This window comes from Ascaphus truei, chromosome 6 (genome assembly GCF_040206685.1).
Source record: "Ascaphus truei isolate aAscTru1 chromosome 6, aAscTru1.hap1, whole genome shotgun sequence".
Classification (NCBI taxonomy): Eukaryota; Metazoa; Chordata; class Amphibia; order Anura; family Ascaphidae; genus Ascaphus; species Ascaphus truei.
The window spans coordinates 94,907,612-94,979,700 of NC_134488.1; the positions used below are offsets into that span (position 1 = coordinate 94,907,612).

Below are 72,089 nucleotides of genomic sequence, written 5' to 3' on the forward strand. Positions count from 1 at the left end.
GATGAAGCAACGAGTATTAGAACTCTGCCTGGGTAGATTCTGGGACAATCTCCCAGTAAATGCCTCAACGTTGCTGCAACATAGCCTGAAAATTTCTTTGAGATTCTAATGGCCCATAGGATTAACACAGCAGGGGGTCCCTGCAAACTGAATGGGACTGCAGGGATCCCCTGCTGTGTTCATCCGATGGCCCATTAAGAATCTCACAGAAATTTTGAGGCAATGTTGAGGCATTTACTGTGAGACTGCCCAAGAATCTCCCATGAATTTCTCAGGTAAGTGTTCTAATAATGGTAGCTGCATCAGTATGATGGTTCAGGGTCTGGTAGTCTACAATCAGGTGAACTAACCCATTCATCTTGTGTACCACCACGATCAGGAACACATAGGGGCTACGGGACTCTGTTACAATGCCCACCTTCTCCATCTCCTTCTGGACATCTCTCACATCTTCCACATCTCTGGGAGCGATGCGTTTGGAACCCTCCCAAAATGGTGTGGCATCATTCAGCCGTATTGTGCGCTGAGAATTCTAGTAACAACCCACATCCATCTCGCTGATGGAGAACACATCCCGGCACTCCTCTAATTTGGCACTTAGCCGCCTCTTCCAGTCTGCGGACAGGGTCGATTCCCCCAAGTCGAACTGTAGTCCGACCGGCTCTTCTTGCATGGTAGCGGCGTTCACATGGGCCAGAGATTCCATGGGCGTAAAGTGGGTATATCCGACATACTGCTTGACCGACGTCAAACCGTATGGAGTGAGGCGAAATGTTCTGTATCGCCATTTCGAAGCGACCAGGAAGGGCAGTCTTCCACTAGTTCATCTCTGGTACTACCCGGAACCCAATTTTGGCGTCCTCTTCGGTAGTAGTCTCTAAGGAGAAGAACCAATCGGCATCGGCATGTTGCAAGTAGCTGGGCGTTGAACCATGTGCTTAACTCCCCCATGTAGAATCTCGGTCAACCCCTTCTCTAGTTTGAATAATTGACCGAATACTGGGCGGAGATCCTGTAGCACTCATCTTTGAGGAATGGTTAGATCTGTAGGGAGGATAGGGGTAATTCACCTGCCTGTTGCAGATATGCTCGGATCAGAGCCCACACCACATCGGCGTTGGTCCCCAGTATGATGGGGGAGCTTGGAGGGTCCCGGGACTCGGACATTGTAGCGCCTCCACGTCCATGGGGTGGGTCTTGTTGGTGTTCAGTTGTGGTATGTCCAACCGTACTTGAACCACACCATCAATGAGGTAGCCTTCCTTGCTGAAGCACCATATTTTCATCTTCTCTGCCGACTGTATGGGCACGTGTTTGAGGTGCGAGTCATAGAAGGGTCAGTAAATGATAGTCAATTGTGACCCCATATCCAGCAGTGTGGAGACATATATTCCTTCCACTAGGATGCGTATAATACTCCCCTGTAGGTGTCCAGTTGGAGTGCCTCCTCGGGTCTGGCCGGATAGCACACTCCTGGTATGAGGAGGACTGTTCTGTTTGCACTGTGAAAGCCAGAGCTCCCGTAGTGGAGGTTCTTGACTTCAGACAATCCTTGTCAAAGTGACCATCCTGATCATAGATGAAGCGGCGGCAGTATGTGACTGTCTTTAATTTAGATTGGGCACCCCATGTCTGAATCTCAGCAGTGCCTCCAAATGTAGCCCCCTTTCCCCCTTGTCTAGGTAACTACGCATGCTGAATACCTGTTTAGTGTACAGGATGCCTAGTCCTCCGCCACTGGGAACCTAGCGTTATATTGGAATGAAGTGCCTCCACCTGGGAGGGATCCCAGCCCTGCAGGATAACCCCTCTCAGGAACCAATGTAGTCAATGAATAAAGATACACACACAATGGTATGACTACTTATCTTTACTAACATATATGTTTAACAGCACAATAACAATAATAACCACCCAGGGTGGGTGTCCCCCAAAGAACGTAAGGTGCTTGGCACCAATACCCCTGGTGTCCTCCCCAATGAGAGTCAGTCCCACACAAGTGTAGGGAGTAGCGCTACCCCTGTGGACCATTGGTGCATTTTACCTCCCTGGTCACTCCTGTACCCAGGTACCGCTGAATGAGCAAAAAGGATCCGCCTGATCTCACGATGTCTGCTGAATCCTCTCCTCTCTGATCCACATAGTTGTCCGCCTCTTGAGGGATCTCCAGCTGTAGGGTGTCCCTTAATGTCTAGAGTTGCCTGTGGTCTGATCCCAGACCGGGCAGCAGCTCATTGCGTGGCGTCTCTTCGCTGATGCTACACCTGACACTATAAGGCTAAAGGGTCACTGTCTGGGGTCTTCCCTTTTGCAGCCACAATCTAAAAGGGGACTTAGGACCTAGCTGGGATCTAAGGGACAAACCAAGTCCTAGTCCAGGGGAGCACTGCTCCCTGGACACTACCTCGATGGTTCTCCCCTTTTTCCAACTGCCAGTAACTGCTAGTAACTGCCAGTAACTGCCAGTAACTGCCAGTAACTTTCAGTAACTGCCAGTAACTGCCAGTAACTCCAGCAACTGCCTGTGTCAACATTCTAACTGCAGGTCCCTGGGACATATAGTCCCTTGCGGAGCCTCTCCTAAGATTTCCGCCGCAACTCTGGGGACTGCGAATGCGCGAACTACAAGATGGCAGTCCCCGCTTGCCGGGTACACCGCGGAGGTCCGCCGCTCCCATACACCGCAGCCTCCCAGGCACCGGAGGTAAGCGGTGACATGGCTACATATATATACAGCGACAGGGGCAGCAATGACAAAAAAGGAAATAATAATTTACTAGGATAGAGAAACATTTGTAAGGAGAATAAGATTTATCCTGGTTCTGATGGCCTGGTTGCATAATTTCAGGCCCAGAGTGAATTAACTATCTTGCTATTTTACTAAAATGTCTTCGATAGCTGAAATTATTTCTGAAATAACTACTGTTTACAAAATTGGATGTAGAAGTCTGGAACAAACATGTCAGATTCCACAATTAGTGGAATGAACACAAGATTATGTGTTTATAGTTTTGATAGGCACCAGGGGCCCGCAGTTCCTGCTTTGATTCCAGAAACCTGTTTACTGAATTCAAACTATATACGTTGCTCTGTGCGCAAGCTTAGTCAGACCCTCGCATATGGCATGAGATAAGCTTGGAGGCTTTGCATGCAGAACAAACATGAGACCAGAAGGCTGCAACTACCAGGAATGGGGGTCCACTGACAGTCTACATGTGATCTCATAGTTGCAGTAAGACCATGAAGTGTTTAACCGAAGCTCAGTAACCAATAAATAGTATTTGACTAACAATACAGTAGGTGTTGGTGTGTTCATGTGTGTTTGTGAGTGAGACAAGAAATCCGATCTCTGTCAGTGAAATAAGTATTTCCCTGTCAATATACATATAGATAAAGATGGGGAGATATAAAGGGGACCATTTCAGCCATATACCTACTAGTACAAAGTAAGGCTATTATTATCCTACCCCATCATGCATGACTATCCTTAGCTGGCTCAGAGGACAACAAGTACAGGTAATAATATGATTTTATAATTATACAGTTATAATTATGGTCTTGCAATATTATGTGTATGGTGTGACAGGGTCGCTGTAAAATCATTGCATTATAAAATGTAACTGTAAGACCTGATTCTTAACTATATCATAAAGGAAGACGCATCCATCCAAGATACACTATGCTGCTATTGGGAATCCTCTGGTACCAGTATACTAAGCTTTTATTTAGAGATTTACCTCTTCAATTTAAAAAGGAATATAGAATATTGATGACTTGCAAGATGACAAGTTTAAAACAATATTTGTAATATTGTACAGTATTCAAAAAAATGCATGAAACAAAAAAAATAGCAGAAGTGTCCGTTATCAAGTTCTTAAACAAAATTCCTAATGTATCTACTTCCATACATGTAACAAATTGCACTTTTAGCTTTATTCAGTGGATTGAGGCGTCTTGTTTACAGAATCTGAACTGAGGAGCTATTGATTTTAATGCTGTTATAATTTATGTTATGTTGGTTTCAAGAAAAATATTCTAAAAAGCAGAAACAAATCTGTATTCAGGTTAATCATTTACCCAAAGCTTGCTTTAAATGTTCTGTGGATCCCAAAACTACTTCCAGTACTTCATACTTTTTGTTTCCACTGTGAATATAATTACTGTTTGCATGTTACAAAAATGTTGATTTAATAATCTTATTGCAACTTAACAGCACTTTTTCTCATTTTGTTTAGGTCAAATATTGGGATTTATATGTATTTCAGTTTTGAAATAGACAATGTCAATCTTCTAGTAGCAATACATTAGTACTTTCAATGTAAAAACAAATGTATTATAGATACATACAGTATAGATATAGTGTATACTATCTCCATGATAGGTTTATCCTATATATATAGTTTTGTTGTACAAAGTGTAGCCGATTTAGAATATCGTGCAAATTACAATAAGCGTTAGAGAAGTGAAATAGGAAAGATCTTTTATTTTATTATCTCTGTAGTGTGAACATGTATGTACATTTACTGATGGCATATATGCTAACCAGCAAACCAGATACAATGTACAAATGGTAACAGTGAGGTCACAGAGAAATGGTTATACTGTATATAATATAATATTAATGTTGGATATCTGATAAAAATCACAGTAATATTTCACTTTGCTTTAGAATTTGTCTCTTCAATAGGGGAATACTTGATCCTTTTGGTTACTGTTCTGCAGCGTCTCATTGGACTGGCTATTGTTTGTTTTTTAGCTGGGCTATCACCAAAGCTGATGCTGACTGCAGGTTACCCTCAGCAAATCTGCCCGTTTATGAAAAGGAAGGAGACATTATTTTTGGAGGACTTATTCCAGTGCATCTGCGTCCTGGCAACATCAAAATAACCTTCACAGAGAAACCTACACCAGTGAAATGTGACAAGTAATATAGCGTGTCCTAATAATATTAAACCAAATGATGCCTTTGTACACATTGCTGTGTATATGTTATAGCTCGCAGTGCAATAATTAATCCTCACTAAGGTTTAAAGTCCTGAATTTCTTCTGAAAAAACAACAACATTTTTTTCAGTTTTGAAATTATTTTAATCTTCTGCATACTGTATAAATTTAACATGATATAAATCGGGGGAAAAAAAGTGCTAAAGAACATTATTTAAATAATGAATAGACATTTATACTTAAGAAATCGCTCTAAGAAAAGAAATGATATATTTTTGTAAATAAAATATTGATTAAAACTATTGTCTTATTTTAATGTGGACCTGTGATTATCTCATTTAATTTATATGCATTACTTTACATGTGCTATTCATAAGCTGTCCATTTAGAAAAATGCAACTGATAAAAATATCATTCAAATAGTGAACAGACATACTAAATATTGTACAGTATTTGCAATTTTCATTAAAATATTGATAAGTTGTCACTTGTATGTTCAGATGTTCCACAGAAGAAAAATAGAATGTCATAAACCAAATTATTTTCAAATGACTGCACTGTATTAAAGGATTCCATTTATATCCCAAACTCACAAAACCCCTTATTCATCAAGCTCTTTTATGGGTTAATGAACCCACACAGGTGTTACCTTCCATTCTAGTCAATGAGAGTTAATGCCCATTCAGGCAAGTTATCACATACGGTAGCAGAGCTTGATGATTCAGGAGGCCAATATTTATTTTGTATTGTCATTAAATGCTTGACTTCTCTGTATCTTTAGACTTTATATTCAACATTATCAAGAAGTCCTAGCCATGGTTTATGCCATTAATGAGATCAATGAGAATCCAGAACTTCTGCCAAATATCACTTTGGGCTTTAGGATTTATGACTCCTGCTATAAGGAAACCCAAGCAGTTGAAGGGGCAATGATGATTTTGTCAGAGATACAGAAGGCAATCCCAAATTACAGGTGTGAAAACATTTCCAAGCTGGTAGGGTTAATCGGAGATCTTCAGTCCTCCTCTTCCCTCGCAGTGGCAAGAATTTTGGGACTTTACCGGTTTCCCCAGGTAATTGTAGACATTTATACAGTACTGTAACTTGAGACTAGTAAAATGCTTGCTAAATATTAGTTGTACTATAAATAGAGATGGGCAAAATGTCCACAGAAATTTAAATCCACGTCAGGTTTGCAAATTCCTTAATCCTCTGAATTTGTTTTACAAGGGCAGATGTCAGCAATACAGAGCAAAAATATGCTGCAGCAGTGGGGCTATCAGCAACTAGTTTAGATCACACTGCTAGAGCTGCTGCCCTGAATAGCAGAGGTATGGGGTTCTGATCCTGTTGGGCCTGATTCATTTAATCATTTAGCTGCCAGAGAGGCCTGCAATGCACTGCACAGAAATGCATTGCAGGCACCTCTGGCAATAGAAGATACAATAGTATTACTACAATTTGTTGTAAATACTGTATACTGCTATAAATGCTGCTACATGAAATCCTCACATGTTTCAGCACCGAGGGAACTGCAAAGGGCAGAATGATTCTGCTTTGATATGCTTAAGAATAAATTTGTACTCTTATTTCAGATAAGTTACGGATCAGCATTCGCAGATCTAAGTGATAAAATCCAGTTTCCTTCCTTCCTACGTACAATAGCAAATGATAAAATACAATCTTGGTACTTCACTAATCTGATGATTCATTTTGGGTGGACCTGGGTAGGAATCTTGGCATCCGATAATGATTTTGGACAATATAGCAGCGAACTTATAAGAAAAGATATTGAAGCTGCAGGAATTTGTGTAGCATTTTTTATGAAGATATCTGCCCAACACAGCAGAGATCAAACTCTTTCAATTCTTCAGTTCATCAGAAAATCAACAGCCACTGTTATACTAATGTATTGTTCTTTGCCAGAATTGATACCTTTCATGCAAGTGGCTACAGCAGAACATTATACTGGCAAGATCTGGTTTGCTAGTGGCAGTTGGATGGTCTCTCCTATCTTTTCATACAAGGAATTCTGGGGAACATTAAATGGCACAATTGGAATAAGCTTTCCTTTAACAAAAATTCCAGGATTCAGAAAGTTTCTCTATAGTATTCACCCATCCTCATACCCAGAGGATATATTTATGAAAGCATTTTGGGAAGAAGGCTTTGGATGCTTATGGCCTAAGGAAGATCACAATCAGACTGCATCAGAAAAACTAAGCCAGGGGTCAACCCCATATTGCACAGGCCAAGAAAATCTTCACACATTAGAGAGTTTGGGTTATAATGAAGACAAATCAAGACATGCCATGTTTATTTATAATGCAGTTTATGCACTGGCACATGGTGTCACTGATATGAGTTCATGCAAATCTGCCTCCTCCTGTTTTAACATCAGTAGATTGCAACCCTGGAAGGTAAGAAATATTTGTAACTATTTGTATAAAGTATTTGAATGTGCTGTCTGTGACATTAGGGGCAATGTGGTTACTATAATGAAGCTTAAACCCGGTCATTGCCTGCTACTGGTCATAAGTCATAAGACTGAAACTTAACATGGCAAAAACAGAGCTCCTTATACTTCCTCCCAAACCTGGCCTTACTACCTCCTTCCACATTGCTATTGGAAATAAGATCATTCTCCCAGTAGCCCACGCACGCTGCCTAGGGGTTACACTTGATTCCTCACTCTCATTCTCCTCTCATATTCAAAACGTTTCTAAAACTTGTCACTTTTTCCTCCGCAATATCACAAAGATACGCCTTTTCCTCTGTTACTCAACTGCTAAAACTCTGACTCAGGCCCTCATTCTCTCACGTCTCGATTACTGCAACCTCCTGCTGTCCGGCCTTCCTACCTCTCACCTGTCTCCCCTACAATCTATCCTAAACGCTGCTGCCAGAATCACTCTACTCTTTCCTAAATCTGTCTCCGCATCTCCCCTCCTGAAATCCCTCTCCTGGCTTCTGATTAAATCACGTATCTCACACTCAATTCTCCTGCTCACTTTTAAAGCTTTACATTCTTCTGACCCTCCTTACATCTCAGCCCTAATTTCTCGCTATGCACCATCCCGACTCTTGCGTTCTTCTCAAGGATGTCTTCTTTCTACCCCCTTTGTATCTAAAGCTCTCTCCCGCCTTAAACCTTTCTCACTTTCTGCCCCACACCTCTGGAATGCCCTTCCCCTCAATACCCGACTAGCCCCCTCGCTATCCACCTTTAAGACTCACCTTAAGACACATCTGCTTAAAGAAGCATTTGAGTAGCACTGGATAATCATGGACACATGACACATAAAGCTTGGCTCCCTGCAGACGCACTTACTGCTGCGGCCGAGTTTATTCGAGCATTTGCCCGTTCTCGGCCGCAGCAGTAACCTGGCGCGCGCCGGAGGGTGCCGGGCGCGCGCCGAAGCTGCGGAGGAGCGCCCTCCGATCGGGGCTTTCTCCCTCCCGCTGCCGGGTCCGCCGGGTCCATCGGTGATGCGCGGCACGCTGAGGGAGTGCGGCTAGCACGCCGGGGCATCCCCTGGCTTGCGGTGCTAGCCGTGCTCGGATAAAATGTGTCACCTGTGTACTAGTATTCCCTCCTACTGTCTCCCTACCTACCAATTAGATTGTAAGCTCCTCGGAGCAGGGACTCCTTCCTTAATGTTACTTTTACAGTATGTCTGAAGCACTTATTCCCATGATCTGTTATTTATATTATTTGTTATTTATATGATATGTATTACTACTGTGAAGCGCTATGTACATTTATGGCGCTATATAAATAAAGACATACAATAAGTGATACTCAGGGGTTAACCCACTTTCTCTGTACAATGTGATTTGGTTTATGGATGTCAATGTTTGATTTAGGATGAATTATGCTTTTGCTGTTGTCTTTCTGTGCAGGGCTTTAATTCACTCAACCATCCTGCACACAAAGAGATTGGGTCCTGTTATCCAGAATGAGGATGGTGAAGTGCTTCAAACATTGTTAGCAGTGGGAGGGGTAATGACTCAGGTTTAGGAAATAGTGCCTCTCCGAGTGGAACCATTATTCAAACTCAGACTCTGAGGTGCCTATTTCTGCGGGAGATATTGGGCTGGCTGAGAGAACCATTGCTGGGTATGAGTCCCGTAGGTACGATTTCCATTGGCCAATTTGAATTGTCCATTCCTTGTCAAGCCCACCTTTGTGGGCTGTCTTAGGGGCACAGTCATCTCCAACATCCAGGATTGGCCCATTCTAGTCGTAGCGTAGTAGATCTCATCCGAGATTTGTGTCAGAGACACCAAAGTGAGGCTCGTAGTGGAAATGAGCAGACTATTTGAACTTGCCATAGTGTAAATAGCATCTCTGGACTACTGCGGTACCCAAAGCGGACTGAGAGAGTAGAATCTGCCGGGTAAGCCTTGGAAGCCGTGTCTGGCAACTGGTTGAGTTCGAATTCCCTCCGTATTCCCTGTTTTAGGTGAGTTTGTACAGAACAGTTTTTAATATGGTGTCTGTCAACCTTGGTCAAAATAAACTTGTTTTATTTAACCTCTTGCTCTGCCTGGTGTATGCGATCCCAGTGTTAAGTGTCCTGATCTCCTGTGACAATGTCCTGTCTCATTTGTTACATATTATGATCAAAGAGACCGCAATGGGGATAATAGCTGTGGAGATATGTACATTGTATAAGATAATATAATTTATAAGTGTAACCCATGTCCCCCCCCATGTCCTCCCCCCCAGGTCGCAGACTGGACCCCTAGGGTGTAGTGAGGGCTGGCTACGTGACTTTTGGTGGTGCGTACCTGTGAGGAACAGGAGGGCCTGAGTCTCCCGCTATGGTATAGGGGGACAACAGGGACAGGCTTCTGGGTATATGCCTTCATCTTTGATGAGCCCTCCAAATGTATGAGTTTACTATTTTCAGTGTCTAGTGCATAACACGTTCCTAGACACTGACTATCCTCAGACTGCTCACTGAATACTCTCTGCATGCTTTCTTTGATTGCTTTACCCACAGATATGATGTGGCATACCCCAGGCTAGGCAGAACTCTTTCTCTGTGCACCGCACTCACTGACGGTTCCTGCAAGTACTCTGTGGTGTGTTTTATGTGGGTGCTGGCTAGTGTACCGGGCATCTCCCTAAGTACGGGCGTCTCCTACTTTTGGCCACTCAAAGTGCGGGCCATGGTCCCTGGATTAGTTAACAGGCTAACCCCCCCAGTTGCCTCACACTATCTGCATCAAGGGACTAGGACAGCAATAGCTCCACACCCATCTTACAACACCCTCTTAGGGCACCCAGGGCATACTGTGCGAGAGTCCACGCCCCCCTGACTACCCCTGATGTGCATCTGTGCCCTACTTTCTCCAGCTCTTGCATGGAAGATGCACTTTACACTTCCAGCTCTGCTTCGCTGAAAGCCTGTCCTGTTCTGGATCTCAGCAGCTCACCTCCAAATGTAACCCATGTTCCCCCCCACCCCCCGGTCGCAGACTGGACCCCTAGGGTGTAGTGAGGGCTGGCTATGTGTCTTTTGGTGGTGCGTACCTGTGAGGAACAGGAGGGCCCGAGTCTCCCGCGATGGTATAGGGGACAACAGGGACAGGCTTCTGGGGTTTATGCCTTCATCTTTAGCAACGGTGCAGCGCCTCCATCTCTGGTAAGCCCTCAGGATGTAGGGTGAAATCCTTCCAGAGAGCCCTTTGCTTCAGGGCGAGAGATTTCAGTCTCACACACAAGTCTTTTGTAAAAGCAGCAATGTCTCTTTATTCTCCAGCAGCAGCACACAGCAGCGATCAGATACAGTGTACAGGGTCTTTTCCTCCTCTCCTTCTCCTCCAGGCTGTACCCCTTCAGGATGGGCTGTATGGAGCTCCAATACTCCCGACACACACCCCGAGGTGCAGACCTCAAGGTGAGGCTAGCTTCCCCCCCTCAACCCTTGAGCAGGGTGAGGGGCATTGGTCCACCGCACTATAGTGCTATCAGCTATAATAGGTATGGCCGTAGCTTCTCATCCAAATATAGGCCTGCATTCTCCTGCCTCTGAGCCCAGGGCAAGCCTCACTCCTATAACAGGTCTCACTCTAATACTGACTCTGGTCAGTCACTCCAACACCAACTAACTCTCACTGACAGGAGCAGGCAACCAAATTTAGACAGCCCCACCGCTCATGATGTCAGCAGGCCCCTCCCCTGTGTCTCTTGCCTTCCACACAGAGTCAGGGGGCCTACCTCCACCAATCACGGCAGGGCTTGAAGCGGGGGAAACCCATGATACTGCACCGACACACTTTATTCGAGCAAATACCCAGTATGTACCTGGCAGATACCTGGAATGCGCCGCTCCTCACCTCTGACAAGCCCCGTTGCGTTTGCCTTCCCAGCCTGGGTTCATGCCTGGCTGACGGGCGGCTGATCTGTTAAATGATAATGATTAGGATTTAATAGGCTGCAATGCTTCGCGTGTCTACCAGATGGCATAAATTCATGAATTGTAATGCAGTATATATATATATATATATATATATACTGTGCAGTATTGCAGCCAGCGGGAATAAAATGCTTCAATCCCTGCCTGGAAAATAACCCAATGCACTCGGGCAGAAAACAGTCACAAACCTCAATACACCCGGGTATACCCGAATTCGTGGGACTAGCCGAGCTCGAATAAAGTGTGTCGCCAGTGTAACTACTGGCAGCCTGCCTGTTAATAATTTATCCTCTACTTCAGTATACGTAGGGACCGTCTCCAGTACTCGGATAGATTTATTCTCTTTACACCTCCGGAGGACTTTCCCACTGTAATGGCGCGGGAAAGGTAGACGAGCGGCTCGGAGGAGAAATAATTGAATCTGACACCAATGATCGTTATCAAAAATATCTCCTGTTTATTAAAAGGTTTTAGCCAGTTTTATAGGCGAGCAAACAAAGGTGAATCCATGCCAAGCTTTACTTCTCTTATTTTTATGCTTATGCTATGCTTATTTTCTAACTAACAAATGGTCAATTCTTCCTGTTATTTCCTGTTATTTCACTGCGGATCTATGTCTAAACATAGACGGTTCAAAAGTGCAGCCAACATTGAATTTAGCAAAAGAGGTAGTTAATTGTTACACTAAGAAGCAGAATGGCAGTGTTAGTATAAAATGGTTATACAGCAGACAAAATGGGTCTGAGAGTCTGAGAGAGAGAGTGTGGGTCTGAGAGTCTAAGAGAGAGTCTGAGAGTCTGAGAGAGAGATAGTGGGTCTGAGAGTCTGAGAGAGTGGATCTGAGAGTCTGAGAGAGAGAGAGTGAGAGTCTGAGAGAGAGAGTAAGAGTCTGAGAGAGAGAGTCAGAGAGAGAGTGAGAGTCTGAGAGAGAGTGAGAGTCTGAGAGAGAAAGAGAGTCTGAGAGAGAGAGAGTGAGAGTGTGAGAGAGAGAAAGAGAGAGTCTGAGAGAGAGAGTGGGTCTGAGAGTCTGAGAGAGAGTGGGTCTGAGAGTCTGAGAGAGAGTGTGTCAGAGAGAGAGAGTGGGTCTGAGAGAGAGAGAGTGAGTCTGAGAGAGGTGAGAGTCTGAGAGAGAGAGTGGGTCTAAGCGTCTGAGAGAGAGAGTGGGTCTGAGAGTCTGAGAGAGTCTGAGAGAGAGTGAGTCTGCGCACAGACACCAACCCGCAGTCAGTCATAGTCACCCACCACCCAAGAGTCAGTCAGTCACCCAAAGAGAAGCAGTTGCAGCCATCACATTAGTGGTTAGTTCATTAAATGTTTGACCAAATATAGCAGGCTAATTTTTAAGTTGATAATTTTGGATGGCCCTCGAATGATTTTATAAATATCAAAATGGCCCTTGGCAGAAAAAAGGTTCCCCACTCCTGTTCTAGAGTCATATGTTATGGTTGCAGGACCAAGAATAGGGGCGTTAATGTTCAGTGAAGCATACGTGTGGCTAACTGACTTAGCAGAAGGCATAATCATTTTACATAAAGATAAGCACATTAATTTGCAGCATGAAAAAATAACTGCTAATACTACAAATATGCAAACGATAAGTATCAGTCCCATTATAATTTTCTTTCCTAATTCTCCAATCCATGCACCTAACCCAAAAGTCCAGTCAAACTCATCGACTCTCTCAGTAATGCCTGCAACAAGTTTTCTGATATTCGACATGTGATTCTGCACAGACTTCGAATGATCCGAAAGATTGAAGCAGCACATTCCCTCAAAGTCCTGACATCCATGTTCATGTTTGAGTAAAAGGTAATCAATTGCTGCCCGATTTTCCAAAACTGCTTTGCGTGTGCCTTTCAAATCTATCAGTAATTCTTCTAGGGCCTGGGAGGTCTGATTTAACCCTTTTGCTACAGCACATGCTAGTTTCTTTATTGTTTTTGCTGACTGCACTGCCAATCCGGGTACTCCGACAAGGGAGACTGCTTGGCTTATAATTTCCGCATCTGATAATAGGATTACATGTGGGTTGCATTCTTCAGTAACTGAAATAGTGGATCGCTTAACCTTGGTTTGATGTAGGCCAGGTTTTACAGAAAACATCATAATCCCTAACCTGGTGAGAGTGCGTGGTCCCCCGGAGATGTTTCCTGGTATATATGTGTACGTAGTATTGCCACAGGAAAACAACCATCCGACGGGAAGTTTAACAGAATATATATGACTTGGTGTGCTTATTGTGTGATTACAACTCATAGTATTATTGACATTATAGCATTTATCCTCAGTTCGAGACCACAATATTCGAGTCATATTGGTGGATGCTGAGGGCATTAATTTTACTTGTTTGCATTTACTTATTTTCCCAGGATTACATGTCATTTGATAACATACGTCCCCTTGTGTAATATTCTGGGTCATAATTTGTGTCATGTTAGGCCAATCTTCACCAATGCACTGGGGGCAGTTACGACAGTATTCATACACAGAGAAATGCTGTCGCACATCATGATGTTCTGCCAAACTATCATTATTGCCTATGCTAAACACTTTTAACAAAATCTCTACTGGTGTGGGTACTGCTATTAAACAGCTTGTGATTATGTCAGTTGTGCTGGTCATGTCGGCTAAACAGAAATGTGACATATTCAGTACCTCAATAGCCAAATGTTTCCAGATGTTAGTTTTGACTTCTGTTAGAAATGAAGCCATACGTTTGGTGCGTGTGTAATGTTTTTCTGGCAGATTGGAGAAATTAGACTGGACTAGTGGTACATGGGTTTCGTTTTCATCTTGTTCTCTGGGAGGGGGAGAAGAAATCTCACCTTCCTCAGGAAAAGTCTCAGGGTAAGAAAAGCTTTCCCATGAGTTGTCATGAGGGCAGCTAACACATCTTAGATAGTATCTATTATGAAGTAATTATTTTACGCAAATGTGGTAAAACATGCATACAAATAATATACATAGGCTAAATATTGTAAGACAGTATATACGGTTGAGCCGAGTCCTCCGGATTCGTGTTTTTACTCCTTCGTGAAGGATTTGAAATCGGGTCTCTAGTCTTTCGTGGACTTGATCCGTGATGCGTGGATCCATGTTGATGATTCTTCAGTCAGTATGGCTGTACGAGTTACTGCTAGGATCGTGGTTGGAAGTCCGTAGGGAGGCTCTATCGTCCCTCCTTTGGTGGGAAGACGCTTGACCACCACCTTGTCTCCGGGCTGGAAAGGATGTGTCGGCTTATCTGAAGGGAGCGGAAAAGAAGAAGAAACATCACCATAGATGCCATTCAATTTCTGTATCAAATGATACACATAATTCTCTTGAATTTGTTCTAGGTCTCCAACTTCCTTCGGGCAATACGTACCATGAGCCCAGGGAGTTGGAAACGGCCGCCCCATTAAAATTTCAAATGGTGACAATTTGGTAATACTATTCGGGGTCATAGTCTCGGTGAACGATAAGTGTAACCGTAGGTTTTGGCCAATTGTGTTAGTGCTATCTGGTTTAACATGTTTGCTTTTCTTATTTTTAGATGTAGATTGCTTTGAATCCCCATGGGCACGTTTACTGTTAGACTCTCCCATCTTAAACACAGTACAATTTCTCTAAAACAAAATTGCTTAGCAAAAATGTCTTAGGTATCCATGCAAGAAAGCACAGCACAGTAAAAATTATGGCGTCTTTATGCACTTTAAAGATATGTCTTATATACCTAAAATACATGCTCATGTACAACAATATTTCCCCCCGTTTTTTTTTTTTTTTTTTTTTACGTTTCCACAGTCGCCGTAAGAGTATTTCCTGATATTCACAGATATCTCTTATTCCTTTGTTTCAGCAGGGACTCACCCTGTCACTATACACTCAGCCTGGATTCACCCTTTTATATCCGTGGCTCATATGAGTCCGTGACTCATATGTGGTTTTAACTATTAACCATATATTTTATATCTTCCAGTACAGAGCTAATGTATAATAGGGCTCTAGATAAGGGACACCGGGAGGATAATATACAGATAAAAAAGATATCTTGTACTTACCCTACCGTTGACGCCTTTATCCCACTTCTGACACCAGATTGTTAATAATTTATCCTCTACTTCAGCATACGTAGGAACCTTCTCCAGTACTCGGATAGATTTATTCTCTTTACACCTCCGGAGGACTTTCCCACTGTTATGGCGCGGGAAAGGTAGACGAGCGGCTCGGAGGAGAAATAATTGAATCTGACACCAATGATCGTTATCAAAAATATCTCCTGTTTATTAAAAGGTTTTAGCCAGTTTTATAGGCGAGCAAACAAAGGTGAATCCATGCCAAGCTTTACTTCCCTTATTTTTATGCTTATGCTATGCTTATTTTCTAACTAACAAATGGTCAATTCTTCCTGTTATTTCCTGTTATTTCACTCCGGATCTATGTCTAAACATAGACGGTTCAAAAGTGCAGCCAACATTGAATTTAGCAAAAGAGGTAGTTAATTGTTACACTAAGAAGCAGAATGGCAGTGTTAGTATAAAATGGTTATACAGCAGACAAAATGGAGTCCCCCCTGATATACACATTATCGCACTATAGTGCTATCAGCTCTAATAGTTATGGCCGTAGCTTCTCATCCAAATATACACCTGCCTTCTCCTGCCTCTGAGCCCAGGGCAGGCCTCACTCCTATAACAGGTCTCACTCTAATACTGACTCTGGTCAGTCACTCCAACACCAACTAACTCTCACTGACAGGAGCAGGCAACCAAATTTAGACAGCCCAACCGCTCATGATGTCAGCAGGCCCCTCCCCTGTGTCTCTTGCCTTCCACACAGAGTCAGGGGGCCTACCTCCACCAATCACGGCAGGGCTTGAAGCGGGGGAAACCCATGATAACTACTGGCAGCCTGCCCTTAGCAGGACTTACACCAGTAGGAGAAAGACATATATCCCCCATTTCTTACCGGGGCTACATAAGTGGTATGTTTTATTGAACATTATAGGCTAAAGCAGTAAAATTCAGGGCATTATTGAAAACCCTGCTCTCTGATTGGTTAAAATTCCGGTCTTTATCCACAGTAATGCCCTGAATTTCAGCAGTTTGCAAAATGCAATTTTCAATCAGTTTATTTCCAGCCAATCAGCTTTCAGAACAGCTGAGACAGGGCACGGGGATTGGTTTGAATTAAATAAAAGCTCTGAGACATGGCAGGGGATTGATCAAAAAGTATCAGCCACGGTTTGACTCCTCCCCCTCCCGAGCTGACTGAGATTTTCTGAGCAGATTCAGTTGAATTGGAGAGGGGGTGGAGGGAGAGACTTCAAAGAAGTAAGTGTGTTGTGTATAGAGGTGCAGTGTTGTGTGTGTGGGGGGGGGTTGTAGAGGTGCAGTGTTGTGTGTGTGTGGGGGGGTGTAGATGTGCTGTGTTGTGCTGTGTTGTGCTGTGTTGTGTGTAGAGCTGGGGGGGAGAGTGCAAAGTTTAGTAAGTGGCTGCATTTTTGATTGTGGCTGCAGTGTGTGCGTGTTGTGCTGTTGTATGTGTAGCAGCAGTTTGTGTGAGTGTAGAGCGAATGTGTGTGTGTGTATATGGAGCTAGTGTGTGTGTGTGTGTGTGTGTGTGTGTGTGTGTGTGTGTGTGTGTGTGTGTGTGTGTGTGTGTGTGTGTGTGTGTGTGTGTGTGTGTGTGTGTGTGTGTGTGTGTGTGTGTGTAAGTAGCAGTGTTTATGGGTGTTGCATGAGTGTGTTGCAGCAGAGTTTGTGTGTGTGTTTGTGTAGAGCTGCTGTGTGTGTAGAGGTGCTGTGTAGTGAGTGTAGAGGAGGTGCTGTGTTGTGTGTCTAGAGCTCCAGTGTATGTGTATGTGTGTAGAGGCACTGTGTTGTGTGTGTGTGTGTGTGTGTGTGTGTGTGTGTGTGTGTGTGTGTGTGTGTGTGTGTGTGTGTGTGTGTGTGTGTGTGTGTGTGTGGCAGCAGTTTGTGTGTGAGCTGCTGTGTGTGTGTGTGTGTGTGTGTGTGTGTGTGTACACAGAGGAGGCGGCAGTGTGTTGATATAGATATCTGCAGTGTAAGAGTATATAGAGGTGGTTTCATGTATTTACCATTTTATTTTAATAAAAAAGTCTATTTAACTATACAAAAGTGTCTATTATTTATGAAATAAGCCTACATTTAGCCTATAATAGTAACAATCCCCTCAGAACAGGGCATTATTGTCCAGTAATGCCCTGTTCTTCAGGGATTATTACTTAAGTATTTTTAATAAGGCAATTTAGAGAGGATCCCTAGCAGTGAAGCAGGAGAAGTTGTCATGTGATGTAACTAGGACAGAGGTCTACAACCGGAGGCTCATAAGCTGCATGCGGCACTTCAGTAAATAATGTGGCTCTGCCCGGGGATCTGGAAGTTTGGCCCAGCCAGAGATCGGGACTGTAAGGAATCCACTCCTGGCTTTGATTATAGCCTTGCAGACTTGTAGCCTTGCAGATTATAGCCTTGCAGCCTTGCAGCTTCCTCTGGCAATCAATGGCACATGTGCTGTCTCTCATTGCAGCTTCTGCCCTGTGCTCCATCATTGGAGGAATGCTCACACACCCTTCCCCTGTGATTGGATCTCCGCCCTTTATATGTTGGGCTTTGGCTCTGAATCAGTGCCGAGCATAAAAATCCTTCTCTGGACGTTACTGTCTCTGCCACAAGCCGCGTTGGCTTGTATCCTGGTGTACTAACCTCTCTAATTCTTATCCCTAGTTCCTAAGTTCCTGGGGCCTGCGGCTAGTTCATTGCAGAGGCCCGTTCCTGACTTCTGTGCTGAAGGGTTGTTTCCTGAGGCCTGCTGCTAGTTCCATGCAGAGGTCCGTTCCTGACGGGATGGAGAGTGAGAGGGGGGAGAGAGGAAGTGGAAGAATGAGAAGGGGAAAAAAGAAGAAGAGGGGGGAAAGTGAGAGAGAGGAGGGATGGGGAAGGGTGAGGGGGCAGGGAGAGGGAGGGAGGGAAAGTAAAAGAGGAGGCATGGGAGAGAGTGAGAGAGGAGGAAGTGTACTTAACAATAAAAAAATAAATACAACAATGTACATATAATTATTCAGTAGTGACATTGTCACGTGTGGAGAAGAATCGCATAACCTCTGAAGAGGGATAAAAGGTGTACAGTCCTTGGAGTAAGCAAACAGGTGAGAAACATATTGCAATTAAAAGTAATAAACAACTAATATATTGTTCTGTAAATATATATGCATATAGCTCCATTGAATTTAACGTTATAAATATAGACATTCTGGAAATTATTGTACAGTAAAAGTTGTCCAGTGAGAGTGAGTGAGAGGAGGGAGGGTGGAGTGAGAGAAGATGAGTGAGAGGAAGGAGGGGGAGAATGAGAGAGTTGGGTGGGCGATGACAGAAGAGGAAGGGGCGAAGTGTGAGAAGGGAAGGGGGAGAGACTGAGCGGAGGGAGGGGAAGAGTGAGACAGGACAGCATGTATGTACAGTAGATGTATGTGTCATGTATATGTTTGTGGGTGTGTATATATTAATGCATGTCAGATAACAAAGAGAGAAAAGAGAGAAAAAAGGAAAGAAAAAATAGTGAAGCACGTTCAAAAAAGACTTCCAGAAAATACCAAAGGTGAGATATGCACTTGGTTTCTTTACTCCTCTTACATCCAAGTGCCTGCGTTCAGGCACTTAAGGTTTCTTTACTCATCCTCCACAGCAGTACAGCGATACAGCAGGAGAAAAACTGTCAGGCAAAGCTTCTTCTTTAAAATGATGCTTTATATAAGCGTTTCTTCAAAAGGTATACAGAGTATACGTGCAATAAAACGAGAACCAGTTTGCTATCAGCTCCCCTCGATCACCGGGACTTCACCACGCCGTACCAGTCGGTGTCTTACGTCACTTCCTGTCCTTGAGTGCTACACAGTATCCGACGCTCCGTTTCGAAGGAGGGTTCCTTCTTCCTCTGGGGTATGTGAATAATGTCCATAATTCCCCTCCTAATATACCCACTCCCGTGCCTGTACTAAAAAAACTTTAGTTAAACATACTAAGAAACACAACACAGTGACTATGATAACTATGAAATCTATGGGACATGGATACATCTAATCTTAAAAATATATACATTACACAACAAATGGAAAATAAAAATAAAAGACATGTGATGATGTCCTATGGTCAAAGTTTGAGAAATCCTCCGATTCTTTCAGAATTAAATTTATCCGAATTGGATGGTAATTACTATGTGTAATGCTTGCGTTTTCCACAAACAAGGATGGACCCCGGTACTGAGGTGGGAAGGTATGATACCACGCACACCCAGCAATGGAGCCAGGCCCGGTAGGTGGATAGTCTTTAATGCCGGGTTGGGATTGGAGAAGGTGGGTTAGTAGAATACTTGCTGGGTCATGGGGCGGAGCCAGAAGAGAGGTATGAGCCCGAGTGCTGAGGTCCAGGGTTGGAGCCAGGAGAATGGTCAGTGTCTGAGAACCGATTTCAAGGGTTGAAGAGCAGCAGAAGGTCAGGAGGTAGCCGGGGTCGAATTCCAGAGAAGGGTCCTAAGGTCGGTACACAGGAGAGAAGGTCCCGAGACATTAAAGTACAAGGCAAGGCAGAGTAGTGGGAACGCAAGGTAACCATAGAACTATGCTCAGCAAAGTGTGTAGGTGAGAGCAGAAACTAAATAGCAGGGCTGGACGAATAGGGCTGCGGGGCGGAATGGAAGAGCGCCCTCTGCGGAGACAGAGATTGGTCTTCAGATGCAGGAGGCAGGGAGAACAGCTGATCCTCTTGCTGCACGGCTTGCAAACTGTGCACAAGCGTCACGCGTGTGCACCGCGCAGGGGAAGAGCGCGTGGCCTGAGCGGGGGGCGGAACCTCACTCTGCAAGAATCCAGGAAGGCTCCTGGGTGTGCGTGCGTGTGCCGCAATGGGAGCGGAGGCAGAGGGAGAAGGAGGGGCATCCTTAGCGGTGTGCCACGGAGACCAGGATGGCGGGATGCAAGGTGGCAGGAGGTAAGGGGGGAACCCTCTTTGAGAGAGGTGTTCCCCGATCCCTTACAGTACCCTCCCTTGAGGAGCAGCCTCAGGAAGACTCCAATATGGCTTGTAGGGAAACCTGAAGTGGAAGAGTCTCAAGAGTCTGGGGGCGTGTACCTGGTGTTGTGGTATCCATGACCTCTCCTCGGGTCCAAATCCCTTTGAGTGGACCAGGTAGTGAACGGAACCCCTAGACCTCCTGGGGTTTATAATGGATTGAATCTTATACTCCCTCTGGCCTTGTACCATCACAGGTTTGGGAGTTTAAGGCACTCTGTGAAATCGTTGACTCTGGGACACGGGTTTCAGGAGGGAGGTTATGGAAAACTGAGGGTATCTTCATGGATGGGGATAGCTGGAGACGATACACCACAGGGTTAATCTGTTCCGGCACAGTAAAAGGATCTAGGTACCCGGGAGCCAATTTAAGGCTAGGAGTCTTAAGTCTAATGTTTTTTGACGAAAGCCATACCTTGTCCCCTGGCTTGTAATCAGGCACCTGTCGGCGGTGACGGTCCGATTGTGCCTTCTGTCTGAATCGCCTCCTCCAGTGCCTTCTGAATCTTTTTCTATGATTCCTGCAGAACCTTAATTCGGTCGTCCGCTGCTGGAACCCCGGATGGCACCGAGGTCATGGGCAGTCATACCGGATGGAAGCCGTAATTTATGAATAGAGGGATTCCTGAGTGGAACTGCTCCTTAAAAAGTTGTGAGCAAACTCTGGCCAGGGAAGGAGGTCCACCCAGTCGTCAATCCTTTGGGCGAAGGCTCGCCAGAACTTGGAGATGAACTGCGAGCAGCGGTCGGACACAATGGCCAGTGGAACCCTGTGAATGCGGAAAATTTATTCAATGATTTGGGCAGCCCCTTGAGGGGAATAAAATAACCCTGCTTTGAGAAACTATCAACAACCACCAAGATAGTATTCATTCCCCTAGAAGCAGGAAGCTCCATGACGAAGTCCATTGACAGGTGGCTCCAGGGATGCTCTGGGACTGGTAGTTGTTGAAGAAGACCTGATGGCTTGCTGCAAGTTGTCTTGACCTGAGCACAGGTCAGGCAGGATTTGACAAATTCCTTGATGTCTCAGCATGGTAGGCCACCAGAAAGTGCGTCTGATGAGGTGTGATGTTCTTCGGGCACACGGGTGACAGGCAGAATTGGATGAGTGACCCCACTCTAGTATCTTCTTTTGAAAGCGCGGGGCAGCAAACAAACGACCCTTCGGCACCTCAAGACCACTGGGCAGATTGGTTTGTGCTGGAAGGACTTTATCCAGAACATCAAAGGAATTGGCCGAAATGACGTATTTGGAGGGTAAAATTGTTTCGGGAACGTCCACAGATTTGTCCTGGACCAAGAACTGACGTGACAGGGCATCCACTTTTTGGTTCTTCGACCTGGGGATATAGGAAATCAGATAGTTAAATCTTGAGAAAAAGAGAGACCACAGGGCCTGACGAGCTCCTAGACGGCGCGTGTTTTCTATATATGAAAGATTTTTGTGATTGGCAAAGATCAAAATAGGGTGCTCTGTGCCCTCTAAAATATGTCTCCATTCCGTAGGGCGAGTTTCATGGCCAGGAGCTCCCTATTGCAGACATCATAATTTTGTTCCGCTGAGGATTTTGTTTTTGAGGAATACCCGCATGGTTGGAGTTTGTCCTGTGGGGACTGCCTTTGGGAGATGTTGGCGCCTGCGCCGATATCCGATGTGTCTACCTCCATGGTAAAGGGAAACCTGGGATCTGTATGGTGTAGGATAGGTGCGGAAGCAAAAGTCTTGTTAAGGCTGCGCTTATAGTGTGTGCGAAGGCGACGCGACGGATGACGTCACCCATCGCCGTTACCACTAGCAAAAGTTGTAAATCGCTTTCCGGGAACGTCACAGGCTACCAGGTCTTTGATTGGTTCAGAAGCTGTTACATGTGGCGACAGCCTCTGAAAAATTTGACCAGCTTCAGAAATTTGCGCCGCCAGCGTCACTCCCGTTACGTCTCGCTTACTATAAGCGCACGCGATGGCGTCAATACATTTGTTTTGCCGCGATACCGTCGCTGGCACTATAAGCGCAGCCTAAGGGTTTTGAAGGCTAGGAGTGCCGTAGGAGACCAGACTGTCGTGTTTGCTCCTCTTTTAGTCAGAGCGGTGATGGGAGCTACTGTGGAAGAAAAGTTCTTGGTGAACTTCCGATAATAATTTGCGAATCCCAGGAAATGCTGTATTGCCTTCAAGGATGTGGGTTGTGGCTATCCAAGTATGGTCTTGAGCTTGGCTGAATCCATAGCGAATCCTGTATCCGAAATAATGTATCTCAGAACGCAATGGAGGATTGATGGAACAAACACTTCTATAACTTGGCGTATAGGAGGTTCTCACGAAGGCGCATTAAGACCAGATTGCTGTGGTGAATATGGTCCGTGAGATTGTTAGAAAAAATAAGGATATCATCAAGGTATTCTATGACGAAACTATTGAGAAGGTCCGGAAAGATCTCATTCACGAATTCATGGCAACTGGCAAGAGATCGATTGGGCAATCAAAGGGCCTGTGAGGGGGAAGATCCTCCGAGCATATCTTGTCGAAGACATCCGCGAACTCCTCGTATACCACTGGAAGAGAAACCTTGTCTTCTTTGGGAACCCTTACTCCGCCGATCTGTTGTTTTGAGGTGCGACAGGATTTGAAGCACAGGGGGCTCCATTGTATGGGCCTTTTGTTTGTCCAGTCTAGCTGTGGATTGTGTTGTTGCAACTAAGGAAGATCCAGTATAACCTCAACTGATGGAGTATGAATCACGTCCAAGGTGATCTCCCCCTGATGACCGTCTTCAGTGATGAGGAATAGTGCGCACGTCTCCAAAGAAATGTAGGCCGGTTGAACTGGGCGTCCGTCTAGGGCCTCCAACCCGACGGGCACTGCTTTGTGCAGGAGCGGAATTTTATTTTTAGTAGCAAAGTCCTGATCAATAAAATTGCCGCCGGAACCAGAGTCAATGAATGCGGAGGTGGCGATCTGGAATTTGTCCCCGCTGAGAAGAATGGGTAACATAATCCGGATCGGGAATTTCTCCTGGGAAGAAGGGGAAAGAGAGATGGTGCCCAATGTGACCTCCTTACACCTCATTGAGCTTTGGCATTTCCCTACCGGAGGGGGCAGTTTGCCAACAGATGACCAGGGTGACCACAGTAGTGGCACAGGCCGCTGTCCCGTCGACGCTGTTTCTCGTTGCAGATAACCTGTGACTCCCCAGTTGCATGGGTTCGGGTTCATCAAGAGGCTGGGAAACAAAAGGAACAAGACTGCGACTAGCGGATCTGGTAGGAGCAGATCGAGGGAGCGAGAGTTCAACTCTCCTCTCCTTGGGCCGCTGGTCAATGCGGATGCAAACCGAAATAAGGTCTTCCAATCTGATGGGTCTTTCTTGAGCTGCCAGATGATCTTTGATAGGTTCGGCAAGTCCCTGCCAGAAGGCTGCGGAAAGGGCCACATCATTCCAAGTGGTCTTGGCTGCGATGGTCTGGAATTCCAGGGCATACTTGGCGACAGATCGAGAACCCTGGGAGAGGTGGAAGAGAGAAGAAGCCACTGTGATCTTGCAACTGGGAGTATCAAATACCTGTTGATAGGTTGAGAGGAGGCAAGGATAGTCGTGCATGTTCTTGGGTCTCTGTTCCCAGATAGGAGATGCCAAAGCCAGGGCGTCACCAGTCAGCAGGGCGATGACGTACGCGACTCTAGATCTTGCAGAGGGAAAGTGAGACGGGGTTAACTCCTTGGGTTAACATTGGTTGAGGAATCCTCTGCATTCGTGGGGATCTCCCGCATAGCGGTTTGGGGTAGGCCGTCGTGGTTCCAAAACCGAAAATCAAGTCATCATACTAACGGATCACAAAAATCTCTTATACATTGAAGGCGCTCTCTAGCTGGGGTCACGACAAGCATGATGGTCACTTTTTTCCCTCGGTTTAATTTTATTATTTCATATCTACCAGGTTCAAAGAACTTGAAGCAGACGCTCTCTCCCGACAATTCCTGATGGAGGACAAAATTGAAGACCAAGAGGAGACTGTACTTCCCCCAGCATGCATAATCTCCGCAAATACCTTTGATTCTTTGTAGAACATCGTTCAAAGTTGGTTCGATATTCCTGAAGGTCTAGAAGGTCTAGACTTCCAGAGTGTTGTCTTTTCACTGCACCTGTATTTCGTAGGAAAGTACTGGAGTGGAGTGACTCCTCCAAGAGATCTGGACACCCAGGTACTATGAAAACCATTGACCTGCTGGAGCGGACATTTGGGTGACCGGGAATGTGGAGGGAGATCAAGAAATTTGTCACTGCCTGCCCTACATGTGCTCAAAATAAGACTCTCCATAACAGACCCACAGAGTTACTCCAACCCCTTCCGATTTCAGATCGTCCATGGACCCACCTATCCATGGATTTCATTGTTACTTGTCCAGAACTGGGGTCATGTGCCAATATGATGCCCACAAGTTTGCCCAGGTGCAGGAATTGAACCTTGTTTTGAAGGGTGCACCATGTTTCCTGAGCATGTGGAAAAAAACTTGGCTAACCCTGGAGCTACTTCCAAGTCTACCATTGCTGCTGCGATGTCCTACCCCAGAGGGTGTTCACTGTTCCTTGGGCACCGGGAGCGGAATATAGTTCTGCCTGAACCGCGTGCCGTTCCTGGACAAAGAGAGGACTTTTTATAACAAATGATCAAGAAAGATCACAGAAAGATTCCCTCTAATTTGCACACAGCTCAACACATCATAATAGTATCCAAGGAATAATTCCAAAATTCCATATGGGAAAACAGGTGGTTTAAAGAAAAAAATGTTTAATTATTTATGCTAACTCTTCTAAACAAAAACTTCTAAACTTATTTCTATAATTTTCTATATTCATTCTGTGATCGTTCTTGATCATTTGTTATAAATATGTTCCTTATTCCCCATGCACCGCTGTATATGTTTATGAACTATTGAATATTAAGGTTGAGCATTGGTAATTCATTCCCTACTGCACCGACACACTTTATTCGAGCAAATACCCGGTATGTACCTGGCAGATACCTGGAATGCGCCACTCCTAACCTCTGACAAGCCCCGTTGCATTTGCCTTCCCAGCCTGGGTTCATGCCTGGCTGATGGGCGGCTGATCTGTTAAATGATAATGATTAGGATTTAATAGGCTGCAATGCTTCGCGTGTCTACCAGATGGCATAAATTCATGAATTGTAATGCAGTTTATATATATATACTGTGCAGTATTGCAGCCAGCGGGAATAAAATGCTTCAATCCCTGCTTGGAAAATAACTCAATGTACTCGGGCAGAAAACAGTCACAAACCTCAATACACCCGGGTATACCCGAATTCGTGGGACTAGCCAAGCTCGAATAAAGTGTGTCGCCAGTGTATATGCAAAGAGAGGACTTACCTGTCACTGGAGCTGAGTGAGAGAGTCCGAGAGGTTCCGTGCCTCCCGGAGGGAGTCTCTTCTCTCCAATGTACCTAACGCCTGCTGCCGTCAACGTGGAGAGGGCAATGCACTGTTCTTCTGCTGCGAGTGACGACCATTGAGATGCTGATGGGACCTCGCTCATCGAAAGCTGAGTGATGGTGTATAGATCAACTGTGAGTAAAGCCTGTGTAGACCTAGGTCCTCCCACAAATTCTGGAGCTCATCATGAGGGAGCTGCGGACGTCCTTCCTTCTTCTCCACCTCCTGAGTACCGCGCAGTTGAGGAGATCTGTCCGGTTGTCTGTTTGGCCGGGGTGTTGGTGGATGGAGCCTCCTCTAGTGGGGAGGCCAATACTTCAGTTTTGCACAGCCGTGAAATTGCTGATGCCAAAGCAAATTGATATCAGAAAGTTATCGAGTCTTCTTCTACCATTTGTGGTTTGTTTTAATGCTGCAGAGACCGCGGCTGTAAGGCCTGCGGTGGGCCGTGGATGTCCTAGGGTGAAAGCTGAAACAGAACTCTTGTTTTTCTCACAGGTGGCTGAGTCTTTCACTCGGGTCTCTCCTGGTGTACTAGGATCGGTAAAGGGTGTTAAAACCGAACCCCGGGAGAAAAAGGACCTTGTGAATAATGTTGTGTTGGAACAATATGTTGATGTGGGTGAAATAACTCCTTGTACTATGTTTTCCATTAACAAACCTCTAAATCCTAGGTCCTTGTCTTGCCTTGTAGCGGAAGTATCCCCTATGTGTACTGACCATGCTGACTCAGGGAAAGCTACTCTGTATTGGTGGGAGGAAAGTAGTTTGATTGTTGAACCAAAGGAAAATATCTGCATAGAAAGGATGAAATATATGGGTGAGCAGGGAAGGAAGCGTTGCTACCCAGTTAATGTTTCTGATCATTGGGGTAAGATAGTCATGAAGCCAGATCCTGCTCATTATTATTGAAAATGCGTCATAGTGTTAATATATGCTGCCTACAGTTCACAGTTAATGTGTATACATATTATATCATGCTATGCTATAATTATGTATCCGGTTATTCCAAGATGCGTGTAATCCTGTGTTTATGCAAATATTGTTTGTGGATTTCAGTAATTTTCATTGTGGTGACGCATCCTTGTCGTTATTTTTTGGCTTTGCCAGCACTGGATGCAGTGCTCCGTTTTTCCTCTCCTTTCCCTCATCATGTGGATTTCAGTAAGCTGTTAATACTGAAAAATTGCCTCATGCCAGTGCGATGAGGATATTCAACAGAGGGAGAGTGTAGCACCCACAGCCCCCTCAGTTGTTTCACCCAGCCTGGCCCATAAGTCCTGGTAAGAACAGGCAGTGCTAAGGTTAATAGTTAGCTGGTGAGATCACATCCCCTCAGTTGCTGAGTGTAGCACTCGGCAAGCACAAGGGCTTGTAAAGTTGCAGGAACCATGTGACAAAATAAGGAGTGGGATAATCTGGCACTTCCTTATGTATGACTAAGTGGATAATGGGAAAAGTAAGTCAGTTGATCCCACACCTAGGGAAGTGAGTTACATAAGTAGCACATCATTAAATCCTTGTGTTAACTATAACGGATCTCTGGGAATAAGGGTTGTTGGCGGGAGCACCTTTTTTGCATATCATTAGCACTAATGTATCTTATAGTTAACACATGGTTATGGCTGAAAACAACATTTAATACTGTGTTACCGAGCTTTGAAGATACCGTTGGCCAGTGGTATAATTACAACATAAAGGGCCCCGTGTATTTCACTTACCTGCCGTCCCTCATCCCGCGGCGTCATTATGTCGCTGCATCATGTGACAGCACGTCGTTGATGGAGAAGGAATGCTCTCTTACAGATGTCTCACACTCTCACCCGGCCATCAGTTTAATCACTCTGTGGAAGAGCAGGGGGCCTCTGTAACCACTTGGGGGTTCATAACAAGTTACCAGGGTGGATCTCGACTCCTTCGGCTCCCTTAGATGGGCCACTGGGGTGTGCCCGTGCATCTCAAGCTGTAGTTACACCACTGTCGTTGGCACTTAATCATGTGTTAACTTACGTTAATGCAGTATTACATCAATTAAGAAACTCTGAAGATCTGGGCCTATGAGTGCGCTATTGCATGTCATTACCCAGAATTCCTATGCTGTGTGATTATGGTGTAAGGTGGATTTCTGGATCTGTCTAAGACATGTGTATGTGCTCATCAGTGTTATTTATCATTCCTGTATGGTGGAGGGTTTTTGTCATTTTTACAATCCCTTACTTTCTGTTTCAAATGCATTACTGCTTTATAAACCCATAAAAATTATTAAGTAGCTAAATGCAATATGAAGACCTGACAACTTTAACATCTCATATTGATAACATAACTGAAACTTTAACATTGTAACTGTTACAGCAGTGAAAAAAAAATCTTCTCTTTACAGCTATTACACTACATAAAGCGGGTGCATTTTAACAATACTGCTGGGCAGGAAGTGTTCTTTAATGAGTTTGGAGAACAGTCATTACGCGGAGAATATGTAAACTGGCAAGTTCTCCCTAACGGCACAAGTAGATATGTCAATCTTGGCATTTCCATGGAAGGATCTGAGTGGGGTGTTACTAGAAGTAATAACACTATTTTCTGGAGTGGAGGCTACACAGAGGTCAGCAAAATTCCTTTTGTACTGTATATACATTATCATTGTGCTAATATATATATATATATATATATATATATATATATATATATATAAAAATATATATATATATATTTTTATATATATATATATATATATATATATATATATATATATATATATATATATATATATATATATATATATATATATATATATATATATATATACTGAGTTAAGTTATGGTGGGTAAAAAAGTGACAAAAACCCTCCACAACAAAGCATATAGCAAATGGAAATATTAGTGACATGCAAATGAATATATATATATATATATATATATATATATATATATATATATATATATATATATATATATATATATATGTAGCCCTTTTTCTGAACCACCTACCTAAGGGACTACTGGTAGCTGTATAACACCTGCAGCTCCAGGAGATCTGAGCCTCCGCTAGCTGGGAGCCTGGGGTAACACTTACATACTTACACAGCGCAGCGCCTCCCCCTGCGATGGCTCCCACCGAAGGGGGAGTGGTTCCTCGCAGGACACTTAATAAACACATACACAGTAGGAATAATAACTAACACTTTACTAACACACATATAAAACATAACACAACATTATATCCTGTGTCCCTCGCACGAGGAGACACCAACCGTGACGTCCCGCCGGAAGCTTTCCCAACACCCGGTGAATCCCCCCCCAGTGTCCAACGAACCCCTTAGAATGTCCCGTACTCCTACGGAGAATCAATGGTGACTGCGCAGTCACAGTTAAGCTAGGTCCCGGTGGTGCACTTATATATTTGATACCTTCCGAGCACTCCGATGCTCGGGTCAGCAATCTTCGCAAAGGCTCAGTCGGCGACGACTCCTCCAACCGAACTCCTGCACTTGTGGACCGCTAGGGCGGTCCCCTCTGGAACACAGTCTCTGTGGACTCCAACGTGGGTCCGAACTCCGTCACGGAACTGCAGCAGCTGCTGATTCCCTAACTATCTAAGCGACGTACTATCTTGACAGGAACCCTAACCTAGGGCCTGTCCCTGTAGTACCGCAACCTGTGGGGCTTGGGGAAACTCCTAGGGCCTGCGGGGTTAATAAACTGCCCCACTCCCCTCGCTCGTCCCAGTCCTACATCTAGCTACTAACTCGCTAGTACTAACAGCGCCTGCAGCAGACACACTCCTCACACAGTCAGCCTGCAAACATCCACACACGCTGCACACACTGCACTCAGTAAATGCAGCGACAACACACAGCAACAATACACCGCACCTGGAACCCGCAGCAATAACACACAACGTACACTCAGCATCCGCGGCACACCCTGTGCCTATTTGTCAGTGCTCACAGCACTACCCGCTGTGGCACTGCCAAACCTGCACCCTCACACACCTAAGGGTGACCTCCCTATCTAGGGCCGTCCCTCTTCAGTTACCCCCTGCCCTAACAGGGATTTGGGGCCTGCCAGGGACTTGGGGAAACCTTACCTGGTGCAGGAGCCACTCACTCCCTGCACCCTTCCTTCCCCTTCCTCTTCCTCAGCCTGACTGACGTGACACAAAGCCCGCGAACTGTATCTATTCTCCCGGGCTGAGAATCCTCCAGCCCTATTGGCCACTATGAGGCACCTGGTGCCTGTCTCCCTATGCCTCCTGGGAGTTGTAGTTCCCAGGAGGCTGCTACAGCATTGGGGCCGCGTGCACGCTTCTCCCACGCATGCGCGAACGCCACATGGTCGCAGCAACCTCTCTCCCCTTTCCTGCCCTCGCGCGATCTACCTGGGGCCTTCCCTGCGCCTGCCTGTCCCTGCGCATGCGCGAACCTACGCGCAATGGCGGCGCCCTGTTCTCTGAGCCGCCCGGACCTCGGCAACGCGATCGCGGCCCTAACAACGGGCCGCTCGCGTCCCCGGCAACCGGCCGCATCAGGGAACAGTGCACGGCTCCCTGCACTAGCCCCCACCCTCGCGTTGAGCCGGCGGGTTCGTCGCTGGCTCCGGCGGCACCCGCGATCACACGGCACCCGCGGAGGGGGGTCAGGGAGGGAAAAATAACCTCGGGGCTACATATATAATAAATAGATAACTTGTGAGCATAATCACATGCCTTTCACCATTATCTTGCGTAGTTTTCCAATTGGAAGGAGCGCTGTGATGCTCACGTGAATATGAAAAAAAGAAACAATATAATAGTGCAGATGGTAATAAAAAAATATATGTATGTGATCAAGAAGTCTCTGCAATAGTTGTACTCACAAATGGTGAGATAATCTGCACTATTATATTGTTTCTTTTTTTCATATTCACATGAGCATCACAGCGCTCCTCCCAATTGGAAAACTACGCAAGATCTATTTGGACCTGGACAGTCCTTATAAAGGGTGTAGAGCTGCTTTATTTTATTTAGTTGTATTTCACACAAGATTATATATTTCACGTTTTGTTGGTGAAGGTCACATATCCCATTGTGATATCATTCTGCACTGTATATCTTTTACTTATATAATATATATTATTTCACTTTAATATTGTAGTTTAGAAGCGCCCGGTTTTCACTTTGTGTGTTTCACCATTATCACCTAGCATACAGCGCTTCCACTGCAGCAAGGGATTCTGGGAAATGACATGCAAATGAGCACACCGTGTCACCTTTTGCCTGAAAACCATTTTTACATGGAACTAATAAGCTAATGCTCGCTGTTAACACAGTTTTTAAGCACAGCATGGGATTATATGCCAAGCCAGAGAACCCACTTGCAGACATGTGTGAGGTTGATTGTACTACTTTGCAATTTTCAAGGCTGTAGGATTTACCATAGACATTTTAAGTTATGGTGGGTTAAAAAGGCGGCAAGAAACCTCCACCATTCCATGTAAAAATGGGTTTCAGGCAAAAGGTGACACGGTGTGCTCATTTGCAGATCATCTCCCAGAATCCCTTGCTGCAGTGGAAGCACTGTATGCTAGGTGATAATGTGAAAGCAACAAGCAATATAGGACATAGGAACACAGCAATAAATTCCAGCAGTAAAAAGATAAGTTGAGGGCAACTCCAAGTTACTTTAAAAAGGCTTTATTAAATCAGCTCACAATGGAAAAAAAGTGAAAAAACGCACCAACGCGTTTTATCCCGTAGGACTTTATCAAGGTCGTGAAATTAATTCATTAATGGTGAAAGGCAGGGTTGCTGACCTGTCTAAGACATGTTCCATACATGTGTTCAAAAGTGATCTTTTTATTTGCTATATGCTATACGGTGGAAGTTTCTTGTCGCCTTTTTCACCCACCATAACTTAAAATGTTTATGGTATATATATATATATATACAGGCATACCCCGCATTAACGTACGCAATGGGACCGGAGCATGTATGTTAAGCGAAAATGTACTTAAAGTGAAGCACTACCTTTTCCCCACTTATCGATGCATGTACAGTACTGCAATCGTCATATACGTGCATAACTGATGTAAATAACGCATTTGTAACAGGCTCTATAATCTCCCCGCTTGCGCACAGCTTCGGTACAGGTAGGGAGCCGGTATTGCTGTTCAGGACGTGCTGACAGGCGCATGCGCGAGCTGCCGTTTGCCTATTGGGCGATTATGTCCTTACTCGTGAGTGTACTTAAAGTGAGTGTCCTTAAACCGGGGTATGCCTGTACACTGTATGTATTGATGTACAATATTTGGTAACATAATCAATATTTCAAAAAGATTTTCTGGTTAGATATTGTGGTGTACTTGTTACCTTTTCTAGCCCACCAACCTAAAGCAGATGGGTACGCTGAAGCCAAAATAGTGTGTGAAAAAAACAATTAGTATTTAACCCCTGAACCTCAAATTCTCCTCATTACCTGCCCATTTGAGTCCATTCCAATATATTTTATTAGATTGCAACTGATAATGTGTTAAATGTCCTAAAGAAACTGAATGTTTCAAGAAAATAACACATAATTATTTAGCATATACACCAAAGTAATTCAAACAGGCGCTTTTAAACACAAGTGAACTAATAACGTGAGACAGTGAAATTATTATCTAAATTAGTGAATAAAATTGAATAAATTATAAGGTGAAAAAAATGAAGTCTCAACCTCCTAGGGAAAATGTACACAATCCCAACTACAAGTCAGCAAATCCAGGAATCACAGAATTCTAGTGAAGTTCATGAAATGTCATGTTAATCAGAAGATGTTGCACCCAACTATTTTCAGGCATTCCCGAGCAATGTGAATTTTGCCAAAATTTAGTAAAATCTAGGAAAAAAACCACTAAAAATGTTGAGAAACAAATTTGAAGACATTCTACTGATATTATCAACTTCCTTCTAAACATGATCACTAACTCAATTGGACATGTCTTGTGTTATTGTATAGTGGTCACTTGGCCTAAATAATTATGTCAGCAACTCCAGGAATTGGAGGGAGCATGTTCATCAGGATCACCCCAGAATTAGAAAAAGGCAAATATAGTGCACTTCTGTTTTCAACAGTAAGCAGGGACAAATATCGTAACTTGGCTCATATAGAGAGGCTACTTACAGACTGTAAGATGTTTAACCAGCAATGGGAGGAAGATATGTCAGCAGCCACTCAGATATCTGTAGGGTCTGGTGTATCTCCGAGAGAAGTAACAGAAAAAGAGCCGATAGTGCAGATCAATTAAAAATGTATAAGCACTAAAAACAAAACAGTATTGTACTCACATGATGTACAAGTTAAAAAGGCACATCAATCAATGGGTGAATGTGACTATTGATCCTGCCGAAGAAATGGTTAGTAAGTCATGGAGACCGTCTCTGTCTGCAAAATCCTCCCGCAGCACGGTTGCTTCGGATGGCGTCTGATGTCACATCCACTGGTCTTGCAACTGCTTCCGGATTCGCGGGGGAAAGGGACAGATGGTCGGTGGCTACCCCTCTCTGTGTCACGTGACACCAGACCCTACAGAGACCCTACAGGATCTTATCCTTCTTCTCTCATCAGGTAAAAACCATCTCTAAATCCTCTCATTGAAGCCTTTGCTGTGTGTATTATAGTACAGTATATGCAAGTGACAATGCTAGGTAAAAAATATATTTGAATGCTGTTTTCTGTCTACCCCTAATCAAATTAAGTGTTGCCACCTAGGCAGGGAACACCCTGTGTAGAAAACCATCTGTTTGAATGTGCCTCAGATGTGCTAATTAATCAGACAGAACCTAACTGTCAGGTGACTGTTTAGGCCCATATAAACCCAGGTAGAACAGCTTTAGGGCCTCATGCAGTAAGCCCCGATAAGGCTTTTTTGGCATTTTATAGCCGTTTTTTGCCCTCCTGATTCAGTAAGCCCCGATAAGTGGGAATTATCGGCAACTTTTCTTCCGAAAAAAAAAATTTCGCCAGCCGGCTGCCGATAAGCCACTTATCGAGACTTTTTTTTCCCGCCTGAATTCAGTAAGCCCCGATCAGCTTTTCGTTGCTGATCGGCAGGCCAGATTGGAGATTTTATGGCCAATCCAGCACGCCAACTAAAGTTGGCAACTTGCTGAAGGAGAAGCATCGGCAAGGGCGACACTTAGGAAAAATCAGCCCCTTTTCCTGCCTGTGATTGATGCTGGGGGTCTCCGGAGCTGATACCCGCACCGGAGCCCCCCGGCATGCATCCGAGGCAGGAAAAAGGCATTTAAAAGCCACTTCATTACCTTAGCGGCTAACCGCTAAGGCAATGAAGGGGTTAACCCACCGTGCCAGCGTTATTGTGGGTAGCGGGGATGGGTGAGGGGGGTATTTGGCCCTGGGTGTGAGTTTAGGACTTGCGGGGGGGATGCGGGGGCACTTAACCCCTTCACGACCGTAGCGGTTAATACGGTCCTGAAGGGGTTAAGGCCTCCCGCTACCCACCCGCAAGCCCTAAACAACCACCGTTGGGCTAATGCCCCCTTCACACACCCCCACTACCCACAATAATAAAAAAACACACCCCAGCCCCACAATAACGAAATAAATAAATAATTAAATAATTATATATATATATATATATATATATATATATATATATATATATATATATATATATATATATATATATATACCCAACAACACCTATACCCCCCTAACATACAGTATAGTAATGGGCAGAATGACTATTATCCACAAATGGATAATAGTGCAGTTGTCCATTTAAAATACATACACAACAATAAAGACATTAAATACATATAGCACTCACCCATGTCCCACTGTCACGATGAAGGCCATCCTCATCTTCATCCTGCCCATGCCCCATCCGCTTCTGCAAAACAAACACAAGAATTACAACATCCAAATTAATGTCCCCTAACCCCTTAATCACCATAGCGGTTATTAACCGCTACAGTTATTAAGGGGTTAAGCCACCATCACCCACATACCCTCCCCCACAAAGCCCCCCAACCACCCTCACCCAATACCCACAGGGGAGTCCTACCAAATACCCTTGGGCCTAATACCCCCTCCCCCAGCACATACAGTACAATAATGTGCCAAATAACTATTATCCACATAGGGATAATACATTATTTGGCCATTATTAAACACATTCAATACCGTTAAAATGTAAAGAAAATTGTACTAACCTCATCAATAAGAAGTCTCCGTCGCCAGCATCATCCTTGGGGTCCGTTGCCAACATTATAAATAGCCACAACATTTGAATATCATTAACATAACACTGAACCCCTTAATCACCTTATCGGGTACTAACCTGAAAGGTAATTAAGGGGTGAAGCCATCCTGCAATGCCTACAACAGTTATGCATAACATCCTCAGTGAAATAAATACCCATTGCCTAACCAAATTCCATTTAATCATTCAATCTGTAGGCTCAAATGCCTCATAAAACATTGCATTTACAGTGTATACATGTAGCATAACATGTAAACTGCATGTACACGCTGCAAATCAATGTTAACAATACAATAATCCCACTCAAATCGCCATACATCACAAGAAGTATATTATTTAATCCAATAAACTCACCATCAATGAATTACCACACATCACTTACATCCCTAAACAATTAAAATACCATCCATACCAATTACACAATGAACTAAAGCTATCCTAACAGAGAACAACTTCAAAACATAGAAAAAAGTACACCAACAATTACAATATACTAAAGCAAGGCTTTCCATATCCTACTGTACGGCCTGGAAGCCCAAAACTTACATCTGTCTAAAAATAAAATACATTTAGCACACATCAATGCATAGCCACAATGATTAACAATACAGAATAAGAAGCTTTAACAACACTATCATTTCTTACCCTGTATATATATCTGTACACATACATACAGACATACATACAGTGGGAAGAAATGATATGCATTATAAAAAATGAAAACATGAAAAAGCAACAAAAAAAACAGTTACATTAAGAACATTTCTTTATTTAACTTACCATTACTTGCCCCCACCGACTCCCGTTGATCAGCTTACTCACGAACCAATCCACGACACCATCCACGACACCATCCACGACACAATCCAGGAACAAATCCACGAACCAAACCAGGAACCAATCCAAGAACAAGTGCAGGAACCAATCCAGGAACTAAACCACGAAGAAATCCACGAAACAATCCACGACACGATCCAGGAACAGGAAACCATAAAAGAAAAAAACATAACAAATTAAACATTAAAATAATAAAACATGCCAATCAAGGGTTGTACTAGTTTTATTCTTAGTGAATCTGTATTAAAATACCTTGTTCCGGGGTCTTCTTGACGTCCGGTGCCACGCCCTGGTCTTCAATCTTCAGGAGGAGGTCCGTCCTCCTCGGCGTCTGCCTTCAAAATGAGACGACATAGGCTTTTAAAGGCCTATGACGTCACATTTGTCGTCATATGGTTCCCACGGCCCTGATTGGGCCGTGAAAACCATGTGTTTTGGCCGATGTAAAAAAATTTGATGACGTCACTTAAAGGCAATGCCAGCACAGCCAATCAGAATGGCTTTGCTGCTATTGCCTTTAAGAAAACGTCATGAAATGACACATGGCCGGACTCACATGGTAAGCCAGCCAATCAGAGCGTGGGAACTCCATCCCTACTCTGATTGGTTCAAGTACCATGTGAGTCCGGCCATGTGTCATTTCATGACGTTTACTTAAAGGCAATAGCAGCAAAGCCATTCTGATTGGCTGTGCTGGCATTGCCTTTAAGTGACGTCATCAAATTTTTTTACATCGGCCAAAACACATGGTTTTCACGGCCCAATCAGGGCCGTGGGAACCATATGACGACAAATGTGACGTCATAGGCCTTTAAAAGCCTATGTCGTCTCATTTTGAAGGCAGACGCCGAGGAGGATGGACCTCCTCCTGAAGATTGAAGACCAGGGCGTGGCACCGGACGTCAAGAAGACCCCGGAACAAGGTATTTAATACAGATTCACTAAGAATAAAACTAGTACAACCCTTGATTGTCATGTTTTATTATTTTAATGTTTAATTTGTTATGTTTTTTTCTTTTATGGTTTCCTGTTCCTGGATCGTGTCGTGGATTATTTTGTGGATTTCTTTGTGGCTTGGTTCCTGGATTGGTTCCTGCACTTGTTCTTGGATTGGTTCCTGGTTTGGTTCGTGGATTTGTTCCTGGATTGTGTCGTGGATGGTGTCGTGGATGGTGTCGTGGATTGGTTCGTGAGTAAGCTGATCAACGGGAGTCGGTGGGGGCAAGTAATGGTAAGTTAAATAAAGAAATGTTCTTAATGTAACTGTTTTTTTTGTTGCTTTTTCATGTTTTCATTTTTTATAATGCCTATCATTTCTTCCCACTGTATGTATGTCTGTATGTATGTGTACAGATATATATACAGGGTAAGAAATGATAGTGTTGTTAAAGCTTCTTATTCTGTATTGTTAATCATTGTGGCTATGCATTGATGTGTGCTAAATGTATTTTATTTTTAGACAGATGTAAGTTTTGGGCTTCCAGGCTGTACAGTAGGATATGGAAAGCCTTGCTTTAGTATATTGTAATTGTTGGTGTACTTTTTTCTATGTTTTGAAGTTGTTCTCTGTTAGGATAGCTTTAGTTCATTGTGTAATTGATATGGGTGGTATTTTAATTGTTTAGGGATGTAAGTGATGTGTGGTAATTCATTGATGGTGAGTTTATTGGATTAAATAATATACTTCTTGTGATGTATGGCGATTTGAGTGGGATTATTGTATTGTTAACATTGATTTGCAGCGTGTACATGCAGTTTACATGTTATGCTACATGTATACACTGTAAATGCAATGTTTTATGAGGCATGTGAGCCTACAGATTGAATGATTAAATGGAATTTGGTTAGGCAATGGGTATTTATTTCACTGAGGATGTTATGCATAACTGTTGTAGGCATTGCAGGATGGCTTCACCCCTTAATTACCTTTCAGGTTAGTACCCGATAAGGTGATTAAGGGGTTCAGTGTTATGTTAATGATATTCAAATGTTGTGGCTATTTATAATGTTGGCAACGGACCCCAAGGATGATGCTGGCGACGGAGACTTCTTATTGATGAGGTTAGTACAATTTTCTTTACATTTTAACGGTATTGAATGTGTTTAATAATGGCCAAATAATGTATTATCCCTATGTGGATAATAGTTATTTGGCACATTATTGTACTGTATGTGCTGGGGGAGGGGGTATTAGGCCCAAGGGTATTTGGTAGGACTCCCCTGTGGGTATTGGGTGAGGGTGGTTGGGGGGCTTTGTGGGGGAGGGTATGTGGGTGATGGTGGCTTAACCCCTTAATAACTGTAGCGGTTAATAACCGCTATGGTGATTAAGGGGTTAGGGGACATTAATTTGGATGTTGTAATTCTTGTGTTTGTTTTGCAGAAGCGGATGGGGCATGGGCAGGATGAAGATGAGGATGGCCTTCATCGTGGCAGTGGGACATGGGTGAGTGCTATATGTATTTAATGTCTTTATTGTTTTGTATGTATTTTAAATGGACAACTGCACTATTATCCATTTGGGGATAATAGTCATTCTGCCCATTACTATACTGTATGTTGTGTATTGCTGCTATGTTTATTGGGGGCATTTGTCCCCAATAAACATGCTACTATGCGTTAACCCCTTCATTGCCTTAGCGGCTATCCGCTATGATAATGAAGCAGCATTAATGTATTTTAATAATATTGTGCGGAAGCAGGAGGCCCCCTGAGCTGACGCGCATTTATTTGTGGCTCAGAGACCCCCTGCCTCCCGAGTTACAGGCCCCGGTTTGGGCCATCGGTTACAGTGTGGACGCCATGTTTATTGCGGGGACGCTATAAACATGGCGGCGACACTGCCACCCGATGACACATACCGGGGCCTGTAACTCGGGAAGCAGGGGGTCCCTGCTCCACAAAGCAATGCGGTTCAGCTCAGGGGACCCCCTGCTCACTGTACAGTATAATTAAAAAGACATTCATGCTGCTTCATTACCGTTGCACATAGTCGCCAAGGTAAGGAACGAGTCTTTATTGATGTGTGTGTGTTTTATTTATACTGTACATGTGCAGAGGGTCTCCGGAGCAGAACCGCGTTGGTTTGAGGTCCGGGGACCCCCTGCCCCCCGAGATACAGGACCCTTTATGGGGTGCCGGTATCCCTCTGGTTTGTTTACAGGTCGCGGTCACGTGATCGGGACCTTAAACGCCGAGGGATACCGGAACCTCATAAAGGGGCCTGTATCTAGGGGGGCAGGGGGTCCCCGGACCTCAAACCAACGCGGTTCAGCTCCGAAGACCCCCTGCACATGTACACTATGAGTAAAAGTTGTTTTTAAATACTTTTTTTGTTGCCGATGTTTGCGCTGAGAGAGCGGCTTGTCTCTCTCAGCTGCAAACATCTATCGGCACCAAAGGCCTATCGGAAGGCTTATCGGGAGCCAGGCTGTATCGCCACAGGTCATCGGCAGCTTTGCTTTCGCAGTGCTTCGGCAGGGATCGGAAGGATTCGGCCCTTACTGAATACTGCGAGGGCAAATCGCCAAAAAATGGCCTGTTAGCCACCAATCCGCAACCCTTACCGAAAATGTTGGATCGGGCCTTACTGCATGAGGCCCTGAGTCTGCATGCAGCCCATATCCAAGTGGCACATTATAAGTGGCAGGACTACTGAACAACTCAAGTTTAAAAGGAAGGACAAAAGAAGTGAGGAAGAAGTGGACACCCCCATCTGGCCCTGATTCCTGCATTTGAACTATGCTAGAAAGGAGGATATCATCTATACCAGACTGCATCATTACTGCAGTGATGCTGCCTTTACCATTTATATTTGCTGTGACTTCACTTCTTCTCAAATGATGCACTTCCTACCACCAGCCTCAGTATGTCTCTAACTCTATTCATATATCAATCTCTCCTTCCTTCACCACTTCTCTGTTCACATGAACTCCTTTCTTACCTGTGCTCTCTGTCACTACACAGCTATATCCCCTGCACTAAAACACCCCTACAAATCATCCTCATACATTCTCTTTCTATCCATGCTTCTCCTCCTTGCTTCTGGGAAAATCTCTCCCAATCCTGGTTCCTGCCCTATTCCTACATGCGCTCGTCCTCGCTTGCCAATTGCAAACTCTACTCCCTCTGGTGTCAACCCCTCCAACCTCATACCCATCCCCTGCCACCCTCCCTCCTCTCTCTCTTTCTCCTGTGCACTTTGGAATGCTCGCTCCCTTTCTAACCAGTTCCTCTCTGTGCATGACTTCTTTCTCTCTCACTCTCTGCTCCTATTTGCTGTAACTGAGAACTGGCTCACTCAGTCTGACTCTGCTCTGGAAGCTGCTCTCTCTTATGGTGGCCTTTCCTTCTCCCACACTCCGCGCACTGAAGGCAGAGGTGGAGGCGTGGGGCTCCTGGTCTCCTCTCCCTGCCGTTACGGAACCCTTCCTATTCCTCCATCTCTTGCGTTTCCCTCCTTTGAGGCTCACACTGTAAAGATTTTCTCTCCTCTCCCTATCCATGTGGCGGTCATCTATCGCCCATCTACCTATACTCATCCCCCTTCTGCCTTTGTCTCTCACTTTGAATCCTTGCTCTCTTTCTTTCTCTCCTCAGACTCCCCTGTTCTTCTCCTTGGGGACTTCAATTGCCATATTGATCACCCCTCTCTCCCTTGGGCCTCCCACTTTCTTTCTCTAACCTCTTCTTTTGGCCTTCAACAGTGGACTGCAGCCAGCACCCACAAGGATGGCCACTACTTAGAACTGGTTTTCACTAAAAACTTCTTTCTCTCTCTGATTTCTCCATTTCCCCTTTTCCTCTCTCTGACCATCACCTCATCTCATTCTCTCTATATCGCTTCTCCCCTTCTCACCTCCATCTACCCTCCGGTTCTGCAGAAACCTGCGCTCTATTCACTTACCTGATCTTGAGACCACTTTACGCTCCTCCCGCGCCTCTCTCAGCTCTGCTGCAGACCCTGACAACCTGGTCAGGAACTACAACTCTGCCTTGTCCTCCTCTCTTGATCTACATGCCCCGCTTTCTCTCTGTGGCACTCGCCCTTCTAACCCTAGACCCTGGATAAATTCCCACACGCGCATGCTGCGTTCCTCCACTCGTTCCTCTTCCTTCACTACAAATTTATGCTATCCTGTTTCAACTCTGCCCTCTCGCAAGCTAAACAAGCCTGTTTCAACTCTGCCCTCTTGCAAGCTAAACAAGCCTACTTTTCTTCACTAATCAACGTGCACAAGTCTAACCCACGCCGACTGTTCTCTGTCTTTGATACTCTACTCAAACCACCCTCAGCTGCCTCTCCTTCCTCCATCTCCGCTCAGGACTTTGCTGACTATTTTAAGGAAAAGGTGGAATCCATACGTCAGAACATCCCCTCTGTTTCTTCCTCCCATCCTACACTTCTTCCTAACTCTCCTCCTGCCTTCCTTGACTCTTTTTCCACTGTCTCAGAGGAGAATGTGTCGCTGTTGATCGCCTCTTCTCCCTCTACCACTTGCCCTCTTGACCCCATTCCCCCCCATCTCCTAAAACCTCTTGCTCCTACTATAATCCCTACACTCACACACATTTTTAACTCCTCCCTCTGCTCTGGAACTTTTCAATCCTCCTTCAAACATGCAACAGTCATACCATTACTCAAAAACAGCAAGCTTGACCCTACCTGTCTTTCTAACTATCGACCTGTCTCCCTACTGCCTTTTGCTTCTAAACTCCTTGAACGTCTTGTATTCCCTCGCTTGCTCCATTTTCTCAACACCTATTCTCTCCTAGACCCTCTACAATCTGGCTTCCGCACTGCTCACTCCACGGAAACAGCCCTCACTAAAATAACTGACGACCTCCATGCTGCCAAAGACAGAGGTCATTACACTCTGCTCATATTACTCGACATCTCTGCAGTATTTGACACCATGGACCACCCTCTTCTCCTTCACATTCTCTATACTCTTGGTGTTCGTAACAAAGCTCTATCCTGGATCTGATCCTACCTCTCCCATCGTACTTTCTGTGTCTCTTCTGCTAACACCTCTTCCTCCTCTATTGATCTCTCTGTGCGGGTACCACAGGGCTCTGTCCTGGGACCTCTTCTCTTTTCTCTGTACACACTCTCTCTAGGTGATCTAATGTTACGCTGTGCTCACCACGGACAAGCAGGGACCCCGAAACTGAGGTGAGATGTGTAACAACTGCACCCACAGCTACGGGGACACGCCTGGAAAGTGAAAATAGGCATCTGGAACCGTCTGGGAGTGTAAGATAGAGTAAGATACTTGCCAGACGAGAAGGGAGGTTCTAGAATATAGTTGGTACCGAGAGCATGGGGGCCAGAGCCGGGAGATAGGTCGGAATCTGCAAGCCGAGGTAAAGGGGTTTGGGGAGTCCAGGAGGTCAGGGTGCAAGCCAAGGGTCGAAGTCCAGAGCGGGTCCACAGCCAAGCCGGTACGGTACACAGGGGATCACTAGAGAAGACAAAGAGACAGGAACTGAGGCAGGCACGACCGTGGGTAACACAGGTCACACAAAGCTATGCTCAGCCAAAGAAGGAATGGCTGAGCAAGGTATAAATAAGAGGAGGGACCAATAGGAAGAGGGAGAGTGATGAGGGAGCAGCCCCAGGGAAGATAGGGATTGGTGAGAAGGATATTGCCACAGCTGTGCTAGATGTGAAACTTGTGGGCGGTGCACGCGCATCAGGCGTGTGCGCCGCGTGGGAGAGACGTGCGCGGCCTGAGCTGGGGGCGGGTCCTGCTCCTGAGGGAGCACGTAAAGGTCCTCGGCTGTGTGCGCGAATGCGCGCGTTCAGTTGCCGCCGCGGGAAGCGGAGGAGAAATAAGATCCCGCCCGCGGCGGCGACGAGGAGGCAGAGCCGGAGCGGAGGCAGGTAAAGTCACGGGAGGAACCCCCTTAGAGAGAGGTGTTCCCCCGGACCTTACACCTAATAACATCTTTTGGGTTTAATTATCACCTCTATGCTGACGACACACAAATATACTTTTCAACACCTGACCTTACACCTGCTGTACAAACCAAAGTTTCTAAATGTCTCTCTGCTATATCCTCCTGGATGGCCCTCCAAACTCAACATGGCTAAAACAGAGCTCCTCATACTGTACTTCCTCTCAAACCTGGCCCTACTACCTCCTTCCACATTACTGTTGGAACTATGATCATTCACCCAGTAGCCCAAGCACGCTGCCTAGGGGTCACACTCGACTCCTCTCTCACATTCGCCCTTCACATTCAAAACATTTCTAAAACCTGTCGCTTTTTCCTCCGCAATATAACAAAGATACGACCTTTCCTCTGTTGCTCGACTGCTAAAACTCTGACTCAGGCCCTCATTCTCTCCCGTCTTGATTACTGTAACCTCCTGCTATCCGGCCTTCCTGCCTCTCACCTGTCTCCCCTACAATCTATCCTAAACGCTGCTGCCAGAATCACTCTACTCTTTTCTAGATCTGTCTCGGCATCTCCCCTCATGAAATCCCTCTCCTGGCTTTTGATCAAATCACGCATCTCACACTCCATTCTTCTACTCACTTTTAAAGCCTTACACTCTTCTGCCCCTCCTTACATCTCAGCCCTAATTTCTCGTTATGCACCATCCAGACTCTTGCGTTCTTCTCATGGAAGTCTTCTTTCTACCCCCTTTGTATCTAAAGCCCTCTCCCGCCTTAAACCTTTTTCACTGACTGCCCCACACCTCTGGAATATCCTTCCCCTCAGTACCCGACTAGCACCCTCTCTATCCACCTTTAAGACCCACCTTAAGACACACTTGCTTAAAGAAGCATATGAATAGCACTGTGGATATTCTGAACACATGATACATAAAGCTTGGCCCCCTTCAGACGCACTTACCAGAACTCCCTCCTACTGTCTCTGTACGTTCTCCCTACCTAACAATTAGACTGTAAGCTCCTCGGGGCAGGGACTCCTCTTCCTTAATGTTACATTTTTGTCTGAAGCACTTATTCCCATGTCCTGTTATTTATATTATCTGTGTATTATTTGATTACCACATGTATTACTACTGTGAAGCGCTATGTACATTAATGGCGCTATATAAATAAAGACATACATACTGTGACAGAAACCAGGGGATGGTAATAAATTCCATATACAGGGCTCCCAGGATACTGAACAGTTTCTGTCCTGTCTAGGCTGAACAGGGCAGCCTCGTGGTACATGCACTCCATTCCACAGTTTGTCTGCTGCCTGTTTTCTGTCACCTGTCATGCTGATTAGAGATCAGGTATATAAGACCTGTTTCCGGTTTCCTCTCCCCCTCCCCTTGAGCCTGGAGGCTGGAAGGCTGCTGAACTACAGAGGGGGGGAGAAGCCTCTTCCCCAAACAGGTTCAATCATTCTGTTCATTTGTCTAAGACTGCAAAGGTACTTATTTTGTTGGTGGAAGTGGACAAGCCACTTCCAACCCTGAGTCAGGGAATATCTAAGTTTAAGTTATCGCTCAGATGAGCAGCTTTTTGTTTGGCTTTGTTTTCTGTTTGCACTGTGGCAGTCTCACTGCCTGGGACTAAATAAACCAGGCATAGCCTGTTTAAAGGAACAGTACGTGACGTCTCATCATTTAACCTACCCTAAAAGACCGTGTTCTAACAGTCCCGGACAGACGGCGGAGCCCCGGAGTAAGCCGTTTGTCACATATGGTGGAGAATGCGGGCAGAACACTAAAAGGTCTGCGGGTTAAAGAACTTTAAAAAAAAAGTATTTTTTCACTCTCTCCAAACAAGATGGACGACGTGGTGAGTGCGCTGGTACGCAATGTCGCTGTCCAGAAAGACGCGAATGAAGCCCTGCAACAGGCGAATAAAATCCAGCAAGAGACTAATGCAAGCCAGCAAGAAACAAACCGCTTGCTGAGAGAGGGGCAACAACGGTTCACCCAGGGCTTGCAGCAGGAACTCGAGATCCTGAGGGGGACTATCAGTAACCTTCCTCTGGCAGAGGCAGCCCCAGTCCCGAAAATGACCAGGGCAAGCCACTACCTTCAGAAGATGGGACCCTTGGATGATGTGGAAGCCTATCTTCTCACGTTTGAATGCACGGCACAGAGAGAGGGATGGCCAGAAGCTGTGTGGGCTGGTCTAATCGCACCCTTCCTAAGCGGCGAACCCCAGAAGGCTTACTTTGATCTAGAGTCAGCCAAAGCTAACGTCTATGCAAAATTGAAGTTCGAGATCCTCGCCCGCCTAGGCGTAACCACGGCTGTTCGTGCACAAAGGTTTCACGCATGGTCCTTCACGATGGATAAAGCCACCCTAAGCCAGATGTATGACCTCATCCACCTCGCCCAGAAGTGGCTACAACCCGAGATCAACTCAGCAAGCCACATCGTGGAACGGTTGGTCATGGACCAGTTCTTGAGGAAACTTCCCTCTGCCTTACGACGTTGGGTCAGTCGGAGTGACCCCCACAATGTGGATGAGCTTGTGGCCCTCGTAGAAAGGTACAATGCAGCAGAATAGCACTGTGGATATTCTGAACACATGATACATAAAGCTTGGCCCCCTTCAGACGCACTTACCAGAACTCCCTCCTACTGTCTCTGTACGTTCTCCCTACCTAACAATTAGACTGTAAGCTCCTCGGGGAGGGACTCCACTTCCTTAATGTTACATTTTTGTCTGAAGCACTTATTCCCATGACCTGTTATTTATATTATCTGTTAATTATTTGATTACCACATGTATTACTACTGTGAAGCGCTATGTACATTAATGGTGCTATATAAATAAAGACATACATACATACATACTGTGACAGAAACCAGGGGATGGTAATAAATTCCATATACAGGGCTCCCAGGATACTGAACAGTTTCTGTCCTGTCTAGGCTAAACAGGGCAGCCTCGTGGTACATGCACTCCATTCCACAGTTTGTCTGCTGCCTGTTTTCTGTCACCTGTCATGCTGATTAGAGATCAGGTATATAAGACCTGTTTCCTGTTTCCTCTCCCCCTCCCCTTGAGCCTGGAGGCTGGAAGGCTGCTGAACTACCTTAAAGAGCATGTTACGCCGGGCGGTCGATAAGGATGGGAAAAACGTGGATTGTTTGTTACCATACCTGTTATTTGCCATTAGGGAAGTTCCTCAATCATCCACAGGCTTCTCCCCGTTTGAACTATTGTATGGCCGACACCCAAGGGGCTTACTGGATATAGCCAAAGAGACTTGGGAACACGAGGTTACTCCTTACAGAAGTGTAATAGAGCATGTTGCCCAGATGCAGGACCGCATTGATGCAGTCCTACCCATAGTGAGGGAACACATGGAGAAAGCTCAAGAAGCACAGAGGAATACGTATAATAAGGGTGCTAGGGTCAGAATTTTTTTTCCAGGTGATAGGGTACTAGTTCTGGTTCCCACCGTGGAGAGTAAATTCCTTGCTAAATGGCATGGGCCATATGAGGTCTTGGAAAGAGTGGGAGAAGTAAATTATAAGGTAAGACAGCCAGGTAGGAGGAAACCTGAGAAAATTTACCATATAAACCTACTCAAGCCCTGGAAAGATAGAGAGGTCTTGTTAACCCTAGTACCCCCAGGTCCGTCAGAGAAGCAAGAAACTGACCCAGAGGTTAGCATAGCTGAAACCTTGTCCGTGCATCAGAAACGAGAGGTCCATAATTTAGTGAGAAGAAACAAAGAAGTCTTCTCTACACAGCCAGGTAGAACTAGCATAATTGAACATGACCTAGTCTCTGAACCGGGGGTCCGAGTTAACCTTAAACCGTACCGAATCCCAGAGGCCAAGAGAGAGGCTATAAGTTTAGAGGTTAAAAAAATGCTAAAACTAAGCGTAATTGAGGAATCCCAAAGTGGGTGGAACAGCCCTATAGTTTTAGTCCCAAAGCCAGACGGTACAACAAGGTTTTGTAATGACTACCGGAAACTAAACGCAGTGTCAAAATTTGATACTTATCCTATGCCCAGGGTGGATGAACTTGTTGAGAGACTGGGCAAAGCCCGATATCTCACAACCCTAGACCTAACAAAAGGGTACTGGCAGGTTCCCCTCACAGAAAGGGCAAAAGAAAAAACAGCCTTCTCAACCCCAGACGGCCTCTTCAGTATAAGGTGCTGCCTTTTGGCTTACATGGAGCTCCCGCCACATTGCAAAGAATGATGGATAAAATTTTAAAACCACATGCTCGGTATGCTGCCGCCTACCTAGATGATGTGGTAATCCATAGTGAAGATTGGCAGTCCCACCTTCCAAAGGTCCAAGCTGTGCTCGACGCAGTTCGGTCTGCCGGACTAACTGCTAACCCCGCTAAATGCACTATTGGTCTGGAGGAGGCCAAGTATCTGGGGTATTCTATTGGTAGAGGGTTACTCAAACCACAAACACTCAAAGTAGAGGCGATACAAAATTGGCCAAGGCCAGTTACAAAAAAACAAGTAAGGACCTTTTTGGGGTTAATTGGCTACTATAGAAGGTTTATTCCCAATTTTGCAACTAAGGCAACCCGACTAACCGACCTCACAAAAGCAAGAGGACCGCTAATGGTAAAGTGGTCCCCCGAAACCGAACAGGCCTTTAGAAGCCTGAAAGAAGCTCTCTGTGCCCAACCAGTGTTGGTCACACCTGACTTCTCCAAAGAGTTCGTAGTCCAAACCGACGCATCTGAGGTAGGGCTGGGGGCGGTACTCTCCCAGGAGTCTCAAGGTGAGGAGCACCCCATCCTTTATTTAAGTAGGATCCTTAATCCCCATGAGAAAAATTACTCCTTAGTCGAGAAAGAGTGTCTCGCAATAAAGTGGGCTGTAGAGACGCTCAAATATTATCTGTTGGGGAGAAAATTCTGGTTAGTCACAGATCATGCACCCCTTACCTGGATGTGTCAAAACAGGGAGAAGAATGCTAGAGTGACCAGGTGGTTCCTAAGCTTACAACCCTTTAAATTTTCTGTGGAACACAGGTCAGGGCACAAACATGGCAATGCCGACGGGTTGTCAAGGATGCACTCCCTAATATCCATGGTCGCTCATCCCTCGAGGTCTGAGCTGGGGGGGAGGATATGTGACAGAAACCAGGGGATGGTAATAAATTCCATATACAGGGCTCCCAGGATACTGAACAGTTTCTGTCCTGTCTAGGCTGAACAGGGCAGCCTCGTGGTACATGCACTCCATTCCACAATTTGTCTGCTGCCTGTTTTCTGTCACCTGTCATGCTGATTAGAGATCAGGTATATAAGACCTGTTTCCTGTTTCCTCTCCCTCTCCCCTTGAGCCTGGAGACTGGAAGGCTGCTGAACTACAGAGGGGGGAGAAGTCTCTTCCCCAAACAGGTTCAATCATTCTGTTCGTTTGTCTAAGACTGCAAAGGTACTTATTTTGTTGGTGGAAGTGGACAAGCCACTTCCAACCCTGAGTCAGGGAATATATAAGTTTATGTTATCGCTCAGATGAGCAGCTTTTTGTTTGGCTTTGTTTTCTGTTTGCACTGTGGCAGTCTCAGTGCCTGGGACTAAATAAACCAGGCATAGCCTGTTTAAAGGAACAGTACGTGACGTCTCATCATTTAACCTACCCTAAAAGACCGTGTTCTAACAGTCCCGGACAGACGGTGGAGCCCCGGAGTAAGCCGTTTGTCACAATACATACCTGAGTGGCTGCTGACATATCCTCCTCCCATTGCTGGTTAAACATCTTACAGTCTGTAAGTAGGCTCTCTATATGAGCCAAGTTACGATATTTGTCCCTGCTAACTGTTGAAAACAGAAGTGCACTATATTTTCCTTTCTCTCATTCTGGGGTGATCCTGATCAACATGCTCCCTCCGATTCCTGGAGTTGCTGACATAATTATTTAGGCAAAGTGACCACTATACAATAACACAAGACATGTCCATTTGAGTTAGTGATCATGTTTAGAAGGAAGTTGATAATATCAGTAGAATGTCTTCAAATTTGTTTCTCAACATTTTTAGTGTTTTTTTTCCTAGATTTTATAAAATTTTGGCAAAATTCACATTGCTCGGGAATGCCTGAAAATAGTTGGGTGCAACATCTTCTGATTAACATGACATTTCATGAAATTCACTAGAATTTTGCATAAATAGCAATATACAGTACAGTATACAGAGCAATGTGACTTCATGTTTTTTGCTTCCATGTTGGAGTTTGTAATGTACATTGACCCTTAATCCTTGGCAAATCATACTATTTCTCTCTTGCTAACTATAGGTTCCTACATCCATATGCAGTGAGAGATGCCCTCCAGGATACAGGAAAGCTCCTCAGAAAGGGCAGCCAGTCTGCTGCTTTGACTGTATGTTATGTTCAGAAGAGTTTAGCAATGAAACAGGTAAATAACAGTAAAATGTGTAGTACTTGTTTCCTCTCACACCTACTGTATCTTACACATACAGTATGTCTGTGCTACTAACCTTCTGAACTAATACTTTAGATACATTAATACTGCACTACATAACATAAAGCATCACATTTGTAATGGAGTCATGGAGACATTGACTTTAACAATCTACACAACAAATGACACATCCAAAAAAATTTCAAAGTCTTCGGGTGTCATTTACCGGTTTAACTTGAAGTTCCCAATTGCAGCAACAGCATGGATTTTCCACACTGGTTAAATTTTACATTGTCAGGCAGTGTTAAGTAGCTCAATACAACATATGCCTCCAAGCTGACACTCTCAGTCCAAGAGAGTTGTGCTGACTTAGGTCATCAAAAGCACAAAAGCACAAAAGCACAGTAAAGAATAAACTTCTAGAATGAATAAAGGAAAATGTAAAAAAAAAAAAAAAAAAAGGATTTACACTGTCTGGATGCTCTCTTCTCTAACACCTCAACATATTCAATGTAAATACTTACAATTCTCATGTGTTAACCATTGTTCAACTTGGAATCTTCATTCATCTATCAATCATTCAGCATGACTCTTAAAAAGACATGGAACCCCAGTTTAAACTAAAAATGATCTTCCATTAACACAATAACCCCATTTAACACAACATAGCCCTGATTATCCCTTACTTTACCAGTTTCTGTGTGACATTAGATGTATGTGGCCATATTAAAGAAAACAATGCTTATAACATATGATATTTCTCTGCATTTAGATTCAACAAGCTGTATGAAATGTCCTGATGGAATGTGGCCAAATGAAAAGCATGATGGCTGCAGGCTTAAATCCCTGGAGTTTCTGTCCTATGAAGACCCGTTAGGTGGCACGCTGGCCTCTCTCTCAATCGTGGGTGCTCTCCTCCCACTGAGCATCCTAGTGATTTTCTTGAAAAACTCTGAAACTCCAATTGTCAAAGCTAATAATCGGGGCCTTAGTTATCTCCTCCTTGTGGCCCTAATTTTTTGCTTCCTCTGTTCTTTGTTGTTCATCGGTCATCCTCTTAATATAACCTGTATCCTTAGACAAATTACATTTGGGATCAGTTTTGTACTGTGCATTTCATGTGTTTTGGGGAAGACCATCATGGTGGTGATCGCCTTCAACTCCACTCAGCCAAAGAGCAACAGACCAATATGGCTAAATTCTAGAGTCCCAAATGCACTTGTACTTGTGTGCACAGCTATACAAGTGATTATATGTATTAGTTGGATTGCACACTCTCCCCCTTTTCAGAATATTGACAGAACATCTAAGCTAGGAACAGTAATTGTCGAATGCAATGAGGGAGCACTAGTGGCCTTCTGGTGCATGCTGGGATATATGGGACTTTTAGCCACTTTGAGTTTTGTAGTAGCTTATTTAGCAAGAAAATTACCAGGCAGTTTCAATGAGGCCAAACTAATCACCTTTAGCATGTTGATATTTGGGGTGGTTTGGGTCTCTTTCATCCCTGCTTACCTCAGCACCCGAGGGAAAAACATGGTGGCTGTGGAAATATTTGCCATTTTGTCTTCATGTAGTGGATTATTGGTATGTATATTTATACCAAAGTGTTATATTATCATACTGAGACCAGAGATGAACAATAAAGAATTCCTTACAGGAAAGAGAAGGGCTCAGAAAAATAAACTAAAATGATGATCCATCTCAGTGGTTTACATGGTAACATGTACATTTATTGTAACAAACCAAAGGCAGGACCAGCACTCTCTGTCTCACAGTTAAAGATCCTGAAGAACACCAGTGTAGTGAAAATGAACAATTTTTAATGACACTAGCAATAAACTGAAATTATAGCAACAATAGCCAATGTGCCAATGAGAAAATTAATATCACCATGGGAAAGGTCAAAGTATAGGGGGTGGAGGGGAAAGAAGGAGAAGGGGAAAAAACACATGAAACAAAAGGAAAAAAACACAATATGGAAAAAGGAAAGCAAACTAGGGGGGCGACGTTTCGAGGGGTGACCTCTTCATCTGGCCATTCCCCCTGGTCCAAAAGGGTCCCAGAGGTACTTCCCTAAGCCTTCCCTCCCCACTGTCAAATAATCCCACACTCTGCTAAAATAAAACCTATAAATCGTGAGCTGTAAATTGGACAAAGTACAAATGCAGATATCAGATATCCAAACAGTTAATGAAAATGAGCAAACCCTCTGTCCTCTGCTCCTCATGCTCTGTAGAGTGCTTGCACTCTATTTATAGTTTTTTTTAGCAGAGTGTGGGATTATTTGACAGTGGGGAGGGAAGGTTTAGGGAAGTACCTCTGGGACCCTTTGGGACAAGGGGGAATGGGCCAGATGGAAGTCACCCCTCGAAACTTCGTCCCCTAGTTTGATTTCCTTTTTCCATATTGTGTTTTTTTGCTTTTGTTTCATGTGTTTTTTCCCCTTCTCCTTCTTTCCCCTCCACCCCCTATACAGTAGAGGCAACGTTTATTCTAACATTTGCCGTAAACTAGCCGGGTTACATTCTGGGTATGTGCTGGGTATGTGCTGGGTATGTTCTGGGCTAGTTTGAGGCACGTTTAAGGCATTTCTGCATTGACTAACGACCCATAGGATTAACACAGCAGGGATCCCTGGCAGTCCAATTCAGTTTGAATGGGACTGCCAGGGACCCCCGCTGTTAATCTGATAGGCCATTAATCAATGCAGAAATGCTGGGGCTAGTTTAAGGAAAGTTTAAGGCATGTATTCAGAATGTACCTGGGTGTTTCCTGGTTTTTTTGGGGAATTGCCACTGGTTTTTGTTAGAATAAGAGTTGCCTCTACTGTACTTTGACCTTTCCCATGGTGATATTAATTTTCACATTGGCACATTGGCTATTTGTGCTATAATTTCAGTTCATTGCTAGTGTCATTAAAATTTGTTCATTTTCACTACACGTGTATTCTTCAGTATCTTTAGCTGTGAGACAGAGAGTGCTGGTACTGCCTTTGGTTTGTTAGTACTTGTGAGGGGAATAAGGGTCCCTTCCTGTTCCGTGCACCCGGCAACCTTGCTTATTTTTTCAGTCAGAATGCTGTCTATCGCCCCCCTTTCTACCGTACATTTATTGTTGTTTCATTTCTCTTAACGAATTTACATATGATAAAATGTAGAATGTATAATGGACATTGATTTTTATGTTGGTAAATAAAGCTACTGCAGTAAATAAAAACTAAACAACACTCAACCGCTAATTGTATTAGTTACTGTAGGAGCACTAGGGGAATTGTGTCAACAAGAAAAAAAAACTTCAAAATAGAGAAAAAACGCTAATTGTATGCACACGAAACCTATGCAAATGCTAATAATATTTGTTTACAATAACCCCATATTCATAAATGTCAGCGGCGTATAATCTTATGTAATGGTGTTTCCCCCACTCGGTGGGAGATTTGACCATTTCTACATATGTGGTGCATGATACCTGCTGGTAACAGAAGGGCTGTCGTCCGCCGGTGATAGTGGGGACACAGGACTAGGCTTCTGGGGTTCATACCCTACGTATTCATTAGCAGTGCAGCGCCTCCATCTGCTGTAGGCTCCAGGGGACTGAAGATGATCTCCCATGGTAGAACCGATTACCTCTCCCCCTAATAAGATCACACACCAGGGCGGAGGTATAACAACAGGAACGGTTTATTGTCTTCACTGTACAGCACAGTAACAAGGCAGAGTTCTGCCCGATGCAGTTACTCTCAGCTACCACTGAAGGTTGGTCCCTTGAGCTTCACTACAGGCCAAGGGCACCTGCAGCAGTCCTAGCTCTTCCCTACCTCCCTAGCAGAGGCAGAGGCATGGTCCACACTCACTCTCCCCCGGAGGGAAGAGGACTGGAGAAGGCCCAATAATCAGCCTCTCTAATGTGTGAAACAGAAGGGGGTGCAACCGGGCGCTCCTAGTGAACTATTATATAATATGTGAAAGACAAAATAAATGTGAACTCTTATAATACTCTTCCTACTATCACACAACTAATAGTGTGCATTTTTTTTTTTTTTTTGTAAACTTGTTCTTTATTTGCTTTTTTTGGTAAGATCAATGGGGAATGGTGTACAGAACATAAAAAGGGGAGGATGTTACTTTTGAGTTACATAGCATTGTATCCAGTTATATAACATCGTTTAGTGGGGAGACAATAATGACACTGTAGGGACAGCCTACAAATTAACTAGTACAATAAATTAACTGAAAAGACTGGGAGGGGGAAAAAGAAAGGACAAAACAAACATTTTTGTGCATTTTAATGTGCCATCATAATAACTTAGCCACCACCAATAGTGAATAAATGTGATAATAGTAAGTAGCAGCTTCAAGATAAACCCTCTATAGATCCATTCCAGATCTGTATGAATCTTCTATGTCCTCCAAATGAGGGGAGCGCAAGTGGTCCACAGCATATATAAGGATAAAAATAAGGAGAATATAGTGCAACAATGTATAACCAAATGGTCGAACTGAATGAGGATAGATACTAAACACTCACAAATTGTTAGATACAAGTAAGCGTGTTGGTGACACTTCTCTCTCCAACTGGAGTACTAATGGGTGGAGTGGAGAATCTATTAAGTAGTTCTTCAATCTGTGTATTGCGTGATGTCATCCACTCGATATAGTATGTAAATGAAGAGAATAACACAACATAGTATGGTATCGTCTGATGTCTATTGAGATTGGTAGGGCATGTTTAACGATTTTCCACTCACATATAGGAGGATACAACAGGGCAGTATAGAGACACTTCTCTCTCTATTAGGAGCAGGACTGCTTCAGAGTATACTGTCACGTTCGCACCATGGCCAGCTCAATCAGGGATGTGTGCCCCGCCAGGGTAAAAAGAGAAAGGCTCACAATGGTATAGTATATCAAGATATCTATTGCAAGTATCAGAATGACAATTGTACAGTATATGCACTCACATTTCAAAGTACAATACCGGGCATGGTACGATATTAGCACGGTATGACGGCTGTAAGGCCATTGAAACTATTCTTAGAAAAGATGAAGAATTAGGGGAAGACCAGATTCTCTATCTAATAGAATGTATAAGATTCATACTAAATAACAATTATTTTTGGTTTGATGAGAAATTTTATAAAATGTGGAACGGCGATGGAGACCAGATTTGCCCCGAGCTATGCAAACATCTTCATGGGTCAATGGGAAGACAGTACCATATGGCCTGTGACTGAGCTTGGCGCAAGTCTGGTCCTCTATCGCCGTTTTATAGATGATATTATAATCATCTGGGGAGGCGATCAAATATCGTTGGATAATTTTCTTACTTCATTTAACTTGAATGATTTTAATTTAAAGTTCACATGTAAGACTAGCCTAGTTGAGATCGAATTTTTGGATCTCATTGTGTATGTCGATAACTGCAGTCTCAAAACAAAAACTTATTTTAAACCTGTAGATTCCAATAATTTCATACTTGAATCAAGCTGCCATGATACGAATTGGATAAAAAATATTCCTTATGGCCAGCTAAGGAGAATCAAATGTAACTGTACAGATAACAGTATATATGAGGAACAATCTAATATTCTGGTGAAGAAATTCAAGGACCGTAATTATAAATAGAGTACTATTACTACAGCAAAAGAAAAAGTAGACAAATTGAGTCGTAAAGAACTGATTAGTATGACAAAAAAGACACCAACAAGAGACCAAAATTATGGCATTTCCTTTATTACAGAATACATTAGAGAAGCCCATAACATTAGAAAAATCATCCAGAGAAACTGGCACATTCTCCTAAATGATCCAATACTAAAGAACAACCTACCTGATAAACCAAAAGTAATCTGTAGCAGAGGCCCCAATCTCATGGGAAAACTTGCACCTACAACAATGAAAAGAAAGGAGGCATCAGATGGAAACACATAGCTAGAAAAACCAAAAGGATTCTATAGCTGTTTTATATGTAAAGCTTGCACGCATAAACATGTTGGGAGGTTGACATTCAAATCAAATTAGACTGGTGAAATCTTCAATATCGAACACTATATTAACTGTAAATCAGCATATGTAATCTACCTACTTGAATGTCCATGCGGACTTCAATACATAGGTAGAACTTCACGTCCACTGAGAGTAAGAGTGTTAGAACATTTGGGAAACATTAAAAAAGGTCTACTTACCCATCTAGTGTCGTTAGACTTTAAGACAAAACATCAATCAGACCCCAAATGTCTTACAAATGTAAGGGTGTCTGTTCACTCGCTGTACCTCCGCTGCAGGGTACTATTGTGGGTGGTGCCATGAGGGAGCGTTCAGAGGTTCCACGGCGGCCCGATAGTCCAGGGTGCTGTCATGTTGTTTGGACATTGCGCAATAGTCAGGCACGACTGCCAGGAGCGGAGAGAGTTCGCGCATGCGCAGTACAAAGCACGCAAACAGCTGGCTAATCACCAGGAGGTTCTGCAGTTAACTATAAGTCCCATGAGCCTCAGCAGAGCCACCTGACCCCAGGGAACCATTGGGAGTGCAGGATTGCTGGCAGGCAGGAAAGGGAAGTGTGGGGGAGAGACTACGCTAGCCAAAGGGCACCGGAGGAGAAAGGGGAGAGGTTGTGTGTGTGCTGGGGGTCAGAGACCCACCTGCATAGGTCAGATTTCCCCTCAGGCCCCCGTGTATACCCTGAGTCACCATAAGCTTATGGTGCTGCAGCGACGCCCTATATAGAGAGACACCTATTCCCTTACTGTAGTAGCAGATAGGGACACAGTGTCGCGGAGCTGCGGTGGCGACAGCGGTTTGGGCTCAAGTTGTTGGATATCACCAACTCGTGAGAGACTACGCTGGATCGGCGGATCCTTTTCAAAGTCTGTTGCTGTTAATGCACTAGGTGTGCGCCTGATTTTTTTCTTCTTTTTCACAGATTTGGTCAGGGATTGGTGATCCCTTTGAAACGGGCTTCAGTAACCTGGATGCTATTGACATTGGAACAGGACTTTGTTTTTTCAAAGGTTTTTTAAGGTTTTTTTATTCATTTATTTTTTAAAGGAAAATATTTTTTTCAATTCCGCATATTTTCTTATATTTTTTTAATTTTAAATTTTTTATCCTTATTAAATAGTATTGTATATAATTAATTAGTTAAATTTGTATTTATATCCCTTTTGAGATCGCAGGTCTTATCATTGTGTATTAGCCATCCTCACACCACCCCACTAGACACACTCATGGTTAGGTGAAATAGTTCTTTATTTTAATAGCTTTGGTCAGGATATACTAGAGGCGCTACTTCATTGTCTTTTGTTTTTGTTCTATATATATACAGTGGTCGACAAATCACCAAAAAATCTACTCGCCGAACAAAAAAATCAACCCCAAGGAAAACTAGACTACCATATAAAAATAAACCATAATATGATCAATACCTCAAGTAATGTGACCACCATGGGGACAAAGTACCCATAGTAGATGGTAGTCTAGTTTTCCTTGGGGTTGTCCTATTTCAATTTATTTTACTTAGTCAGGCAGGGTTTCAGTCAGTTGTTTTTTGTTTTTCATCATATTTTGATTTAATAAATTATTATTATTATTTTGCACAATTTGTCTGAGTGCTTTTTAGAGGTTTCTTTTTCTGTGTTTCTATATATATATATACACACACACACACACACACACACACACACACACACACACACACACACACACACACACACACACACACACACACACACACACACATATATATACACACACACACTGGTTGACAAATCACCCAAAAATCTACTCGCCGAACCAAAAAATCCACTTGCCACCTTGCCCCGCCCCTAGCCCCACCCCCTGACCCACCCTTTAAAAAAAAGAATACATACCTTGTAAGAACTAATAACATTCGTGTTTGACATAACAGTTTATTTATTGTATTATATTTATATGTTACTACAATTAGTCCTTGTTACATAGTTACATTGTGTGTGTGTGTGTGTGTGTGTGTGTGTGTGTGTGTGTGTGTGTGTGTGTGTGTGTGTGTGTGTGTGTGTGTGTGTGTGTGTGTGTGTGAGTGTGTGTGTGTGTGTGTGTGTATGCACGTGTGTGTGTGTGTATGCCCGTGTGTGTAAGTGAAAATATTGGATGACCTCACTAATCTAGGAAAAAAAAGCCAGATGTGAATGACTAGTTTCCTGAACCCCTTAACCAGTGTCTGGATGCCCCCGCTTCAGAATTTCTAAATCAGTAATCCCGCCTGGGATCTTACCTGATCCGCAGTCTCTCAATGTCCAGGTACCCTCATTCCCGCAATGTTATATATTGGAGTGTAGGTGTTCCCTACCCGTCTTCTGGGTTAGAGGGTATTCCAATGTCCCCCGTGTGAAGCTTGAGAGTCAGATCTGGAAGAAAGCAGTATAGGTTATTTCGGTTTAGGTATAGGTCAGTTAAGATATTTAGGGTAAATAAGATATCCAGAACCAGAGTGTGAGACAGAGAGAGTGTGAGACAGAGACAGAGAGAGTGTGAGAGAGAGAATGACAGAGAGAGTGACAGAGACAGAGAGAGGGGGGACAGAGAGGGGGAAAGAGAAGGAGACAGAGAGGGAGACAGAGAGGGAGACAGAAACATACAGAGAGAGTGAGACTGTGTGAGAGACAGACAGAGAGAGTGAGACTGTGTGCGAGACACAGAGAGAGTGTGAGACGTAGAGTGTGAGAGGAAGAGTGACAGAGACAGCGAGAGTGACAGAGACAGAGAGGGAGACAGAGACAGAGAGGGTGACAGAGGCAGAGAGAGTGACAGAGGCAGAGAGGGTGACAGAGAGAGTGACAGAGACAGAGAGAGTGACAGAGACAGAGAGTGAGACAGAGAGCGTGAGACAGAGAGAGTGAGACAGAGAGAGTGAGACAGAGAGCGTGAGACAGAGAGAGGGAGACAGAGATTGAGAGAGAGAGACAGAGACCGAGAGAGGGAGACAGAGATCGAGAGAGGGAGGCAGAGACCGAGACAGGGAGACAGAGACCGAGAGAGAGCGACAGAGACCGAGAGAGGGAGACAGAGACCGAGAGATGGAGACAGAGTCTGAGAGAGGGAGACAGAGACCGAGAGAGGGAGACAGAGAGACAGAGACAGAGAGAGGGAGACAGAGAGACAGAGACCGAGAGAGGGAGACAGAGAGACAGAGACCGAGAGAGGGAGACAGAGAGACCGAGAGAGGGAGACAGAGAGAGAGGGAGACAGAGAGAGGGAGACAGAGAGACAGAGAGAGGGAGACGGAGAGAGGGAGACAGAGAGACAGAGAGAGGGAGACATAGAGAGGGAGACAGAGAGAGGGAGACAGAGAGAGGAGACAGAGAGAGGGAGACACAGAGAGGGAGACAGAGAGAGAGTGAGACAGAGAGAGAGTGAGACAGAGAGAGGGAGACAGAGAGAGGGAGACAGAGAGAGGGAGACAGAGAGAGGGAGACGGAGACAGAGAGAGGGAAACAGAGACCAAGAGAGGGAGACAGAGACCGAGAGAGGGAGACAGAGAGGGAGAGACAGAGAGAGGGAGACAGAGAGAGGGAGACAGAGATACAGAGAGAGGGAGACAGAGATTGAGAGAGGGAGACAGAGATCGAGAGAGGGTGACAGAGACCAAGAGAGGGAGGCAGAGACCGAGAGAGGGAGACAGAGACAGAGAGAGGGAGACAGAGACCGAGAGAGGGAGACAGAGACCGAGAGAGGGAGACGGAGACCGAGAGAGGGAGACAGAGACCGAGAGAGGGAGACAGAGAGACAGAGACAGAGAGAGGGAGACAGAGAGAGGGAGACAGAGAGACAGAGAGGGAGACAGAGACCAAGAGAGGGAGACAGAGACCGAGAGAGGGAGACAGAGAGACAGAGACAGAGAGAGGGAGACAGAGAGAGAGACAGAGAGAGGGAGACAGAGAGAGGGAGACATAGAGAGGGACACAGAGAGACAGAGAGAGGGAGACAGAGATTGAGAGAGGGAGACAGAGACCGAGAGAGGGAGACAGAGACTGAGAGAGTGAGGCAGAGACCGAGAGAAGGAGACAGAGAACGAGAGAGAGAGACAGAGACCGAGAGAGAGAGACAGAGACCGAGAGAGGGAGACAGAGAGACAGAGACCGAGAGAGGGAGACAGAAAGACTGAGAGAGGGAGACACAGAGACAGAGAGAGGGAGACAGAGATACCGAGAGAGGGAGACAGAGAGAGGGAGACAGAGAGACAAAGAAAGGGAGACAGAGAGACAGAGAGAGAGGGAGACTGAGAGACAGAGAGAGGGAGACAGAGAGAGAGGGAGACAGAGAGAGGGAGACGGAGAGAGAGGGAGACAGAGAGACAGAGAGAGGGAGACAGAGAGAGGGAGACAGAGAGAGGGAGACAGAGAGAGGGAGACAGAGAGAGAGGGAGACAGAGAGAGAGGGAGACAGAGAGAGAGGGAGACAGAGAGAGAGGGAGACAGAGAGAGGGAGACGGAGAGAGATGGAGACAGAGAGACAGAGAGAGGAAGACAGAGAGAGAGGGAGACAGAGAGACAGAGAGAGGGAGACTGTGTGAGAGACAGACAGAGAGAGTGAGACTGTGTGCGAGACACAGAGAGAGTGTGAGACGTAGAGTGTGAGAGGAAGAGTGACAGAGACAGCGAGAGTGACAGAGACAGAGAGGGAGACAGAGACAGAGAGGGTGACAGAGGCAGAGAGGGTGACAGAGGCAGAGAGGGTGACAGAGACAGAGAGAGTGACAGAGACAGAGAGAGTGACAGAGACAGAGAGAGTGACAGACAGAGAGAGAGACAGAGAGAGTGACAGAGACAGAGAGAGTGACAGAGACAGAGAGTGAGACAGAGAGCGTGAGACAGAGAGCGTGAGACAGAGAGAGAGGGAGACAGAGAGAGAGGGAGACAGAGAGAGGGAGACGGAGAGAGAGGGAGACAGAGAGACAGAGAGAGGGAGACAGAGAGAGGGAGACAGAGAGAGGGAGACCGAGAGAAGGAGACAGAGAGAGGGAGACAGAGAGAGGGAGACACAGAGAGGGAGACACAGAGAGGGAGACAGAGACAGAGAGTGAGAGGGGGGGACAGAGACAGAGAGTGGGGAGAGACAGAGAGAGGGGGAGACAGAGTGAGGGAGACATAGAGAGAGAGAGAGAGAGAGAGAGAGAGAGAGAGAGAGAGAGAGAGAGAGAGAGAGAGAGAGAGAGAAGGGGAGAGAGAGAGAGAGAGAGAGAGAGAGAGAGGGAGGAAAGAGGAGGGGAGAGGGAGAGATAGGGGAGAGAGGGGAGAGGGAGTGGGAGAGGGGAGAGAGAGGGGAGAGGGGAGAGAGAGGGGGAAAGGGTAGAGAGAGGGGGAAAGGGGAAAGAGAAGGGGAGAGGGGAGAGAGAAGGGGAGAGGGGAGAGAGAGGGGGTGAGGGAGGGGAGAGAAAGGGGAGAGGGGAGAGAGGGGGGAGAGGGGAGAGAGAGGGGGAGAGGGGGAGAGGGGAGAGAGAGGGCAACAGAGGGGGAAAGAGAGGGGGAGAGAGAGGGGAGAGAGAGGGGAGAGGGGAGAGAGAGGGGGAGAGGGGAGAGAGAGGAGACAGAGGGGAGAGAGAGGAGAGAGAAGGGGAGAGGGGAGAGGAGAGGGGGAGAGGGAAAAGAGAGAGGGGTATGGGGGAGAGGGAGGGGAGAGAGAGGGGAGAGGGGGAGAGGGGAGAGAGAGGGGGAGCGGGAAGAGAGAGGGCGACAGAAGGGGAGAGAGAGGGGAGAGGGAGAGAGAGGGGAGAGGGTAGAGGGAGAGATAGGGGGATAGGGGTGAGAGAGGGGGAGAGGGAAAATAGAGAGGGGTATGGGGGAGAGGGGAGAGAGAGGGTAGAGGGGAGAAAGAGGGGTAGAGGGGGGGAGAGAGATGGGAGAGAGGAGAGGGGAGAGAGAGGGAGAGAGGGGAGATGGGAGAGAGAGGGGGAGAGGGGAGAGAGAGGGGGAGAGAGAGGAGGGGGGGGAGAGGGGGAGAGGGGGAGAAAGGTGAGAGGGGAGAGAGAGGGGAGAGGGTAGAGGGGAGAGAGGGGGAGAGGGAGGGGGAGAGGGGAGATAGAGGGGGAGAGGGGAGAGAGAAGAGGAGAGGGGAGAGAGAGGGGAGAGAGAAGGGGAGAGGGGTTAGGGGAGAGGGGTTTAGGGGAGAGGGGAATAGGGAGAGGGAGAGGGGGAGAGGGGGGAGACCGAGAGGGGAGAGATGGAGGGGGGAGACAGAGAGAGATATGGAGAGTTGGAGGGGGGAGACAGAGACAGAGAGATGGAGAGATGGAGGGGGAGACAAAGAGAGAGATGGGAAATGGAGGGGGGAGCCAGAGAGAGATGGAGGGGGAGACAGAGAGAGGGATGGAGGGGGAGACAGAGAGAGATGGAGGGGGAAACAGAGAGAGAGAGATGGAGGGGGAGACAGAGAGAGAGATGGAGAGATGAGGGGGGAGACAGAGAGGACTGGGTTTCGGGGAGTGACTGACTGGGTTGGGTGGTGCCTGACTGGCGGTGTCCTGCACACCACTCTCTCTCTCTCCCACACTCTCTCTCTCCCACACTCTCTCTCTCCCACAGATACTCTCTCCCATGCACACACACAGAAAGTAAAAGGGGGGAGAGAGGAAACGCTGCCAATACGAGCAGGTGGCTCCACACCTTCCCCAACCACCGTGGCCTCGTCGGGGGGGTGACCAGGGAGTGCCGGTGGGGGTAATGAGTACAGGGGGGAAGGGAGCATGGGGGGGGGGAAAGGGAGCGCATTGAGGGAAGGAACACCCCCCCACCCCATGGCGCATGCTCCCACGCTACCACCCCCCGCCCCAGACTGGCAGCCAACCAGCCAAGCGGCCCGGGGCAGAAGGGGGCACCGTAGGGGGGCACTGTACCGCACGAGCAGCAGTCGACACAAACACACAGTAACACACACACCATTACTTATCTCTGCAGAGAAGGAAGGGCAGCCTGACTTCTCAGCATCCAAAGCACACAAAAAAAAGCTGTGTGTGCTGTGCACGCGCATAGTAAGTGAAACTTCTTTGACTTTGTCACAGAAATTGTATTTGTATTGGTGATGTTTTATTAAAAATCAAAATACAATTTCATTGACAAAAACCGCAAATAAATTTGACTTAGAACGTGCGTACACATCCCTTGTATTTGCACTAAGCGTGAATTCCTCGTGTGTGTGTGTGTGTGCGTGTGACTGTGTGACTGTGTGTGTGACTGTGCGTGTGACTGTGCGTGTGACTGTGCGTGTGCGCGTGACTGTGTGTGCGTGTGACTGTGTGTGAGTGTGCGACTGACTGTGTGTGCGTGTGCGACTGTGTGTGTGTGCGACTATGTGAGTGTACGTGTGAATGTGCGTGACCATGTGCGTGTGTGTGACCATGTGCGTGCGTGTGACCGTGTGCGTGCATGTGACCATGTGCGTGCGAGTGACCGTGTGCGTGCGTGTGACCGTGCGCCTGCATGATGTATGCCCAGCCCCCCTGCACCTCACATATCCCCCTAACCTATTCACCCCCAATACAGCTCCATGATTCCTACCCCAATACCCCCTGCTCTCCCCCTAATGATACACCCGAATAACCCCTGTCCCCCACCCCAAATGATATAGCACACCAATACCCACTGCCCTACCCCAATGATACACCCCATCTCCCCAGTCTAGGCACGCACTCACCGGGCGGCAGAAAGAGGCTGCCCCGGACCCTTCCCTCCCGCACCGGGCTCCGTGTCACCCCCTCCCGCATGAAGCCCCTATTCTGGGCAGCTGTGGCCAGCAGGCGGCCGGACGGCTCGTCTACACATCCCTCCGGAGCAGCCTCCTGAAGGGAGTCCACGGCTGCAGGGACCACAGGAGCCCCTCGGGCTCTACCCCACAGAAGCTGCCACCCTGCAGGGCCGGGGAGCGGCTCAGCTCCAGATCCCCGCCCGGTACCGGCCCAGGGAGGTGAAGGTCTCCCCGCCCTCACCAGTCACAGTCACCTCCTGCCCGGAGCTCAGGCCTGAGACTGTCCCGCAGCGGCTCATCCCACAGGCAGCGGCCGGGGGAGGCCTGCAGGGATGCGGGCATGCACCGGCAGGAGAGGCCGCGGGATATCAGGGCCTGCATAGGGCCCCGGGGAGCTGTGTGGGCTGCAGTGTCCCTATGAGAAGAGCCGTGGCGTCTTGAGTGTCACCATGACTACCGTGCTGGGGCGTGTAGGGGGAACGGTGCCGCTGCCAGCCGCATGCATGTCTTTCCACAGCGTCCCCATGACTACTGCGCATGTGCGGCCTGGCAGCGGACATGTTGGGGGAATGGAGCCGCTGCCAGCCGCTTCTGCGCATGCGCAGAAGGCCGTAGTCGCCATTAGTAATGCGCATGCGTGCCATTTCAGCGGACGTATGGCTGCATATGTGATCGGCCGTGTGGGGGGGCGGCACCCGTTAGGAGCGGCGCCGGTGGCTATTGGCGCCGCTGCCGCATGTCACAGCAGGTGTGTGGGGGGAGCGGGATGGGGAGCCGTGACGTCACTTCCGTTTCACATTTCGCCCCCAACTCTCCTGTTTTACCCCATCAGAATAGGTGCCACTAAAGAAGTTTCACTTCAAAAAAAGTCCTGGCAGCTCAAACACACATCACACCCTATCAGCCAATCCGGGAGGGAGATTTTTTTTTCGAGCAGGGGAATTTTTTTTGTAGAGCAGGGGAAATGTAAGACGCCACCAGCCAATATCTGATTGCCCATGGTGAGTGGGCGACCTGGTTTGTCATATATAGCCCCCTTTCCCCATGTCTAGGCAACTACATGTGCTGAATACCTGTTTAGTGTACAGGAGGCCTAATCCTCTGCCACTGGGAGCTTGGGGTGATAGCGTTATATCGGTAAGCAGCGTCTCCACCTGGGAGGGATCCCAGCACTGCAGGATAACCCCTCTCAGGAACCAATGCAGTCAATGAATAAAGATACACACACTGGTATGACTACTTATCTTTACTAACACATATACTTAACAGCTCAATAACAATAATAACCACACAGGGTAGGTGTCCTCCAAAGTACATAGGGTGCTTGGCACCAATACCCCTGGTGTCCTCCCCCAATGAGAGTCAGTCCCACAAAGTGTAGGGAGTAGCGCTACCCCTGTGGATCATTGGTGCACTTTACCTCCCTGGGCACTCCTGTACCCAGGTACTGCTAAATGACCAAGAACAATCCGTCTGATTCCACGATGTCTGTTGAATACTCCCTCTCTGCTCCGCATAGGTGTCTGCCTCTTGAGTGAGCTCCAGTTGTAGGGCATCCCTTAATGTCTAGAGTTGCCTGTGGTCTGATCCCAAACCACAGGCCGCAGCTCACTGCGTGGCTTCTCTTCGCTGGTGCTACACCTGACACTATAAGGCTAAAGGGTAACATCTCTGTTTGGGGTCTTCCCTATAGCAGCCACAATCTAAAAGGGGACTTAGGACCTAGCTGGGACCTAAGGGACAAACCTAGTCCTAGTCCAGGGGAGCACTGCTCCCTGCACACTTCCTTAACGGTTCTCCCCTTCTTCCAACTGCCAGTAACAGCCAGTAACTCCAGCAACTGCATCTAACTGCCTGTGTCAACATTCTAACTGCAGGTACCTCAGGCTCCTGAAACATGTAGTCCATTGAATTGCCTCTCCTAAGATGTCTGCCATAACTCTGGGGACTGCGTATGCGCGAACTACAAGAATAATAACCGTGGGCAGATGCAGTATATTTTATTTTTTCCGAAATATGTTCTGGTATTTTAGCGCTCGTTATATTAGCATATTCTTAGCGCTGTCTGCAATACTGCAATACCGTCTAAAAACTCAGGTGGGCGTTCGCGAGCTGTTTTCTTCAAAGTCTAATACCGTAGCAGTTCAACCTACTTCGGTACACAGTCTGTGTGTGCGCACGCAGTAATTGTAAATTTGCATATTTATACATGCATGTACAGTGCTGTATGTCTCATTTGAACATTGTTGAAACGCATAGGCGTGTACTGTAACAAAATAACATTTCGGCGTACTGTATACAGCGCTCTAGCCTCGCTCGCCCCCGCACACACACAGGCTAATTTACTGCACTGCAGTATTTCAACTTCTTATCTTATCTACAGTACACCTCTCCCACACATTCCTTTGAATGGGTGTCTTTCTGGTTTCAATCACATTCCTGTCATGACATTCCTGCATGTGTAACGTAGCAGTGCAGGGGGGGGTGGGGATCAAATTATTATCTCTGCGCCTGCGTGTAATCCTCTTTGGGAAGGGAGCTAGCTGATGATTACTGCGCATGTATCCATCTATAACTTCACCACTGCTTGCGAAGTTCAAGAGTGAGTGACCAAAAAAATAATAATAATTCTCGTCATTTTTTATTTTTATTTTCTCCACATGCCTGCCTAAACCATCTTGATATTACGATATTCAATCTGTACTGTGGCTTTTGACTGCAACACTGTGCGTTTGACAGCACATGATTGATTTGTGTGATTTTTATGTATTTCGAGGTGTGGGGATCAAATTATTATGATGACCTGCCTGCCTGTTGAAAATATGTCATGTCTTTGAACTACAGTACAGCTAATCCTTCATGCAGTTTTATCCCCCTCCCCCCCACAGACACACACAAGGCTCGCTCAAGGATTATCGACACCTCTCCAAAACCTGGTGAAATATAGGTGCAAAATAGCGCTCATGCAAACAATGATAATTTAGAAACCTGTGATATAAAGTCCAAAAGGTAGTCCTGGAGCTGCCCAAAGAAGTTAATCTGGTATCTCCTAACCAGACATGGTATTGTAGAAGAAAAAAACCTCCTGTGGCGCTGAGGCAAGGATAAGGATGGGATAGTAGACAGAGTTCTTCTCTTGATTGATTACCTCAAGAAAAAAGACAAAACATGCAGACAACACTGCAATAGTGCATTACCCAGGGACAACAAGGATTTTAAATAAAGAGAGCAATTTAATACATTATAAAAAATAGAACGAAATCACCTTGTGCCGAGGAGATAGATGAGTCAGCGGGCACCACGATGCAGAAAAAATCGATGAGGCTGGACTGTGCTGCAACAATTCCTTTATTTAGACATGGATAAAAATTGAGAGGAGGGAAGAGTACCCCTGCACCTCTAACACGTTTCACCCGCGGTCGGGCTTTTTCAAAGAGTGACATTACCTGGGCGCTGGACACTGAAATACCAGAAATCAACCGGACGTGACGTCACTCAGCCAATGAAATGTCCGTATACCACAGATGGCATTGTGGGAGCAAACACTCATGACTGAGGTGCGCACGCGTGGTATATACAGGCATCACTGTCAAGCGCAATAGAAGCTAAGGTTAAAAACAAGAAACATATACAGTTTTCGAGCCGTTTTTACATACATTGAGTTGCTATTAATTAATCTAAAGGAACTATAGCCAAAGGTAACATACATGTATATTCAAAAATAATCACTGATTAATTTGCTTTGGTGGCTGCAGATCGCAAACATATGATTACAATAACAAGTTGACAATGATAACTATTAAAAACAAGTAAAGGCAGGAGTTATTTATAAATATTTCCAATACATTAGTATATATAATGTTGAATTCCATCTATAGTGTGCATATCACGAAAGTGCAATGAAATCATGTTTAAATTCTAATTAGAAATTGTATTAGTGACAGTAGTAACAGTGCAATATTATTCTGTGATTCCATATATAACAATAAATTCCAAACTGTTCTAATATGTAGTTGCGATCTAATTGATCTGAAGGGATGAAAATGGAAATAAAGAATAATAAAAAAATAATAAATAAATAATAAAAAAATAATAAAAAATAATAAAAAATAATAAATAAATAAATAAAAAATAAAGAATAGAGGTAGGAGGAAGTGGAGGATATAGCGGGGGGAAAGGAAGGTGGAAGGGTAGAGAGGGGGAGGGGGGGAGGAAGGGGAAGAGGGGGAGGAAGGGGGGAAGAGGGAAGGAAGGAGGGGGGGAAGGAAAAATCATGTATATAATATGAAATATATATATAGCTTTGATCATGAAACAGGTATGTATTCGTATAACGTGATAGATGTAGTCTAAATTAAATCACCAAGGTACAAGGGTCGTTGGCTATAGTCCAAGATCTCCTAACATTATGAATAACATGATCTTATACGCCAAAAAACCTGACGAAGAAACCCACTATTTGGAGTTTCGAAACGCGTCAGAGGTTTTTTGGCATCGCAGGGACACCGTAGCTGTGAAATGTGAGTGGTGACATCAGCGGAGAAGTTGATCAACCAGACTCTGGCAGCAAGCAGACTCCGAGCAGAGAAGGTGATCCTCCTTCATTGACTGGCGCAATTCACCCCACGCAAGCAGTTCACCTGGCAAAAAGACCCTTAAACAAATGTGCATGTCCTAGTCACTTTTGGTGAGTAGGATTCCAATTTTTATTAAGGTGGAGCAAGTTTCAAGATTCATTGTTCAAGTGCAGAGGCACAGAAAGTTTTTTTTAATTGGAATCATTGTGTTTTATAATGTATTTTTTATAATGTATTAAATAGCTCTCTTTATTTAAAATCCTTTGTGTCCCTGGGTAATGCATTCAAGAGAACAATTCTGTCTACTATCCCATCCTTATCCTTGCCTCAGCGCCACAGGAGGTTTTTTTCTTCTACCTCTCCAAAACCATAAATTTTCAAAAGCTTGTCTTTGTGCTTTTCAACCGCTCTCAGACCATTCGTTAATTTTCCTATTGTTGGCTTTCCCTTATGTGAAACTGATTATGTAACCAATTATTAAAAAGTAACCAATTATTAAAACTGTATGTCTTCTTGAAGAATCCCCCCACACACATTCACAGTGAATTTAAAGTTCAAAGAAATAAAATCTTAATGTAATTAAATATGTATTTTATTTGATCAGAAAAGAAAAATACAAATAATCATTGAGAGAGAGGGGGGGGGGTTGAAAATTGAGGGCTATAAGGAGGAGGATGAGGATAATCATGAATAATGCACATTGAGAATAATAAAAACAGTAATACAAAATTTCCGTCTTTATCTTCTTCCTCATTCTGTGTAGTTCATTGAGAGAGGGGAGGTTTTGTGTAAATCATGACTGCAGTTTAGATACACTTAACTGTACACACAGTTCACAAAATTTAGACATGATACCCCCCTCCCCCTGTCCATCCTTTTCTCTCTGAAAAGACAAGAAAAGAAAAAAATAGTGCAGTTATGTGCATACTGTATTATGGCATTGTGTATTGTATAGCTACTCCATATTGGACTACAGTATGCAGATACACTGTAGTACTGTCAAACAAGTCTATACTGGAACTACTGTATACTTTTAAATACTTTGTAACCGGGTGGCTACTGCTGCTCTCTCTGAAAAGAAAAAAATCTGTGCCATACTTACCTGTATCATACTGTACTTACCATACTACAGTACAGTACTATACCATACTACCTTCCTGATGGTTGCCCATTACGCTTGATCACAATGGGCAAAACAGTCGCAATATGGTCAATATATTTATTGCATTGTTCCACGGTGAGTACATCGTTCCAAAAACTCATTATGCCTTGCGCCAACTCATCCTTTTTGGAGGGTTTCACGACTTTTCGGATATGATCCTTCAGCTGATACCAGACCATTTCGATAGGATTGAAGTCTGGCAATCTGTCATTGGAGGGGGGAAAAAAGGACAATTAGTTAAAGAGATACACAGTAAAAGCAGTGGGAAAAATGAGACACGGTTACCGCACTTACTCCGCTGGGGTGTTCACCCAGTTGAGACCGCGCTCAAGAATATGCGCTGTTGACGCGGTGTGCTTCGGATCGTTGTCCTGGTAGAAACGGTGCAAACGGTTCCCATCTGGGAACTCACGTGTGATGTATTCCACAATCTCAGGCACAATTTGCTCTTGGAAAAAAACTTTATTCATGATTCCTATAACAAGAAAAGTGCTCAATAAACTGCACACTAGTACAGTACAGTGCATAAGGCAAAAGCGTGTGACTTATTTTACCTTCAAAGATGACAATGCATCCTGGTCCACGCCTAGAGATGGCACCCCACACATGCATCTTCACTGGGTGTTTTGGACGCGGCTTCATAGATATGCGACCTTTTTTGTGGAATGCAAAGGTGGCAAATCTCTCCAGCGATACAGTAGACTCGTCATTGAAGATGCAATCCTGGAAAGTTTCTCCACTGTCGATCCATGCCTGGGCCTGGACCACTCTCTTGATCTTGTTAACGTCCCTTATCATAGGGTACGCTCTGTAATGACAAGGAATAATTTTATAGGTACAGTACAGTACAGTTTCTTAAACAACACTTTAACCTCCTGTACTTTCCAGTACTAACCTCACACGTCCATATTTCCATCCAATTCTGCGTCTCATCTTCTTTATGCTGGTCTTAGATACAGTGAGTTTGTGATTTTTCAGCAGAGTGTATTTGACCCTTAATGCACTCTTCTCATCATTCTCTTCCCTTATTTTGTCGACCAGAAGAGTTGTCTTCCTACAGTGTAAAGAAAAACAACAATTCTGTAAGTTACAGTGCAGTAGGCCACAAGTACAGCACATCATTTACAGTAAACAATAATAGATAGATATACTGTATAACATAGTATATAAATATACAGAAATAACTATAATATTAGCTATATCTATACTACACTGGCGACACACTTTATCGCAGTGCGGCCAGATCCGCAAGCCGGGAGATTTCCCGGCTTGCTAGTGGCCGCCCCTCGGCGTGCCGCGCGTCATAGACGCGCGGTCACGCGTCTTCGGGAGCCTGCGCCCCCTGCACGCGCGTCCAGGGCTCCCCGAGGGAGCCCTGGTGTCCCGCGATCTGCGGGACGGCGGCAGGGGGTTCCGGGGGACCCGGCGGACCCGGCAGCGGGAGGGAGAGCGCCCCGATCGGAGGGCGCTCTTCCGCTGCTTCGGCGCGCGCCCGTCACACTCGGGCGCGCGCCAGGCTACTGCTGCGGCACAGAACGGGCAAATGCTCGAATAAACTGTGCCGCAGCAGTATATAGTTATATTAATATGCAGCAATATAAACAATAATAGATAGATATACTGTATAATATAGTAATATAAATATACAGAAATAACTATAATATTAGATAGATCTGTACTATATAGTTATATTAATATGCAGCAATATAAACAATAATAGATACTGCTGCGGCCAGCTTCAGTGTCACACTTACCTGTCTTGTCCCGCGGCTTTTTTCGGGCTGGCGCCGAACTTGGCCGCGCACCAACCGCATCTTCCCCGCATCCTTCCCCTCGTTCCCCTCCCCTCGCGACTTCTGCCTCGGCTTCTCTGGGTCCCCCGGGTCCCCCTCGGCTTCCCACATCCCCCCTTACCCCGCCACCACCTTGGGGGAACCCTGGGCTCGCGCGCCACGCACGCACCCTGGCACGCGTGACCGCGCATCAGTGACGCGCAGCACGCGTCGTCAAAAAAAAAACCAGCCGCGTCTGCCCGCACATTGCGGTGGTGGCCGCAGAAGACTGAGCTCGGCCGCCACTGTAGTTATACTGTATTATATAGTTATATAAATATACAGAAATAACTATAATATTAGATAGATCTATACTATATAGTTATACTGTATTAATATGCAGCAATATAAACAATAATAGATAGATATACTGTATTATATAGTAATATAAATAACAGAAATAACTATAATATTAGATAGATCTATACTATATAGTTATATTAATATGCAGCAATATAAACAATAGTAGATAGATATACTGTATTATATAGTAATATAAATATACTTACGCGTTAGTTACCGTTGGTGTCCTCGTACGTTGTTTGGTTTTTCCGTGTGCATTATAGCACACGGTGGTTGATGGCACAACGAGGCCAGAAGCAGCTAATCAGCGTTGGATATCTGCAATTCGTTGTCCGTTTGTGTACATGTACTTAATTCTCATGCTGAGATCCTTTGAAATCTTTTTAACAGGCATTGCTGCGAGTAGAAAGAAATACAAGCACAAGAATGTATATTCGATGTTTAGTCGATGTGTATTCAATGTGCAGTGAATCCACAAAATGGATGGTGTATTTATACGTTAATGACTCACATTAGAGTACGCCCAATTTTAACACCTGTACCTCGTCGCCATGCATAAAAGGTTACACACTTTGCATAGCCCACCACTCGATGATCTGTATCTGAACTTTCCCTTGTCCAGATACTGCATTGTGCCATCTGCTTCCATGGATCAACCCCGATTCTACGGACACAGGAACCCACTCGCCTCTGCCGTCCCTGTTATGCAGAAAAAGCGAGAGGCGGGAGCCATTTCCAAGCCAAGACCAAAGCGAAAGGCTAAGGCTAATAAAGAAAACCTTCTGACGACACTAAAGGCTAAGGTTTTTAATAAGCATTATTATGTCAAGAAGAAATTCGGTGATGTACACTCAAAGCAAAACAAATGGCAGCCAATCCATCGAACCCGCAGGCCACTTCCTCGATTACGCTTCGACAACTCTGCCGCTGCTCTCCCTGAAATCCACAGCCCAGCTTCTCCACTACTCGTCCACGACGCTCCTGCTGCTCTCCCGGAAACCCACAGCCCATCTTCTCCACTACTCTTCAACGACGCTGCCGCTGGCCTCCCGGAAATCCACAGGTCACTTTCTCCATCCCTCTTCGACGATGCTGCCGCTTCTCTCCCGGAAATCCACAGGTTATCTCCTCCATCCTTCTTCGACGACGCTGCTGCTTCTCTCCAGGGAACC

At 45.3% G+C, this 72,089-nt stretch overlaps 1 protein-coding gene across 1 annotated transcript; it reads left to right on the plus strand.

Annotated features, from left to right (window-relative positions):
* Positions 1–1,185: 1,185 nt before the first annotated feature.
* LOC142498133 (extracellular calcium-sensing receptor-like) lies at positions 1,186–51,089 on the plus strand. The gene is made up of 8 exons (XM_075606640.1): positions 1,186–1,216; positions 1,428–1,560; positions 4,757–4,924; positions 5,725–6,016; positions 6,539–7,363; positions 28,280–28,501; positions 49,196–49,316; positions 50,095–51,089. The coding sequence occupies exons 1-8, from the start codon at positions 1,186–1,188 to the stop codon at positions 51,015–51,017; spliced, it is 2,715 nt and encodes a 904-aa protein (XP_075462755.1). The 3' UTR covers positions 51,018–51,089.
* Positions 51,090–72,089: the final 21,000 nt, after the last annotated feature.

Bases quoted from the DNA above. Each gene is read 5' to 3' on its own strand.
- LOC142498133 (XM_075606640.1), top strand. From the start codon at position 1,186: ATGGGGTGGGTCTTGTTGGTGTTCAGTTGTG. The intron at 4,925-5,724 runs GTAATATAGCGT...CTGTATCTTTAG, and splicing joins ACACCAGTGAAATGTGACAA to ACTTTATATTCAACATTATC. The intron at 6,017-6,538 runs GTAATTGTAGAC...CTCTTATTTCAG, and splicing joins GACTTTACCGGTTTCCCCAG to ATAAGTTACGGATCAGCATT.